General features: G+C 42.9%; 2 protein-coding genes across 2 annotated transcripts in view; both read right to left on the bottom strand.

The window, feature by feature from the left end:
* Positions 1-1,471: 1,471 nt before the first annotated feature.
* On the bottom strand, positions 1,472-41,226 carry tle2a (TLE family member 2, transcriptional corepressor a; the record flags this gene model as incomplete). Its single annotated transcript, XM_083969398.1, has 20 exons — positions 41,046-41,226; positions 30,507-30,670; positions 19,616-19,679; positions 16,605-16,649; positions 14,295-14,357; positions 13,760-13,864; positions 13,053-13,266; positions 12,637-12,653; positions 11,762-11,857; positions 11,091-11,135; positions 10,231-10,392; positions 9,688-9,814; positions 8,539-8,744; positions 8,103-8,182; positions 7,230-7,479; positions 6,687-6,934; positions 2,564-2,711; positions 2,258-2,408; positions 1,921-1,997; positions 1,472-1,579 (listed from the first exon to the last, which is right to left on the bottom strand). The coding sequence occupies exons 1-20, from the start codon at positions 41,067-41,069 to the stop codon at positions 1,472-1,474; spliced, it is 2,394 nt and encodes a 797-aa protein (XP_083825524.1). The 5' UTR covers positions 41,070-41,226.
* A 13,500-nt stretch (positions 41,227-54,726) lies between these two features.
* plpp2b (phospholipid phosphatase 2b) overlaps positions 54,727-60,948 on the bottom strand; it is a 17,495-nt gene continuing 11,273 nt past the window's right edge. The window contains exons 3-7 of the mRNA XM_083970498.1: positions 60,711-60,862; positions 60,247-60,509; positions 60,072-60,129; positions 58,776-58,952; positions 54,727-57,696 (exon numbers count right to left, since the gene is read on the bottom strand). Of these exons, the coding sequence (XP_083826624.1) occupies positions 57,538-57,696; positions 58,776-58,952; positions 60,072-60,129; positions 60,247-60,509; positions 60,711-60,862 (809 nt within the window). The 3' untranslated portion in view covers positions 54,727-57,537. The remainder of the gene's footprint in view (positions 57,697-58,775; positions 58,953-60,071; positions 60,130-60,246; positions 60,510-60,710; positions 60,863-60,948) is intronic.

Below are 60,948 nucleotides of genomic sequence, written 5' to 3'. Positions count from 1 at the left end.
ACGCACTTTTTCTGGCTATTGTGGTTTAACAAATATTCAACAGAATGTTTCTTTTGACTTTTTCCAAACATCCAACATAAACCTGGCGGGAGCCCGACTTGGTCCTGTGGTTGAAAGACACCTTTTCACAGCCAGTAGCACGCGCACGCACACACACACACAAACCAGATCTACATTTTATATTTTTTATCCTTCACACCATTACAGCTGCACTGGTCGCCCTGGAGCAGGTTCAATCTGGTTTTCTATGAAAGAAGATGCTCACGAAAAAGGGTAAAAATGATATTTACTGCAGATCACAGACAAAAACTGATGTTGGAGAGATGTCCACAGCCTGTCAAGCAAATCCGACTCACAGATCCTTGTTTGCCTTTAGAGAACTTTATTTACATGTCCATATATAGCAAGGTTCAAGGTTCATGATGCAGTTGTGAAAATACCTGTCTGCCTATATGTGCCCTAACAAATACAATAGAAAATCACATTTAATGTTGAGCGTTAAGGATGAAGACGATGTAGCAGAGGCCCCCGAAACAGCAGTGGAGCACCTGATGTGAGTTCTTTGAACTGACTTCAGCTTTCTGTCCTCTGGGTCGTGGTTCTCTCTTCCAGGCTGGTTTCCTTAAAAACATCTCCAGAATAAGTTCATCTTTGTTCTTTTTGTAACAGAAAGAAAAAACAGAAAGTAAATCCAAAAGGAACAAAGACAAACAGAGTCTCATGACACTTTAGAGGAAACCAAGCCTTATTCTGTCACGTATGTACTGGAGATGATACAATCATGTTGCTGCTGAAACTTAACCAGGAGACGAGGGGGGGAGAAAGTAGCTGGAACCTATCAGCACGCCATCCTGCCATCTGCCTCGCATCTGCCGCCCCAAGGAGCAGCCACATGCTGTGGACCAGGCCAGACCAGGCCAAGTTGACCTAGGTTGGGGACTTTTTTTTTTTTCCAACACAGCACAAAATATGGACTGTATTTTTCCATTTGGAGTTCCCAGCCCTCTTTGAACCCTCTTCAGTCCCACATCTTGTCTTTTTCCTCTCGATGCTGTCCAACTGTTTGCGAAAAATTCAAAGGCTAAAAAAATAAGTTTTTTTTTTTTTTTGCTAATTTCTTGTTCACTACAGAGGTTTTATTTTGTTAAAAAAAGGGAAAAAAGGGAACAAAACAAAAAGTTCTTTGGAGGAATCCCACATTTGCGCAGCCTTAGACTAATCAGCGTTCTCAGAGCATTAAAAACAATGTTCAAAGTTTGTTGGGTTTTTTTTTTTTCCAGAGATGTGACTTTGTGCCCCCTTTGCTTCGTTTTCTCTCATTTCTTTCACAAACGTAAACAAAACATCAAAGTAAGAGTTGAGTTATCTCTTGTTTCCCATGCCACCGACGCTCTGTACAGTCATTGGTGCAGGAGGGAGCCTCGGCTCCGCCCCCTGATTATTAGGTTTACTTTGTCAGCCAATCAAGAGTTCAGTAGATGACTTCATAGACTGTGGCCTTCTTGTCCCCGGAGCCGGTGACGATGAATTGGTCGTCAGGGGAGATGTCACAGCTGAGGACCGATGAAGACTCCTTAGACTGAACACAGAGACAGAGAGGAAGCAGTGTGAGCCACAAACTTTCAATCATGGCTTTTATACAAACAGTGACATTAAAATCCACATACTGGCAGTTAGTCAAGTCAAAACTGATGTATGAGTGACCCAAAATAACCCTTCAGCAAGGAAATAAACAAGAACATGACAAAGAGGGAAAATGAAAAAAGGAAATTTTTCAAATTTGTCAAATTAATTGTTTCCAGGCCAGAGAACATCATGTCTCATGGTGTCATCATATTTCATGGTTCGTCTTTAACCAAAAACAAACAACAAACTGTGGCGCATTAATAAATTCTGTGCAGAGAAGTCACAATGATCTACCTGGAATATGCTGGATCCGTAAGGTGTCCTCCACGCATTCAGGAGGTTATCTTTGCCTGTGCTCACGAACCATTTACCTACAGGACGAAACACATACAGCCATCAACAGATAAAGCCTCGGGGGAGGAGAGATATGGAGAAGCCTGAGGGGAAGAGCTGCTTTTGTAAAGAGCGGGAGAGGTGAAAAGGAAGAAGCTGTTTCTGAATAATGAAAGAAGCAGAAGATTTGTTCTGCTTCTCTGTGATTAAATACCCTCAGGTAATGTGATGTAACCAAACCATCAATCTAGTCAGTGTCTGCCTCTGTGTGTGTGTGTGTGTGTGTGTGCGCACATACCGCAGTAGGCAAATTTGAGGGAGAGAACGCAGCTCTCGTGGAGGTGCAGCTGGTACTTGTCGGGTTTGGAGACGTGCAGGACTTCAACGTTGCTGCTCTCCATTCCCACAGCCAACCACTCGCCTGTCGGACAGTAGCCCAGAGAAAAGATCTGGAGACAGAGAGGGGAGGAAGGAGGGAGTCAAGGGAAGAAGAGAAAGACATGGAGAGATGAGACCGTTGTAAATGATCATGAGCGGCGTCAGGCTCATTAATGCCCATTAGCCTGGACTGCAGCCAGTCTGGTGTGCGTGCTGCTTTGTGTACCTGCGAGGTGAAGTCATGTTGCTGCAGCTGGCGTCCCTCTCTGAGGTCCCAGCAGCGGACGGTGTTGTCCAGTCCCCCCGTCCACAGCTTGGTGCCGTCGTTGGAAATGTCGATGCAGCTCGCTCCGTCCGTGTGGCCCTGGAACTGTCTGCAGGGAGGAGACACACAAGAGATCCACAGATAAAGACACGCACACACAAGCACACAAATGTATCTCTACCTCACCGGCTACCAAGCAGTGTAAGTTGTTAGCAGAGACCAAGAGAAAAGCAGATAAACATTTCTCAGTTTCCTGATTTTGGTTCATTCAGCCTGTCCATTATGAAAATCTATAAAGAAACCTGCTTTCTTATATAAGTTAATATATGATATACTGCATTTCACTGACTCATATCTTTAGTATTTTTGTTGAAGTTGCTTAATTTTGCACAAAACTACACTGAGAAATGAATGTGAGTTTCTCCACGGAGGGAAAAAAAAGTATATATAGTTCCAGGGCAAAATATATTTCTGCAAGAGAAATTAAAACTGCACTGACTTATTATTTAACTTTTAACACAAGCAACACTTGAGCATTTAGCTTCATTAGAAGTATAAACATTTAATAAACAATTCATAACACTACAATGCAGCTGATATCAGCGATGCATTGTGATCCTGTCAACAAGTGTTAAACTGTGGGCACCTAGAAAAGGAGGTTTGTCCATAAATAGATAAATAAAATAAACACTGCTGTAATAATATAACATGTCTTCAAATAAGGAATTAGAATTCTTAATATATTATTAGTGTGACTGCTGGAAGCAGTCACACTATTGTTCTTCTGTTCGGCCATTTTCTTCGGCATTTAACTAGTCCTTCATACTTTGTGCTATTTCAACAATTCTCACATCAAAATGTTCAGCCTTTTCGGGACAGGTGTGCTATTACTTTTCTCTTTTCAACTATTCATACTTTTTGCAATATTCAACTATTTCTCTTTCCCCATAGAGAATGCATTGGAACAGTCTTGAAACTCTTCAAATCTTCTTCAACCTCTCTTCTCCACAACTCTGTCTGTAGTCCAGTTGGTAAGGTGGCCGCTTGCCAACCCAAAGGTCACTAGTTCGAATCCAGGCTGAGCAATCTTGTTATGTGATGTTGAATTCTGCTCCCCTCCCCCACCCTCAATTGGTTACAGGTGTTCGTTAAGAGAGGCATTAATTGCTACTTCCACTCTTGGTGTGGCTAATTTCTGCACTTTCCTTACCTTTTTTTTAAGCAGGAGCCAGTGATCCTCTTATTAAAGGTTTTCTTTGCCCCTCACATACTGTCTCTACCTGTAGCCTAGTGGTTAGCTTGCTGAGCTGGAGACCTGAAGGTTACTGGTTCAAATCTTGCCTCAATAACAACTAGAAAAAGCATTTCCAAGAATGGAAATGGTGTGACTGCTGATAGCAACTGAACGCTGTTGCAGAATTAGCAAATAGTGCAAGCAGTGATCACCATACAAATTTTTTACCAAGGTCGGAATTGAACCCACAACCTCATGGTCATTAGACTTCCACTCTGCCTCTAGGCCACGGTGCACACACAGTTAACACCAAGAAAGCTTGAGAGTCAAGCTTGAATGACTTAGAATGAAAATTTCTGTGAATTTCAGGCTGAGAGCAGCAGTTTCAACATGAAGCAAGTTATCAGAAGTCAACAGAGGACAACTGGGAAAATAATGCACTATAATTATTGTTGAGGCAAGATTTGAACCAGCAACCTTCAGGTCTCCAGACCAGCAAGCTAACCACTAGGCTACAGACAGAGACAGTATGTGAGGGGTAAAGAAAACCTTTGATAAGAGGATCACTGGCTTCTGCTTAAAAAAAAAGTAAGGAATCGTGGCAGAAAAAGTTAAATATTTTAAAAAGTATAAATAGTTAAAAAGAGAAAAGTAATGCCGATAAAGTTCAAAAAAAGCTGCACGTTTTGATATATGAATTGTTGAAATAGCACAACACCTAACACACTAACCATATGGCCACAGAGAACCTGAGTTACAATGAGCTTTATACTATGAGGAATCAAAGACTGTCCAATGACAGCTGAATAATTGGAATCAAAAGTCAAGCAATGATGTGAAATGACCGAGGCAGGAATTGAACCCATGACCATATGATCACTAAACCTTTACTCTGCCACTCGGCTACAGAGAGCACACTGCTTCCAAGACTGTTGTCATTCATTGTAATGTGATGATGTGCTGCAAACTGGTATGAGTAATCAAGCAGATAACAAACACCTGTAACCAATTGAAGGCGGTGGAGGAGAGCAGAATTCAACATAACATAACAAGAGTTCTTCCCTTGGATTCGAACCAGTGACCTTAGGGTTGGGAAGCAGCCACCCTAACCCCTACACTACAGGGGAGTTGTGGTGAAGAGAGGTTGAGACTTTGATGAATGTGAGATTTTTCAATGATTCTTAAAATAAAGAGAAATTAGTATAAATTAGCCACACCAAGCAAGAAGAGGACTTTTTTGTGACCTGTGACTATTTTTTGGTGAATTAAAATGAATTAAAAAGCACTTAACAGCAAGTTACAAAGTTGAGCTCCTTCTCCTGCTGATGTGAAAAAAATGCATTGAGCTGAATGAGAGCAGAGAGCTCCCTGGCTGCATTTAAAAAATATTTAAAATTATTATCTAAGTCTCTCTGCATTTTTTACCAGAATTTTAGCCAGAAGACAAGTGTGGCTACAAAACTGGAGAAAATAATTTGTCAAGAGTTTAATTTGTGGCCGTGCTGACAGTTTAGCCAGAAAAACTCTAGAATGTTTTTTTGCCTCTATCCACTCTGACACCACTCTGGCTCTGCTCGTTAGACGCAATACACACCCATTATAAAGCTGAAAAAAATCAGAAAAAGTTAAATATTTTAAAAAGTATAAAGAGTTAAAAAGAGAAAAGTAATGCCAATAAAGTCCAGAAAAAGCTGCACGTTTTGATATATGAATTGTTGAAATAGCACAAAGTATGAAGGACTAGAAGAAGACCGTAAAAAGGCGGAAGAAAATGGCCAAACAGAAGAACAATAGTGTGACTGCTCAGCAGTCACACTAATTATAGTAACTTGCTTCATTCAAGCTTGACTCTCAAGCTTTCTTGGTGTTGACACAGTGTGTTTCCAACAGGTGCAGCTTTGGGGTCGTTAACTTCAGAGTGAGACAGAGTGCAGCTCATCAACAGACAACAGTCTTTGCAACGGTGTATACACTGTGGCCTGGAGGCAAAGTCAAAGTCTTCTGACCATGAGATTGTGGGTTCGATTCCTACCTTGGTCAACCATTTGTATGGTCATCACTGCTTGCACTATTTTCACAAAAGAGTCCTCTACTTACTTGTTGTGGCTAATTTCTGCACTTTCCTTACTTTTTTTTTTAAGCAGAAGCCAGTGATCCTCTTATCAAAGGTTTTCTTTGCCCCTCACATACTGTCTCTGTCTGTATCCTAGTGGTTAGCTTGCTGGTCTGAAGACCTGAAGGTTGCTGGTTCAAATCTTGCCTCAACAACAATTATAGTGAATTATTTTCGCAGTCGTCCTCTGTTGACTTCTGATAACTTGCTTCATGTTGAAACTGCTGCTCTCAGGCTGAAATTCACAGAAATTTTCATTCGAAGTCATTCAAGCTTGACTCTCAAGCTTTCTTGATGTTGACAGTGTTTCCAACAGGTGCAGCTTTGGGGTCGTTAACTTCAGAGTGAGACAGAGTGCAGATCATTAACAGACAACAGTCTCTGCAACTGTGTGTGCACTGTGGCCTAGAGGAAGAGTGGCAGTCTACTGACCATGAGGTTGTGGGTTTGATTCCGACCTTGGTCAAACATTTGTATGGTGATCACTGCTTGCGCTATTTGCTAATTCTGCAACAGCGTTTAGCTGCTTTCAGCAGTCACACCATTTCCATTCTTGGAAATGCTTTTTCTAGTTATTATTTACATTACACACAACTACATGTTCTTATTTCCTCTACCGATGCATTCATTCACCACACTTTCTTTGTCCCTCTATAATGTCCCCAGGTGTTTCTCCTCTTCTAACTCCTCTCAGCTTTTCTTACTTGATAATTGTCTGTCTATTTGTCCTCTCTTACCTGACCAGTGTCTGGTTGTGAAGGTCCCAGACGACGATGTTGCCGTCGCTGCAGCAGGAGAAGCAGACCTTGTTGTCAGGGGAGATGGCCAGAGCATAGCAGGCGGGAGCGGACGATGTCAGCTCTGCCTTGATGCGGGGAGTGGGTGTGGCCAAATCCCAGATGGACAGCGTGCTGGCCTCTCCGCCGACGATCAGGGTTCGTCCATCAGAGAGGAGCTTGCAAGAGCGGATGTAGTTGTCCCTGTTCTGTTTGGCCCCGATAAAATGAGAAACAAACATTTATACTGTGATATATACTGTAGTTGATTGTTATTGACGGTAAGGGGATACCGCTGCTACAGCAGTGTCACGGCAATAAATAAAGACAGATTGGGCTTAATGACAACAACATAAAGGTAATTCATCATCCAAAGTGTATTTTTATAAATGAGAAACACTTCTGGTCATAAAGCAAAATTAATAGACACAAGACAATCAACAATCTTTAAATATGAGTTTACAACCAACCATGTAACTGCCTCCCCTCTTCCCCGTGTCTCACCAGACAGTCCAGCTGGGCCATGGGGCTCTTGCTGCCCGGCTGGCTGATGTCCCAAACCTTAACGCAGCCCTTTCCTCCGGTGTAGACGTGGCGCGTGGAGGTGCTGATGGTGACGGCACACACCACCTCTCCGTGGCTCAGGGTGTGAATCTGACGGGCGTGACGTGGGATCCCCGGGCCCAGCAGGGCGTCAGGGGGAAAGGGCACCGGCTGCATCTGGCCGTCCGCGCTCACGTGGAACGAGTAGGCGCTGGGGAGAAAACAGAGGGAAGAGAAAAGGACGAGAGTGTTAGCAACTAGGAGAAGTACCGAGTATAAAACGACAACAAAAGGCAACTTTCCCACAACTCATACTTCAACCTGTGCTTTATGCACTACTCAGAAATACTTTAAAATGACTGACACTGAGTAAGTAAAACCTGACATTTATAAATAATGACTGAAAAGGTACTGTATTACCTGTAATAACTCAATACCACTGACATCGTCTACACTGGCCATTCATTACAAAAATAAAGAGAATACTCCAAAACACAAAGTGAAGTGGAGCCAGACTACAGCTCAAGACCAATTTAAAAAACTACTTTCAGTGCTGCAATGGATGAGTACTTCAAACTTCATGATGTTTGAACACAGAATATCTAATATAAATACAGAGGCCTTGTGGCCTTATATTCTGACCTAACAAAGGCCCTGTTTTCTTTCTTATTAAAAGCTCTTCCTTCTTTTCTCTCTTCAATATCTTTGATCCTTCATCTTTCCGTTTTTTTCTCCTCTGGTGTTGAAATTGAAATTTGAGGAGAGCCTCAGAGCATTTACTAGTGAACAGGTGAAGATTTGAATGATAGTAGCCAAGGTGAAGGGGAAACTCACGGTTTTCCAGCGGCGGCTGACTGCAGGCTGGCAGGCAGCCCGGGGACCCTCATATGTGGGTGTGGAGACTCATAGCCCACCTGGAAGAGACAAATACCCTGATGTAAGAAAAAATACCACGGAAACATACCTGATGAAGGAGAGGAGAAGGAGCAGAGAGGGGAGATTTCTCTGATGAAAAGATGGTATCAGATGAAAGATCAGAATAAAATGAGATCATATAAAAGTAAAGAGACTTCTCAAGAGCCAAGGTCATAGATTCTTAACGATAAATGAGAAGGCAACCTCTCTTCCTTCTCATCTCCTACTAAAACACTTCCTTCTTTCCTGTACGCTGAATGTCTCTTTCTTTGTCCTCTGACAGGTTTATATGCTGAAGTGTTACATATGACAGTGACACTGGAAAGACAAATTATCTGCAGAGCGCCGAGCTCACCACAGGGGACCGTCCGTAGCCTGCGGCGGCGGCTGCTGCTGCTGCTGCTGCAGCAGCAGCTCCGTTCATTTGGGGGGAGACCAAGTGGAGGCCTGCGCCGTAGCCCGCCGCCCCGGGCAGGTCCCCGTTCACTCCTGGAGGGGGCAGGCCAAAAGCCCCTGGAGGGTAAGCTCCCTGCACCGCCAGAGGGTTTCTGAGACCTAGAGCTGGTGGAAGGATGGAGGGAGGAAAAAGATAAGAGTTCATTTGTTGTGAATTATTGAAAAGAACAAATTATTGATTGAGGAAAAAGATGAGGATGAGAGAATGCAGAGCACCAGTTATAGCAGGAGCTCTAGATATCACTTTAACATAGGATAGAAGAAGGTGCACGTTTTATTGAAGTTGCTCCCTCTGCAGAGACTGTCAGTGTGCGAGACAGCTGTGACTGACAGGCTGTGAACAAGCTGCCACAAAAGGCAGGACATCGCCAACTGCAGCACTAGACCACTACTGACCCCTGCTGGCCACCATACCTTCCTGCAGCAAGTCAATACCCCTGTGTGTGTGTGCGTGTGTGTGTGTTCTCAAACATCCTCCGTACACTCCTCCCGTACATATGCATGCACAATAATGTGGGTGTGTGGAAGCAGTGTGGGGGCTAACAGGTGATGTGAGTAAAAAAAAAAGAAAAAAGGCGAGAAAAGAGATACACTGGAATAGATGGAGGCTCATTATGAAGCAGCTCACAGTCACAGTCCATCACCTCCCCTAATTTTTCCATTTAAAAAGTGAGGCGCGCTGAATATTTTTTGCCCACAGCTGCTTATTAAGTCCAGATGGTGGTCGGTGGTGGGGAGCTGGCTGACACCCATACCAACTACTGCGGCCCAGTGTTGATAGAATCACTACATGTAACAAAGCCAGCGCAGGCTAAAAAGCTGTCTCTGCAAATAACATTTTTTAAATATTTTTTTTTATTTTATAAATGATCCCTTGTGAGCAGCGCAAGCTTTTGTCCTTGAGAGCAAGGCTGGAGATGTGTGCCTGTTGGTCTCCTCAGCAACGCAGAGTTTTTGTCAGTACGCCTTACAGTTCTACCTCCATAACAATAGACAACAGACAACATGCCCTCTGGGGATAAAAGCAAAACTCATGACACGGCCTTACCAAGGGGGTCAACGCCAGGCTTGCCAGGGACAGGTCTGAACTGTGGGGGTCCGCTAGGTCCCGGGGTGTTGGACTCCTGAGACATGGGGGTCCCTGGCTTCATACCTGGAGTACTGGACTTCTCCCTCTGGAAGAGCAGCGAGTAAAACATGCAAGAAAACAGAGAAAAAAAATGAAATAAGTCTGAAATGAAAAGCCAAATAAACAGATTGTCTTTAGAATTCGACATACGGGTGGGAGAAATAGTTTTGCAGCAACAATATGGTGCTGGGCGGAGAAGAAGCAGAGGAATGGCAAAGAAAAACACACAATAAAAAAGAGAACACAACAGACGAGAGAATGACAGTGAGAATGACTGAGGCCAGCTGGGACCTGAGGAGTGCTGTGGGATGTTAGCAGCCAAGGCTGAGTGTGTGTAGGATTGCTGAATATACACCATAACAACTCCAAGATGAACTGTTGACCCCAAACAAAAGAGCTGAATACAGTGGGAGCTGGCAGGGTAGAAACTCTGACACCCTGCACACATGCGTGTTTGTTTACCTGGGGGGGCTCCTTGCCACGGGAGGGGGATGTGGCACTGCTGGAGGAGGCCAGGGAGGTGGGGCTGGCTTGTGGGGGACCCTCCTTACGCGATGGAGGCATCTTGTCCAAACCGTTCTCTCTGGATGAGTAGGACTGCACACTGCGGGGGGACGACGGGTCCTGACATCGAAATACAAAAAAAAAAAACACACACAGCTTAGTACAAAAGACAGAAATCACAAGTAAGATCAAATTAATCTATCAATATGGACAAACTACAAAAAGAGTTAATTTACATGAGATTCCAACATGTTCCATGTGTGGTCAGCGGCTCTTATGAATATAACTAACTAGTTTTGCTTGCGGCAAGTCCTCCTGTTCATCTGGCCATGAAGAAGTCACTTTCTAATGTGCTCATAAAATGTAACATATAGTTCATGATCCCGAGTCTGTGCTAAAATGCATTTCAAGTTTATTATGAAGCTCCACTAGTCCAACTTTCTAAAATTGCAGTATGCCTTGACAATGAACTCTTGTTCATCATAGGAAACAAACTTTTTTCCAACCTCTGATGAACTCTCAACCCATTTTGTCTGCTTTCATTCATAAAAATAACAAGAGTTCTACCCACAGCATTGCACAACAAGGTGTTTTTTAAACGGTGCAGACAGTTTGAACTGCAGTGAAGAGCATGTGTGCCTGTGTATTTTATGGTTGTTTATTGAGAAATAAGGGCAGGCAGAGGTGGTTGAGGACGAACGGGGGGAGTATTATTGTTATTATGATTATTCAGATGGTCCTGCTGGGTGTGTTTACATGATGTATGCAGATGAAAGCGGTGAAGTGAGGCCAACATAGGCCAGCGGCCGCCTACTAACCTCATCCACCACCAAATTATCATCACTCTTATCCGCATCGCTGCCCTGTGAGAGAAGAGAGGAAGTGAGATTAGATATTCTGCCTTGCTGTATGATGTATGTAGATTACATGTAGAAATATACAATACACATACACACATAAAAGAGTTGCACACAAGCAGAGGTGTCTGTGTGTGCATAATCTAATGCATTTGATTTTTTTTTTGCACTCTCAAGAACTTTAATATCTCATATTGCAAATAGAGGAAAATGAGGCGACCTATCTTGACAGTTTATTGCCTGAGATGGGTGAAACTGCAGTAAACGCAATGGACAGTAGAAATGTAATGATTTAATTTGAGATGTTTAACTTTGGGAGTCATTCCTTGTGTTTTTAATATTTCGGAATGAACAAAGGTATATTGCTGAATTTGATGATAAAGAGAAAAAAGAAACTATCCAAAATGAATTTATCTCTGACAGAGGATAATCCCTCACAGTGCTTAATATATCTGCTCTTCAACAATGACACCAATAGCGCAGTAATGACAGCAGGGAGTGTGAGAAATTTCAATTAGTGTCTAAAAAGAGAGCAAGACTCTAACGTTCACTGTACCGAGAACTGGTCAGGTTAGAGGGAACTTTCCCTCCCCTTACTTAAACATTTAACAGTGTTATGAAAGCATCCTCACATAGTCTGTCATGAACTCCTTCTCATCAGCTTTCCTCTTCTTGCCGTTGCTGAGGTAGTCTGCTGGACGACCCTTATCCCCATTGGACAGAGAGCTCTGCAGAGAGGAGAGAGGGAGCAGAGGGATGAGGAAGGGAAGAGGAGAGGGGGAGGATTGAATTGAGAAAAGAGTGAGTGGTAAAGAGCAAAAGGGAAGTGTGCACAGGGATACAAAGAGGTGGAAAAGAAGGTAGGAAGGGGAGATGAGTGAAGAAGGAGGGAGTGAGGGAAGAGAGGAAGGAAGAGGGTGATAATGAGGTGAGAGGGACTGCATAAATCACGTCAGGCTCATAAGCTGCAGAGATGAATGTGAAAGAATATCGGTCTCCATCGATCTGCCAGCAGCTCACTGTAGGAGTGAGAGGAAGAAAGAGAATACTTCAAGTATTCTGTAAGGCAGCAGAAAAGACTGAAGTGGTCTGCGTATGCTTTGGCACTGAGGTTTTTTCTTTTTCTTTAAAAAAAAAACTAGTATCATCATAGTTTTATAGTGGCGGTGATGTGGTGTAGAGATCTAAATTGTTATCATACAGGTGCCAGCATCAGCGACGGCAATCCTGCTGTCTAAAAGCCAAAGACAGCCAAAATTAATCCACTGAGATGTTTTCAGAAAATACTAAAAGCTGCCAAAACCACAGTTCACGGCTATGAAAGTCTAACTGGATAAAGAAGGGAGGACAACACAACTGAGAGTAAAGTCTCTGTAAAAAAATGAAATGTCAGTGGTTTATTTTAATTTCAGTCTAATTCAGAAAGAATTCACGCCAGACAAACTGTCAAGTGTAGTGATTATGGATACATGGAAAATGTGTTTGTGTGTGTGATGTAATTTCTTACTGGTCCTGCCTCACGATCTGTTCAATCCAGACAGCAGCACCCAACACATCCAGGTACCGGGCAACGGGACAGAAGAGCAGATAAGAACATGCGCAAAAACAAACACACAAAAAAAAATCAAAGATTATATGCCATCACTTTACATCGCTCTGCTGCTGATGACTCAGTGGAAAAATATCCCTGCAGAGAGTTATTATCAGCAACACTCCTGTGCCCTGCCAGAAACCCAAAGCAAAGCCAATCATCAGAATCAATCGAGCCAAGAACCAGTGTTTACTCTCCTCCCAACCTCAGAGAGAGGTTTTCATCTCCAAGAACGCAATCCAGCCCTTGTTCCGGCCTTAAACTCATTGCGAGTTTTACACATTTACTTACAAAATATATGCATTATTGTAACATTTAAAGTGATGCTCTACCTCTGTGGTGCTCTGCAGCAGCGGCGGCTGCTGCCACTGCCTCGAGGTGAGCTCTCTCATCCTTGGCGGCCAGCTGAGCCCCAAGAGCCCCGGACAAGGCCAGCAGGCTGGATCCTCCGCCGAGCGCCAGGCCAGGGTGGGCCAGTCCTGATGGGTGTGGGCCCATTGGCAAACCCTGGGCATGCTGGGAGAGGTGCTGTGCCTGAAGCTGCTGCTACAGGGAGGGGGAGTAGAAGAAGAAACATAGACAGAGAGAAGACAAGAGAAAAGAGATCTGGGTGACTTACAAGCACTAAAGGAAGCAGCTTAACAGGAAGTGATCAAGAGGAGAAAGGGAGGAAGGAAAGGAAGGGAACCAATGCTGCGATGTGCACGACAGGAGAACCGTTGAGGTCAGGGCAGTGGCTCTGAAGCCGGATCAGTCTGAAGGGAAACTGATGAGACCAGTAACTACAACTAAAAGATTGTTGTAAGTTCTTGCTGAATTTTATTTCCATTCAAATATATGGAACATTTAATAGGCGCATTACTTAACTCTGTTATTTTTGGTGCTGGTCAGATCTTTCAAATTGGGGGGGGGGAAGAACTGGGAAAAATTTTTTAAGCCAATAAGTCTGTATGTTTTAGTATGGGCCAAATGATATTTGCCTCAGTAAAAGTAAAAGAAAAGCAGGAAAACTTAATAAATGGGAGTATAAGGTACACACGCTATGAGGCAGAGGGGGGAGCCCACGTACCCCTATCGAAGCATTAAGCTCCCCCATGGTCACCTGTTTGGCGCGCTCCATGGCCTGGACCACCTGTTGTTGGTGCTGTAGAACAAACCAAGAGGTCAGTGAAGGCAGGTGGATTCAGAAATTTAATATATGGCTCAACATTTTTTTTCCCTCAGTTAGCTGAATTAATATTAATCATGTGCTACATTTCTTAATTAGTATGAAAAAGTATTCATACTTTCAAAAAAATCTTTGAAATACTGATTTTTTTTCCCACTTCGGGAATCATGTGAATGCATGCAACCATTTGGCATTTGAGGAAAATGAATGTGCTTTGAAGTTCTGTCCATCTGCAACTGTGTGTGTGTGTGTGTGTACGTCTGTGTGCGTGGTTCTGAGTTATTGATAAATGTGTGTAGTGTGCATGTGCATGTGCATGCCGTCTGTGTGGCCTGCTGTCAGACAGGAGAGACTGCTGAATGCTGCACGGTGTGTATGTGTGTATGTGTGCGTTAGCGTTCCACACCTCCTGTGACAGGAATGGGATGAGCTGAGCACAGATCACATTCAACCGCTTGGCAATCTCCGTCTGAAAAAAGAGAAAGAAAGAAAAGATACTGTCACTTTGATGAACACACACACACACAAGACTGAGCATGAACAAACACGAACAAACACACACACACACACACATATATAGGGGTTACACACAACACACACACAGGCTGTGGCCTGTTTCTGCCAGGGCCAGTGTGGTAAATATTTCAGCTGCTTACATCTGGTCCATGCAAATGGAAACTCTGCCAGGGAGTTTGACTAAAATATTCATGGACAGCATCTGCTGTGGCCACAGCCAGCCCACACAGAGTGTGTGTTTGTGTGTGTGTGTCTGTCTGTCTGTCTGTGTGTGTGTGTGTGAAGGAGGAAAGATGCAAAATTCACCATCTTTTCCCTCTCCCTCTGTGTGTGTGTTGTGTGCACATTTGTGTGTGTGCTGGCATGTGTTTCTGATGGGTCTTTGCATGTCTGTGTGTGCTCTCGCACTTTGCATGCTTGAGTGTGTGTGTGTGTGTTTCCTGCTGGGGGTCAGTGATTCTTGCTGTGGGTGTGTGTCCGTCTCGATCTGCTCTACTACACAGCCAACTCTTCCTCCGTCCACCCCCCACCCCTCCTCCTCCTCCTCTTCCTCCTCCTCCTCATCATCATCTCTCTTTCCACACAAACTCCATTTGTCCGTTCCCAGTATTAGCACAGTAATCAGTATTACAAATGCTGCTGTGTAATGCCTAACACACACACACACACAAACTCACACACACAGACACGCACACAAACACATTTAGCGGCAGGCCCAACAAGGCCGTTAGGGCCAGTAATGATATGCATGCAGAGATCATGACAACATCATTATGGCCGCAGGCTGTTTGTCTTCTTGACAGCTAGACTCTGCTGTGTGTGTGTGTGCGCGCATACACACATACACACGCACGCACACACATACACACACGTACACACGTACACACGTACACACACACACACACACACACTCCCCAACCCATTCTCTCTCTTAAGTGATTTATTGATGCCGGACTGAACTTCCGCCCCCTCCCTTTTCCCCGCTCTTCCTCTCTCTCTCTCTCATTCCTCTTGCTTGCCCACATCTCTCCCTCACTTTACTCTCCATTTTTCTGCCAGGCAGCGTGTTCCCCCTTCCTCCCACTCCTCCCTCCATCCTCTGAATCCATCGCCCCCCACCCCAAGGGAGACACAATGATTTCTTGTTAGAGAACTCCAACTACTAAATGACATCTTCAGGAAAAAGAGAGGGAGGGAGAGAGGGAGAGAGAAAGAGAGGGGGGGGCGGGGGGGGCAGGAGCTACCGAGAGAAGGAGGATAAGGAGAGGGAGGACAAAATGAGAGAGGGGAAATGAAAATAGGTGAAGGAAGGAAAGGAGGAGGAAAAAGGGCAGAGTGGGTTGAGGAAATGACAGCCAATGGACGAAGGATGTAGGAGGGAGAGGAGAAATAGGCAGAAAGGAGAAACAGAAGGAAGGCGGGGGAGGAAAAATCGAGATTGGGGGTTGGTGTGGTGTGGCGGCAGCAGCATGTCAAAAGCGGAACGATTGAGATGGTGAAATGAAATGAGAGAGAGAGAAAAAGAAAGAGAGAGGAGACAGCAGGAATCAGTGACCTGATTTAAAGTAAAATTCAGCATGGACTGTGTGTCTGCAAGGAGACAGAGGTGGACGGAGGATGTACAAAGCAAAAAAAAAAAAAAAGAGAGAGAGTTAAAGAGAGACAGAGAAATCAATGGAGAGGAAGGGAGACAGGGATGGTGAAAAAATGGAGATTAAAAGAGAGAAGCATTTAAAAAGACAAGCAATTGAAGGGAAGGGGAAAAGAGGAATAGGGCATGGAGAATCAGGGCAGAGGTGGGAGGGAGGGAGGAATGGATGGATGGAGGGATGAAGGGAGGGAGCACATAGGCAGTAACAGACAGGGATTTATGAGGGGCGAGAGGGGAGGCTGTTTTGGAGGCTCGGGTAAGGACAAAGTATTCTCATCTGTCGGTGGTGGAGAAATGATTTCTGTTTGTGGATCCTATTAACGCCTCCACAGCATAACGGTGCTATATAGGTCCATCAGAGAGAAGACTGACATTACAGTGGTACAGACACACACTTTCCTGAAAAACATTAGTTACTTAGCGTGCAGCTAATGGGCGCTAAAGAAAGGAGGCAGTGATAATAATGCAATGCGTAAAGCTTTGAGAGCATGAGAGAAGGGCGAAGGACCAATAGAGAGGCAAACAAAGAGAGATCTGGAGTGGACTCACCTGTTTGTGCATTTCAATGTTAAGGCCGTAGGACATCTCATAATACTGAAACATAGAGAACATCAGTTAATGACTGTGCAGAAACCAGAATATTAAACCAACACCGACTTTCATCTGTGGAGAAGGAAAAATTTGGGTTTTTTTGTGCCATAGGACTGACTGGCCTACATAAGAATCAGGAAAGGATGGAAGAGCTCAGTGTGCAATATATTTTTAAATACAAACCCAATATGCAGTGTACATGAAATGAAAGAAAAAACTGCCAATCCTTGAAAAAATTGATGAATTGAGTGGGAAACTTTTAAAAGTTGAATAATTTGACATCATAAGAAAAAAGCTGTTCATAGTCGGAATAATTCACAGTAGTTAAACACATACAGATTTCCCACCTAGTTGAGTTTATCTGCACAAAGATAATATGTAACTTGAAAAAAATATTTCAAAAATAAGACCACAAAAAACTTTTCAGCCCAAGTCTCACCAGCAAATCCCATGAAAAGCTACTCAGGGAAGTCATAAAGTATTAAAGAAAAAAAAAACATTGGTTCTTTTGATCTGTTCAAAAGATTTGCTGAAAATAACAAAAATATGAAATATTCTTAAAAAAAAAGAAGGAGGAGGGGGAAGCAAACTAATCAAATGTCCACTGTTACAGCTCCAAGGTCCACACAGCCGGTCTGAGCATGTGCACTGCGAAATGTCCCTTAAAGCGCATCACCAGTAGTTTCACCTTGACTCTGCTGAAAGTCAATGGGTCTAAAATGACCCTGGGGCACATTTTGGAAGCCAGAAACCCAAAGTGATGCTGGGAAATTGTCACTGGGCAGAGGAAGGTGACAGACTGTTGCAATAATCATGTCTAATGTGAGCTTTTTGACCCCATCTTTTATCTGAGAGTACAAGGGGGCCGTGCGGGATGCAGGAGGAGCTCCGTCTGTCTCTCTACCTTCAGAGATGGACGAAAAAAAGAGGAGAGCATTTTAAAGTCAGATGCTTCGGAAAGTGACAGGCTGACATTTGCTTTTCAGCGTGGCTGGTTGTGGAGAGAGGAGATTGGCAGTTGGGCAGCCATAACAGTCTGGCAGGATGGGAAAGGAGATGGCAGGGGTCCTCTCTCTCCAGACATCTTTTCTGGCAGTTAGCACGTGTGCGTGTGTGTGTGTGCGCGCGTGTGTGTGTGTGTGTGTGTGTGTGTGTGTGTGTGTGTGTGTGTGTGTGTGTGTGTGTGTGTGTGTGTAGCACAAGTCTGCAACTGTGTAGGCGTGTGTATCTCTGCGCTTTGTGCGCATGTTTCCCTCTGTGTGTGTGTGTGTGTGTGTGGGTTCTCAGCAACTGTGTGCGCGCCGCGCTCCTCTTTCTGTGTGTGTTTGTCTGTGTGCTTCCATAAAAGACGCCTTTCCTGGCAGCTCTGCTTGGCAGTTGGTGTGCCAAGTTTCGCCTGTTGCTTAGCAACATCCAAACTCCCCCAAATCATCAGCCAAGAAAGGAGACCTGGCCTGTGCTTGATGCCAGCTACCCCCCCCCCCCCTCTCCTCTCCTCTCCCCATCACTAAAACTTCAATCCCCCCACCAGTCCCTGCTCTGTGCCAAGATTGCCACATAGCTCTTTTTTGGCGAAGCAGGTTCTGGGCAGCCTACACTCAGTCAGCTGTGTTTCTGTGTGCCTCTGATCACAGGTAAATCAAGGCTGGAGGCTTTCAGTCTTAAAAAAAACAAAGACGGACAAAGAGTTTTGGTATTTTCTTCACCCAGAAAAAAAAAAAAAAAAAAAAAAGATTTGCTGATCCTGTATCCTTCATGTACATTCACACAGAGTGCTGCTTCTCACTGTGGAAGATCTGAGCTCAGAAATACATTAATGCTTTAACTGTTCTATGTGTTACGGGAACATTTGTGTGAGCTTCATTTGTTTAAATGCTCAAACCGTCACAAAGCACTCTGGGATTGAAACCACATGTTCACTTCTGAAACTGTGTGCGCCCCTAGTAATGACATGACAGAGCATCAAACTTAAGGGACTGTCTGCGATGAGTGGGCAAATCAAACTGCAGCATCACACATCATGTGATCAGACAAACAGGCTGAGCTGACAACCAGTGACACAGCAAAGGAGTTAGTCAGCATGCTGCAGCTCTGATGATCAATCTTATATATTTTTTATTTTATTCATTTAATCAATTTACTTAATAGTCATAAAATAAGGACAACCATCAATTGCAGGAAATTATTTCATTGAACATATAACTCCCACAGTCTAAAGTCAGCAGTCCTTCATAATGATCAAGGACAAATAATCTGTGAATATCTACAAATAAGTAATATTTGGCATTGCTTAAAGGATGACTGATCAGATATTAAAAAATTATCACCAATACATTTAACAACAGTTTTATATTATTCCTTTTATAGTTTAATGCAACACACTTCATTTGGGCTTGAACTGAATTCAGAAAGTGCCATTTGAGCACAGACACTTGTAGTTAAGATATTGTTAAAAGATTTCAATCTGTGTGCCAGTGTGTTTCCTCATTAAGTAACCAAAATTAAACTAATAGAGGCTGAATTTTAAATATTATTTTCATTTAACAAAAGGTCAGAAAAAGAGAAGCACTTCCCCTACAATGAACGGCTGAAATTTTGATGGAAAATATAAAAAGAATCAGTTAGTCACTGGTGACCAGTCCTCAGCAAATCAAAGACTGATAGTCACCGTACAGTAAGAGTATGGAGGTTCACTGTGCAGATGGCCCGGGAGAACACAACACAACATAAGACACAAGAGGAACCAGTCGCAAACACAAGCACAAGCCTGCACACCCATGTAAGTGCTGTTTACTCTGCTGCACTCTTATAATGTGTGTGTGTCTGTGTGTGTGTGTGGTTTTTGGTGGGTGTTGTTTGGCAGCTGTTAGCAGATGAAAGGGATTCAGCGGGCTTGGCACTGAACTTGTTGTGAGTGTGTGTGTGTGTGTAAGGAGACATGGCCTGTGTGTGTGTGTTGTGCATCTCACCATAACGTAGTGTCTCTGGATCTCAGTCTTCTCTGTAGCCAGTTTCTCGCACTCCAATTTCAAACTGCAACACAGATGGGAACAAATGAAACAGGTTAGTTTTGATTTGTATCATATTCCAGATAAAAACACACAATGCAATTAACAACATGATGACAAATTACTCTCTCTGCTCCTCTCTCTCACTCACTCACTCCCCGTCCTCCCTCCCTCCCTCTCTCTTTCTCTCACACTCGGTGGGGGAGGAGGGAGCAGGGTGACTGGGGTGCTGACAGCCCATTATCACCTCAGAGCAGAGCAGAAATAGACGAAGTCATGCTCGGAGCCTGAATCCCAGCCAAAACTGCAGGCAGGCACATCCAAGGTGTCTCTCGCTCTCTCTGGACAATTTTCAATCCATCCACGTGCCCTTTACTCCTTCTCATTCTGTTGCCTCCCCAATTACCAGCCAGTCTATCGGTCTTTACATCTGTCTGACCCCAACCACAACCACCACCACCTTCAACTTCGACAGCACACTTTGCCAACTTTCATCGAAGTCTGAGTTTCTGCTTTATGTAGGTCAAACGTGCCTGTTCTGTCTGAATCTATGTAATAAATCAGCCTTTTTCCTATTTTAACAACCACTTCTCTGGTCTTATGTTCAGTACATGACCTGTGTGTGTATTAATGTAATGCTATCACAGCGACAGCAAGGACTGATGTGGAATATTCACACACACACGCACACTTCCGAGGTGATGGCAGCCAAACACCTCTCCCACGTGTCCCATATTTCTGTCTGTCCTCTGTGTCTGCTTGTCTCGCCTCGCACCCCAAACCAGTCCCTTGTGTCCTCTAAAACTGGATAATGCCAATAGCTGAATTTTCAAACACACACACGCACTTCCATTTCTAAATGTGCTCAGGTCCAAGCACGCAAACTCCTCCCTCGTTACCCGTGTTGCAGCTCTCGCTCTCTCTCTCTCAAACACTCACACAGAAATACACACTCTGCTGTACCCTCCAACTCCAGACCCCCCCCCCCCCCCCCCTCCCCCAGAGAGGTAGTATATTCTGGGCCGCCGGCAGTTTACGCTGACTTGTTTGCGGGCGGGAGATAGATTGATTGGAGGAGGGGGCGTGGGGGAGGCAGCAGTGGCGGTGTGGTGAGGTGGGACGTTGCAGGTGGGTGAAGGGAAGAGGGTGGGGTGGGGGAGGGGGGGGGGTCATTTGGCAGAGGAAAATTAGAATATGATTAATACCGCAACATTACCCCCAGCCGCAACAGGTAATAACGTTCCCATCCGCTCCCCTTCTCCTGCACCACGTGCACACACACACATAATTGACTCATTTATCATTGCCAGCCAGTTGAGGAGAAGAGGGACGAGGGAGAAGGAGGGAAGCAGGACGCCGAGTGGGAGAGGAAGGTGGTGGTGGTGGAGGAGGGAGGGAATGAGGATTAAACCCCCCCCCCCCACCCCCACCCTATAGATTTTATTACAGTGGAATTGCCTCTCGGCAGAAGTCACTCACAGCTGGGCTGAGAACTAATGCGACTGTGTGTGTGTTTGTGTGCACAGCCGCCAGCGTGTTCATCACAACATAAACTTGGGATGAGCTTAGAGCAGCACGGCAATGACTACACACACACACACACACGGGAACAATTATTGATCAACACAGAGATTATTAGAGAGACTGCTGTGGAATTCCTTTGTTTAAGATGTGGTGTTGTGATAATAACTATTCAGTTAATTGTTTTTGATTATCAATTAATCATTTAAATCGATTAAATATGGAGCCTGAGGTCTTCACTTCATCTGTCTAGCTGACAAGTCCAAAAACCCAAAGATTTTGTTTATCTAAAGCAGAAAAAAGTAGTAAATCAACACATTGTAGAGGGAGGAGCATGAAAATATTTGGCATTTTGCAGGGAAAAGTGAGTTCTGTCTCCTCTCACCTTTCTAATGAAGCTATTGTGTGGCCAGAAAAATACACAAAACATTACGTGTTACTTATACAAGACCACTACTGTATTGGATACATTTTATCACATTTCTCTGACTAATTATTACAACTTAAGAATGATGTCTGATGACACAGTTTGGACACTTCAGTGGTTTAAGGTGCAGAAAGAAAGAGCATCAGTCAGAGCCATGTTATCAAACACCTTGACGAAACAAGAGAGTCAGGAAAACCATTATTGTCTCTATAGAGCTCCAGATATTGCACAATGGCTTTACAAGGTTGCATAGCCTATACAAGCCTATACACACGCACACACACGTACATACAGATATTTCTTGTGCTTACAGGAAAGACCCTAAGGTCACACTTAGAAAGCAATAACCATTCCCCACAAAATAGACTTCAAGGATTGAAATTACTAGTGTGTGTGTGTGTGTGTATGTGTGTACACACTTGTTTTTCTATGGTTGTGTGGACTTTTTTTTCTCTAAAATGTTGTGAGGCCATTTTGGTTAGTCCTCAGAACTTCACATAATTGTTTGAGGGTTGAAACCTTTTTTTTTTTAAAGTGTTGGGTGCATGTTGGGGTGAGGCATTTACTCAGGATAGAGGAGGCGAGGGTACCAACGCAACGACTGTCCTCATAACAACAGAAAGACCAACATGTGTGTGTGTCTGTGTGTGTGTGTTGCCATTATGTGACTGTAGGAGCATAAAACAGTTGGAGGGGGAAGAAAATGAGGGAGAGAGGGGAGGAGAGCGGTGAGCAGGAAGTGGGTATTTCATGTCGAAATGATTGCCTGTAATAATTAGTCTTTGGCTCAGCACCATTTACTGAGAGAGAGAGGGAGGGAGAGGTTTGGAGGATGGAGAGAAAGACACAGCAACACGGGGAGAAAACAAGACCGAGTGAGCGAGCAAGAGAGAAAGAACCAGCGAGGGGAAAAAAAGAGATAGAAGTGTGTGTGAGTGTGTGGGGATGTGTGTGCCTCAGTGGGCTCGGTTCCTCCAATCTTTCACTGGCGGTGACAGGAGATAAGATGATCAGCCGAATGCGCTACAAATCTGCAGCCTGCCAGCCTTCAGACAGCTCTGTCAGTGCTGCAATGGTAGTGAACACACACACACACACACACACACACACACACACACACACACAGTTCTCACTCACAAACATACAACTCAGGGTACAGGAGCATTTAGATGTGTGTGTGTGCACTAATCCAACATGTCCTTATAGCCTTTACCTCATGTATGTAGATGGACACACAAAACCAAATGCACATGCAAGCACATGCAGTATGTACACCCACCCACACGTACACACTAAATAAACACAGGCATGCACACACACACACAGACTGTGCCCATTAAGATCCTGCACTTTGTAGAAATGTGCCGGCTGCATTTCTTAGTCTCCATGTTTGCTACTGGGTATTGTAAAAACGTCAACTCTTTCCCTTCCACTGTTTGTTTTTCCTCAGCCATACTTTTACTTCCATTGATTATTTTGCTAAAAGAAGAAAGACATTTTCATATTTTTCTTTTCTATAAAACACTTGTCCGTTGCTTTTAGTTGTTTGAGAATATTTTTAAGACTGTTCAGAGATGAAAAAAAATTAAGAGAACATTGATTTTCTTTTCACAAAAGCCATCAGTGTGAGCAGCAGGACAGCAAAAAACTGAATCTCACAAACAGGTTTGTGCCAGCTGATGAAATGATAATAATTATGTCAATTATTTTCCCTTGAAGATTAAATACAGTATAATCAGCTGCGTAATTGCTCTCTCGAGTAAACAGCAGAATTAGGGTGGTTGTTGTAAAAGTGTTGGGCATGTGACAACCAAAAAGAACAATCAAGGACAAAATGTTCATCTCCTCCCTCTGCCTGAGTCTGGTCAAAACAAATACACACCACAGCGTAGGAGATGAAGGTATAGGATGAAGGAAGACAGGTTTATAAATATTAAGGTTTTATGACAAGACACTAGACCGGTGTCCTTTGCACAAGAAGATGGCTTTTTGTTGTATTTTACTGATTAATTATTGAGAAAACTATTCACATTAATCTATGGTTGGTTATACAGTATGAAGGGCTATGAGGTGACGGTGCTGACCACTGTAACACTATCAAAAAAAACAGTTCACATTATTTGCAGCCCAGTGCTCCTTTGTGTGCAGACCAATTGTGTGAATAACAATGAGATTAAAAACTCCTAAAGATGGCATCTCCTTCATAATACATTTCCTTATATAAAATCATAATTTTGAGGTTTCTTCTCTCGTATCTTTTGGTAATGCTTGTGTAACAACACAATTGAACACTTATTTTCCATTACTGATTATATTCTTTATCAGTAAATAAATGTTCTATTGTCAATCGTATGCTGTAGTGAAAATTCATATCACACTTCTTCCGTGGACCCAAAAGTTATGTCAGATCACCACTAGTTTAAACCCTAAATATATAAGATTTTCAATTATTTAAAATCAAAGAAAAGCAACAAATTATAATATTTCCGAGGCTGGAACCACAGAATAGTCAACAATTTTGCATGAATAAATTATCATAATATTCACATTAATTTAACATTGTTAACTCATAACAACTAAAATAACCCAGTGTTTCAGTTCTACATTTCAACTAATTGTACACATCCTGATGATCATCCTTATCAAGGAATGTGGATATTTATATCTTGAAAACATTTTCCAGCCACATCACAGAGCAAAACCTCTGATCCCCGTTCAGTCTCAGATGCAGCTACTATTTCAGAAGGTTTCTCCATCCGTCCACTGTCTTGGCATCATTACTGACACAAGTGCTGCACAATTGCAGAGCCACCAGCCAGTAAAGAAGACAAAACACACATATAGATACTGATATGAGCTGTGTAGTTACTGATCCAGTGTCGCGCCTTTACAGTGTCAGGACCATTTAGCCCCCCAGCCTCCAGGTATGTGACTGTTCACTTTACATCTCATTAACTATTGATCAACCTTTTCTCCCTGCTTCCCTGGAAAAACCTTCAGCTTTTTGCAGTCTCCCTCTCTTCAAACACACGCTCTCATACTTGCAAACACACACACACACACACACACACACACACACACACACACACACACACACACACACACACACACACACACACACACACACACACACACACACACACACACACACACACACACACACACACACACACACACACACACACACACACACACACACACACACACACACACACACACACACACACACACACACACACACACACACACACACACACACACACACACACACACACACACACACACACACACACACACACACACACACACAGAGAGACACACACACACACACACACAGAGAGACATGCACTTACAAACACACACACACTGGGGACCCACCCAACTCGCCTGTGTACTCTTTCATCATCTCTCAAGGGTGTGTGCAAGAGCAAACACACACACACCTACACACTCCACACAGACAAAACAAAGCTGGGATCTTGTCGCACAATAGCAGACCAACCGTACCCCTCTCTGCTGCCAGGCTCACTGTACGGACTGCGCTTTCAGAAATGTTACACACACACAGAAGAGGGAGAGGCTATGTCACACAAACCAACCCACAGATAAAACACACACATAACTGTAAACAAACCACAAACCCTCAGCCCTCCCTAAAGCAAATATAATTTAATCATTTGGTGAGTGACAGACGGATGGTTAAACACAGAGGATTCCTAAACATTTCATCCAATTATATCTGTACAAATGCAATCTATCTTTTTGCATGTGCCCGTTACAAGTCAAAGCAGCACAGGAGGAGGTCGTGAAAACCAACAGTCAGTGCATTCAATTCCTCGCATGTAGTGTTAGTTCAGATACTATTCAGCTTTGGTAAACTGGAGTTTCTATTTGAACACATTTAAACCATGTGCACTGTACTGATCTATTCTAGATCAGTCCATTTCCATCGTTAATAGTCAGTAAAGGATCATTCAATATCAATCAGAAGAAAAAAATATATATCTGTGAATTGTGAATATATCCCTTCTATCTGTATGTCTATAGATCTAGGTTTAAACTAATGAGTATCTTCATTATTGATCATTATATTCTCAGTTCATTGATTAATCGTTTAGCCCATACAACATTGCTAAACAGAGAAAAATGCTCCACGCAGCTCGTTATTACTGAATAAATTCACATTTGAGAAGCTGGAACCAGCCACTGTTTGACACTTTTGACTGATACGTATATGACAAACCACCTGTACTTATTCACAACCTGATTCATTTTCTCTCATTCGACTGATTAAGTGATTTACTTGAGCGCTACTTTAAAGTGTGTCCAAGCAAATTTCCGTCGGTAGAATTTCATGATATATTTAACATAGATGAATACATAATATTATTGAATGGCCTCATCACTAAACGTATGTATCGTGATTTGTCTCATGGGTAGGCTGTACAGTGTGGGAATAAAGGTTGAATACAAACTGTCACAGCATTAATATTTATCGTACTGACGGAAATTAGCTTGGACACACTTTATTTATCTAAAAAATGCAATGATCATAAAAACTGACTGTTTTATTTGTTCGGATCCCCATTAGCTGCGCTCTAGAGCAACGCTAGTCTTCCGATTGGGCAGGGGTCATGACGTTAAAAGTTAGCAAAGATGATACATGACAGTATGCACAGACACCAGTGAGTGACACCAGATTTTTTTAAAATAAATAAATAAATGAAACCAGGTATACAGTTGAGTGTATTCTGTAGAAATAGGTACATCTGGTGAGTAGCTGCTCCTTATTCTACCAAAATCTACCATTTAATCTGGTGGATGCCAAATATTTTAAGACAACATGCTAAACACTGTTGTGTCCTAATTTAGGAAGGAATCTTAAGAGATGAATGAAAAAGTGCATCTTTCTCTACAGACCACACACATACACACCAATCATAATACAAGCATGTCTTCATTTGCCAAAAAAACTGTGCGCGCGTGCGTGCATGAGAAAGAGAGAGAGAGAGAGAGAGTGTGTACGGAGGAAGAGTTACAGTAATGAGGGCCCTGTGTCAGCAGCTCCTCCCGTCTCCCCTTGGTCTGCTGATTACAGCCTGTTTAGATAGTTAAAATACAAACACACACACACACACACTAAAACACACACACAGGGCCACTGACCAACCAATGATCCTTTAATTAATTAACCCTTCCCTTTCTTTAGCTTCCCCAGTAATCTTTTTCATCCCTTCATACCAACCACACATACACGCACACACCACCAAAACCAACAAGCGACACACAAATTTAGAAAAGCATCCTGCCACCCACCTATCCATCCTCCCGCCCACACACACACACACACAGTTGCAGCTCATCAGCACTAATCCCTTCCCTCCGTCTCTTTCCTGCCGTCTAATCCAACTTCTATCAGAATCCAGCCACCTTCTCTGCAGCCAAAATACACAACTAAGCCCTGCTATTTCTAGACAACATCTATGTGTGTGTGAAGATAATTGGGGAAGCCTGTGCATGTGTGCGAGTGTGTGCGTGAGTTAAGGACATGCATTGGATTGGGAGTTTCCCTGAATGGGTCAGTGTGTTTGTGTCCGTCTCCGTGGGAGTCCAGGTCATGTTTTCCCTGCAGGCTCAACACTGTAACAAATGGGTCTGATTACGTGAAGGTGCTGCCTGCAATCACATGTGGATCTTTGGTCCGACCTGTCTGCGCTTGGACTAAACAAGGCCACTACTAATCCGTCTGACTGCTATCTGTCTGGTCCTCTCCAAAACTGCCAACAAAATTACTTTTTTTTTTTTTTTTTTTTTTTTTTAAAGGATAAGCAAACTGGCATCCTCTCAGAATTGCACTATCATGGAAAGAGTCAATTGTTTTCTTTTCTTTTATTCACAATGCTTTAGAATAAATACTGTTTTTAATTGTTTTAATGAGGTGGCTGTAGCAGATGTTAAGAAACCTTCTAGGTGACGGAAACAACATTTTATTGTCTTTTCAGATGTTGTGATTTAAAGAGAGTGCCAAACATTTTCAAATATTCATTTTCTATACCGCTTATCCTGCACTAGGGTCACGGGTGAGCTGGAGCCTATCTCAGCTGACTTTGGGCGAGAGGCGGGGTACATCCTGGACAGGTCGCCAGTCTATCGCATTTTCAAATAAATAAATAAAATCATCAGTGAAACATATTAATTGGAAAATTTGTAAATATACGCGACACCCAGTTGCCATTTGAGCTAAATGAATTAATAAATAACTAGTATCTTAACAACTCCATGAAGTCACATTGTAAATCAGTGTAATTCAGTGCAGGTAGATATTATTCACTATTGAGCAAAAGACTTAACACAAAAAAAACATATTTCCTTGCTTTCTGAGACAAATTTGTGATTTATAATTAAGATTTACTTGCCTGGATCACAAATTGTAACAGTTCGTAAGCTAATGACACAATATGATTACATAACCCAGTCCTATCTAATCAGCCAATATTTGTTTTATTTTTATGGTGGAGGCTCAAAATGAGTTTGTTTGGCAGAAGCATTCTTGTTGCCGTCTCAAGTTTACCACCATTTGTATGTCAATCATCAGTTAAATAAACTAGTCATTCCAATTAACAGGTGCTCACCTACCAGAGAACATCCACCCACATTCTGTTTCAATAACATTTAACAGTGTTATGTTACAGTGCTGGTTTTCAGTTGCAATGACATGCAGTGTTTCAATCTGCTGTGTTTTTGTTTCCCGTGAATTGTTGGAGGAGCATGAGGGAAGGTTGACCAATCTTTCCTGTGAACTAGGCCTGCTTAAACAGCACAATGTGGTGTCAGGACTGGAAGATGCAGATGGAATCACAAGCTCTTTCTGGCTGCCCGTCGAGTTCTTAATCTCTCCATTCATTTATTGTTTATCCCGCTCCCTGGGTCTCAGCACTAAAGCTTGGCAAGAGGGTGATGCTCCAGGTGTTTTCTAACACGAGGTCTTACGTTGAACTGCTGCCAATAGGAGCTCATCAGGCCATCTCAACCAACAGATCCAGGGGTGGGTGACTCATGTTCACTGAATGGCTTGATTTGTCTGGGTCAGCGCTGCTCAAAAGTTTGGTTCACGGGGACATTGCAAATATTGTCACAGTGTGATAACCTTGGGCTGCACGTTTAAAGCCCTGCCCCACATTGAGGCAAAATTAAATATACACCCAGATGAATAAACGCGTGGGAAAAGACGCCAAAGCAAAGAGGTGGCTGATACTACAGCTCCTAGCGTAGAGCTGGGTGAGTGGTAGGGCTGATCGCATCAGGAGACATGAGCACTTGTGTACATTTATTGTAGGTTCTGGTTCAAACTAATCTGCACCAAATGATGAACAAAACACCCCCAGCTTTAGCTTTCCAAGTTCTTCCCATATCCTTGATAACTTTTTGACCACAAATCGTTTTTTTTTTCCCTTTCAAAATGGTTTCAATTATTTGTGTTTGGAGCATTATATCCATGTAGCCAAAATGTAATCAAATTAATAACCTCTAATCAAATTTGTTAATAATGTGCATTAGGCAAAATATTTACCACAAATATCTACAACAACCAATGACATTTAACCAGAGGTTAGACCAACTAAGTAGCCAATAACCCATTCTTTTTGACTGGTCATACTGTAAGCAAATCTTCATTAAGATTTAAGGTTCTACTTTTAAGTCCTATTCAGGGTTGACACAAAATTACTCATTTATGTGAATGCAACCACTCCAGTCTTTTGAGGGGAGGGGGGTTTGGGCTGTGTATTTTGAGCTTGTGGCAAGCTGAACAGCCAGAAAGATAAGGACACACACACACTCTGGCATTATGTGTGTACAGGGAAGCAGTAGCCACAGGGGTTAGAGGGGCTGTGGACGTGAGGGGGGGCATACAAAAGAAGTTTGAAGAGGGACAGAAAGGGACGGAGGGGAGATTCTGGCCAGCTGAATCAAAGCAGGATGAGAGAAGAGTGAGGGGGTGGGGACCCTGTGAAGGTGTGCCAAGAGAACAGAGAGGGGAGAGGGGGAGAGAAAGGAGAGACAGAGAAGGCTGGGACTGCACAGCCAGCCCAAATCCCACATTCAAAAGGAATTCTGTGCACATTCCTGCACATCAAGTACACCACCATACAGTCATGCAAAAAGAGTAGCCTGCATACTGAGGTAATATATGCATACTTTATTCCTGAGGAGGAAAACGGCATGCACACACCTATACTCACGAAATTGGAGGGTCTGTGTAATCAGTGTTATATATATATATATATATATATAAAAAAAGACCTGCTCCATTTGTTTATTTACACATACACAGACACACATACAGTGGTCCAAGAAAAATGTGCCAAGCAAATTAGCCAAAGCACCACATAGCTTTGCAGTATGTCAGTCAGAGATGGAATGTGTACATGAGCACGTGCACACACACAAACACACAGAGCAGTGTGGCTGTACAAGAAAAACAATACATCATCAGGCAAAAAAAAAAAAAAGTTCAACCCAAAGTCAGAGCATCAATCATATTTATGCAACTGCACTAGGAATGGGATAATCCTCCCTGTCGTCCAGACAGGGAGTGCATAAGATGACTGTCGCTGTCACAACTTCACAGAGCTGCAGTTCCTGCCACAGATTATAAATAAAACACTGTGCGGTGTTTTTGTTATCTGATAAGCCTTCGAGCTCATAGATCTACTTCTCAAAGTGGCCTTCCTGGATCATATTCATCGTCTCATTCGCACCTGAAGCAGCAAGCCCACAGCAACACAGGCCATTACATTTTTTTTAAACAGTGCTGATTTTGGTGACTGAGTAAGGAGGAGACAACTAAAACTCAAACACCATGAAAAAAAAGAGTAATGCCCTCATATCCCCCCATACACCCACCTGTGGTACTGAGTCTGCAGGAACTGAAACTCCTCCTTAATGCGGTCCAAGGTTTCTGGGTAGGTAAGTTTGAGTGACTGGGGGGTCCCCGATGCTGCTGCCGCCGCCGCTGCTGCAGCTGCCACCACTGAGGCCGAGGACCCTGGGGGTGGCTGCAGAGGTGCCTAAGAAGAGAAGAGGTTGCCAGCTTAGGGATTCAAGACTTAAAAGCGCAAGCACAGGAGGACAGTTGCCAAAAACAAACAATCCTTGACATCTGATTTCAGAATAGTGACAACAACCTAGGTTGAGTGGCTGAATGGGCTTCTGTGTAACATGACTAATTTCATATGGCAAAAGAAAACTTCATTCATGCAAGTCCCTCAAACTAAGGAGCTGCATATACATTACAAAACAACCTCAGGAAGTAAAGATCTGCATCGTCAGCATATCTACACATGCATGCCAGCACACCCATGTGTAACTCCTAGGTTTGTCTATTATGGAGACACTGTCATCACCAGTAGAGCCAGATGTGAATGGGTCACCAACTTGGACGGTAGAGGTACAAGAGCTTCTTAGCCAAATGAGCACACTTTGTTTAATTGCAAGTCTGAGAAAGAAATACAAAAAAAGAAAAGAAATGGAGCAGTAGGAGGGAGAAAAAGGACCCCACCGTGGCTCAAGACCCCTGCCAACCCCTGTGCTTACTCTCCCTTCTCTGCGGGGTCCAGAGCAATTAGGAGACTACAACCACAGGGGTAATGCTGCAGGACAGGCAGACAAAAGGGGACTGAGAGCTGGACTAAGAGGGTGGTGGGGGCTGTCCGTCTGTCTGTCTGTTTGGCTCTCTGTCAAGATAACAGAGAGCAGAAGCCGACTGGGCCTGGGACAGCCGGCTCACAAGCTTCTCAATGGTCAAGTATGACAGTGAGGCCGACTGATAGTAATATACCGTAATTTCTCTCACAGGAAGGCACTGTCTAGTTTTAATATGACAGTGTTAGTCTTTTTTATAGGAGGTATAAAGGAGGAGGGACATTTTATTGTGGGAGGACATAGTTGTGATGCCAAGTAGGACTGCTCAGTGATGCTTGAAAAAAACAAAATAAGTTTAGCCATATCTGATTTTTTTTTTTTTTTTTTTTTAAACACAGTTGGGTGAGGGTATTTCCTGACATTTCAAGATTGATCACGAGTTGTAAGAGTAAGCCTGCAACGTTGAAGTTTTGCAGAATTTTTGTAACACTAATCACACTGAATGTGTAATGTTCGAGTGTTGAAAAAAATTATTTTTTTTTAAATCTAACAAATTTCAAATGCGGCTATCCACTGCTGGAAACGGAGTTTGCCCTGCAGAAATCTTTTTCCCCCATGGGTCGTGAAAGTTCTCCTTTATGTTCATTAGTCATAGCTTTGCTAGTATTCATCTTAAACATTACTCTTAGCAGGTACGTTCAAACACAGTCTGTTTATGCAGCCACTTTTGCCAGTTTGAGCAAAAATTTATTTGAAAAAAAAATCCAAAGACGTTGGGTGGCTCTAAAAAAGAATGGGCAACACGTTTAAACACAATAATGTTAAGGCAGAGGAGCTCGATTTGCTTTCCTGGCTCTACTTTTTTGGAAAACCCTATGAGCAAACAATTACACACAAGGACACAATGCTAAAAAGGGATACATAGAATAATATGATCACAGTGTCCTGCTGTCTCACTTCCACTTCTGAGCTTGGTCAGAACACAGTCAAGTGTCCCATTAGAATCTCCAAACCTGCCCTTTCCTGCTAACCCATCTACAAGCTGAGTTTAGTGACACTAGGTATGAGTATGTGGGCAGAACAGAAATTAATTTAGTTTAAAAAAAAATCATCTCATCTCAATGTCCTACACATCAACAATGTTTGTCTCACATTAATGATGTTTAATTAACAACCTAATCACAACATCACTCAACACCATTGCCAAAAACAATGTGAGGGGGAAGAGTGCGAAAGATGTTGATGAGAGGAGCAGAGTGTACCGGTACCTAACAGAGTTCATATGTACATGTGTGTAAAAAGAAAAAAAAAAGTATGTCTCATGTGTAGTCAGATAAATAGCAGATATACTGAAGAGGAGAAGGAGACGATGCGTGTAGAAGATGTTCCAGGGGGTGAAACACTATTAGAAAGGAATAAATCAAATACTGAGCAAAGAGAGGGAAAAGAGGGTGTGAAGAGAAACAGAGAGAAGAGTTTAACAGGCAAGAGAGGTGGAAGGAAGAGAAGATAAGGGGGCAGATAAAATGGGCGAGACCGGCAAGTGAGAAAGTCGAAAATACAGGGAGAATCTGTTTTGAAAGGAGATGGAAATAAAAGAGGAGAGAAAGGCTAAAAGAAAAAAAGGGAGAATAAAGAAAGGACAGGGAAGAGAAAAAAAGAAGATAGGAGAGGGGCTGTGGCCTCATTGTTCCTCTTCCTAACAAGCTGCTCTCAATCTGTCGGCCAGATCCCCCTCCTACAGCACAGACAGCCACACACACAGACACACACACACCCCTTTTCGTTTTGCACACACAAACCCACTATTACGCACACTCATCCTCACAAAAACACATACACATTTTGTCAGTCTTGCTCACACACGCACACACACTCCCCTTCTCTCACACAAAAACCCATGATTAAACACACACACACACACTCACACTCTCTCTCTCTCTCCCCTCCTCTTTCACACAACACACACACAGAGCAATTACTCTTCACAGGGGGGAAAAAAGAGCACCAAGGCCATTTTATAGGAAGATGGAAGGAGAAAGAAAGAGAAGACCATCCCTCTTTTCTCTCCTTTTTAATCACTCCTTTTCCTCCCATTTCTTTTTAATACTTTTCAGGGATTTTTTTTCCTCTCTCCCCCCCAACGCAGTCTCCAGGGTCTGCAGGGCAGGTGAGAGACGAGGCACAGCTTTCAAACGGACAGCACTGGAGTCAGATGGTCTGTTTTTTAGTGATCAGAAGAAGAGGGGAATATTTGTTTTCAGCTGGAAGTAACCGCTGTCTCTCGGCTGTCTCGACTGCTCCAGACCTTACGCACAACTCCAAGTCTGCTGGTTTGGGTTGTTGTTAGAATGATTCACACCAGGCTAGACTGGACACACGTGACAGATGCTGCCTCGAAACACAGGCAAAGCATAGCCAGACATAACCTCTTTTTTTAAAAAAAAACCTCACATCTCCCATGAAACACTGTTATTAATCTGTTCCAACTCCTGATCTGGCAAATAGCTGAGCAGGCTTTAAAGTGAGAGGTCAGGTCATTGAGCTGACCCGCCGACCTATGGGAATGGGTTTAAGCTGGAAGCCTCACCTGATAATCCCACGGTCAGTTATTCCCTCCCTCTCAGCCATGTCCTGGCTCGAAAAGCAAACAAGAGACATGCCGTCTGCCCTTGAACAAAGCTTACATAGACTGAAAATCGCTGTTACACAATTACAGGTTAGATCTTTCTGTGGCACTTATAAACATTAAGGCAGGTTCTGTAATACTGAGAAAAGGATTGCATGAGGTGGGCCGGCGTGAGGAAGGAAAGCTTCTCGCTGATATGATTAGAGATCATCTGATTACTCAACTGTTTAGATAAATCAGCGGGGAGGTGTTACGGGCCCCTGAGCAGCGCAGTGTTGTTACCAGCGCCGCTGTGATCCGTTCCGTTCCAGAAAGCCAGCTGAGAAAGCTATCGGCTAACATTATGGGTTTAAGGCCTCCTATTGCACAAGCTCAATACGGAAACCTCAGATATGACCCTGTCGCATCAAATGTATAGGCACGCACACAAATTCACACTAATCTTTCTCTTAGCCCAGGAAAGCCTAAGTCAATTGCAATGATTAAATGAGGACCTGATGATGAGGGGATGAGAGAAAGAGAGAGAGGAGGGGTGGGGTGGGGGGGGTGAATGAGTCATCTTTGGGGATAGAAATGATTTAAATCAAATCCCACATCCCTTCAGTGGGATAGGGTGGTGGAAACTATCCAGTAAGGCTGTTTTAAACATGTTAACTGCTGAGAAACAGCTGAACACCCAACCACAGCCCCGCAACATTACAGCTCAGGTTCTATCTTTGCACACACGTTACATCCAAGGTCGCGTGCAACAAAGCCTGCGAGTGCAACAGACACATACACAAATGCACCAAAAAGTGTATGCACATGAAAAACAGCACACATTTTTTATTCTGATGTTAAGGGACCATTAACAGTGTGGCATTCTCTGAATGAACTCATTCCTGTTTTCATTTGAGTTACCTCTAATTACACCACAAGCAACTAACCACTATGACCTCACATCCTTGCTCTAACCCCCCCCACCCCCACCCTAAAGAAAAAAGTATGTGTGCGCACAAACACACACAAGGCTACTACACGCCCACACATGCCCACTACAAACACCAAGTGGATGTGTGCACAACGCAGTTTTCCACAAGTATTTACAAGCACACATGTACTTTATTGTATTCACACATGACACATCTTCTACGTCAATAACGATGGGAATCCGCAAGATGTGCTTCAATCGTCGCTACCCACACCAAACCACAGCGATACATAGTTTGCTGATAGAAGTGTAATGGGGCCACGGCTGTAAAGATGAGGCTGTGTGTGACCATAGGAATATCCGGTCCACTTTAAGAGTGCTCCTGTCCTGTGTGCTCTTTGCGAGGCTGCTGGAGATGAAGGGAGACAGGATTCTGCTGGATGACCCCTTCCTTACTCTTGCAGTTTTCACCACTGAAAACCCTCACTGCTGCACTAAATGATGCATCAAAGAGACAAAAAAAGGAAATGAATCATTTGACTTCTTTTACACACAACGCTGACACTACTTTGAAATAAGCAGTTGCCACATTTTTGTTTGTCTTTGTTTCTCTTTTCTGCCATTCTGTGTTCCTCATTACAATTCCTCAATGCTGATTGCGCCCCTGCTTTGACCAAAGCATCGCTCTTTTATCATAAGTCCACCGGCAGCAAAATATATTAAAATTCAACATTAAATTTTGTCTGTTCTGTTCATAAGAAAACAAGACAGAGCGGGCATTGGGGCTGTTTATTCCCTATGACTTTGACATGACATCGCTGACATGCTGATGTTTAGCAGATATTTTTAGCTTGTTAGTGAATCAACACATTCATTAAGGTTCATTGTCTGGGCAGGGCACCAAGGCTATCTACATTTTCATTCTAAATCCAACTCTGCAGTAGTGGGGATATTTCAGGCTGGACCAAAATTAATACAGTCAGAGATTTCTACATATAAATAAATGAATAACCAACATGTGTGCATTTGTTTTTTTTACTTGTTTAATCAGAGCTCCACCTCTCTCCTGCCTGTCTCCTTCAGCTGGGAGGATGCTGTACTGCTGCCTCCTTCATATAGCTCGGCCCATTAGTCAGACCACTAATTACACTGCTTACCCACGGAGTCGATCATCAGAGTAAACACCCACAGAGCTCTGTCTCTCTCTCTCATCAGAGTACCACCAAGGACGCTTTGACAGTAGGTCTAACCCAGAGTAGCATTTCTGAATGTGGGCATCTCTGTGTATCCACCCTGGCACACCTAAACCCACCTCCCACTCCCCATCTTTGAGGGACATGAAACATGTCAATACACAGTCCTTTCTCAATAGCGCTTGAAGTTCAGCCCCTTATATGAAATTTTCAAAATCAACTGTCAACATTGAGCAGTGATTTGCATTGTTAAACCGGATTGCAGTGGGGAAGGGAAGACACAAGCCCCCGCACCACCACCACCCTTACATTAAGTAGCTATCTGCTTGGTTCTGCTCTGGAAAACGTGCTCGTAATCTCTCAATGATTCCTGCACTTAGAGGGGAGGGGCTGCCAAGCACCTGTTTCATTAGCAGCACACATTTTTCTTACCCCCACCCTTTCTCATTCCTCTCTCCTTCCTCCCGCAAGCCCCGTTATTCAAATTTCCCTGCTGTCAGCCCACATTAGCGAAGCGCCACAGTTTGCCTGTCAGCTGGCTTAATTGCTAGAGGTGCCTTCTTTTATTAGGTAACCCCCTCAGCTCGTTTGTTCCTTCCACCGAGACGCACCTCCACAACAGCTTGTGTATGCCTGAGATCCCTTCAGCCTCTTTTCCTTCATTTTCTCCTGCCTTTTATTTTTCTCTCTCTCCCTCCATCTAATCACTGGCTGAGCGTGGAGCAGGCGAGCTCCTGATCGATAGCCACACTCTCGCCACCGGACAACAGCGGTGATAAAGAGCTAAAAGCACACTAGGAGTTGGGAAGTGGAGGCTTGCTTTATGCTAGCTCTGAGGATGAGGAGGAGAAGGCCTCATCTCAGTCACTATACTATACTCTCCCTAAAACAGCCTGCGCCTCCTGTCTGCCTTCATTCATTTTCACTGGCTAGATATTCACATAGGGGACTTTGATGAAGATAAGGTTGTAGGATGGCCACGCTTGGAAGTATTAGGTCAAGAAAACATTTATAACCGCCCTTTTGAATTTGTTATATGCAGAAAAATTCTCATGGGTCCTACCAGCTCACTGTTGATGTTTAGGCATACATCTCAGAAGAAGGATTATCTTCACATTTAGGTTTTTGAAAATCCAAAACAGGGATCTTTCAACAACATAGAAAACAAAAAAAACAACAACAAAATAAAACTGTATCTGAGGCATCTGGTTATGACGTGATCCAGGCTTAGTTTTGTGGTGCCCTCTGTTCTTCAACATCTGACCGTTTGTCGGATAACAAACATTCAATCTGTGATATGGTGTTGATGCCAGGTTTTGGATTACATATTTGACTAACTTCATTTGATAGACACAGACAATAATTTAGCTTGGGAAGTTTTGATCTTCATATCAAATTCTCGTATTTCAATGGGAAAATGATGGTGAACGGTACCAAACTGTTATAAATAGTCTACAGCAAAACATTGTGTGTACTGTATACAGCAGCTGGAAAAATGCTGAAACAGGAAGAGTCTTGAAAAAAAGAAATCAAATGAATGTTTACAACGGACAGGCTGGTTATCAAATAAATCAGTGTTTAGATAGATAATATGACAAAGAGCAGGACACATTATAAACCAGTCACTGTTTGCTCCAGTAGATTATGAAACATTACAGATATGAGCAATGGGCAAAACCACAACACTTATCCAAGGTAATCAGTTCCATTTAAATACGGCATTAATAGTCATTTCAACCCAAATATTGAAGGAAGTGCAAATTTAGGTTATATTCATGCTAGGTTAAAAAAAAGAAAATCATGTGAATGGCAGAAACTGAATCTTATTCAGCAAAAAAATATTAATCTGGTTCAACTTGTGCTGAAATGTCACTTCCACGTTCCTCCAACTGGACTTCCCAGGTTGCATTTCATTGTCACCAGTGTATGAAACAACACACCTTGACAATAGCACACCCTTATTCTGAGTGGGGCCTTGTGTTGGTGTAAACATGCCATGAAGTTGTATTCACGCAAATGGCTACGTTGGTGGGGGCGTGTCGTTTCACACACCAGTGACTCTGTTACAGAAAAAGTTGAACTAGATTCAACTTTTTTTTTTTGCCACATGATACTGCGTCACTTTACAGGACCTCCCCTCAGTGCACCCTCCAGTGAGGGTCCCCCATTCAAACGAGTGAGGAAAGGGGTCGTTTTTTTTTCACAAAGAATGAGTGTCGATCTGACTAACTAATCACCCCCAATAGTAGCCTCTTAGCAAACCCCTCCCCCAAGCCATAGCTTTGTTGAAAAGAAAATGGTCAGTAGGGGGTGTTGGAAATGTTATTACCAAACTTATAATGACCCTTGAGACCATTCTATGATCAATGTGTATCATGATGTATTACCTCCTACAGACCAGGCAAAACATGTCGTTATGCACTGCCAATAGGTAGAGCTTTGACAAGCACTAGTGAGGTAGTGAGGTAGAGCTAACATCACTATTTTCTCCTTCTGAATGTCTTCATTTTGTGTTATTTCAAGCCGGTCAAATGTGTATAGTATACATATATTAACAGGGTTAGAATCATTACAGACAAACCCATCATTACAGAATAAAACAAACAATTAGCTTCCGATTTGAACATGCATTTATATTGTGCTTTGACGTTTTGCCTTCTTCTCCATGGTATATTTCTGTCCCTTTGGCAGATTTGAACAAACACTAAGGACATAGTAAAGCTCTGTCTGATACACATCTCAGTTACTTTACTGTATCTGACATCAGGCTGGGTACCAGGCCTAAAGTCATCAGGGCACAAGCAAAAATCCCAAGCATTTCCCAGAAATGTTTTATCCTCACAATGGTGTAGTTTTGGCATCACATTTCCAGTCCACCTATTCACATAATTAGATTTTCAGTCTCTCTATGATGGGGACAAACTTAACTTAGGTAGGCTATTGTGCAAATGCTAGGTATGTCATTTCAATTTGTCTTGTGCTTTAGAGCATAGAAAACACGGCATACAAATCTGCGTGTACACTCTCAAGGTAAACAATCAAGCCTAGTAAAATATTTGAGACAGGTGATTTAGATTTTCCCACTTTATATGAAAAATCACAAAAGAGCTTCTGTTGTAAAAAAGCTACGATCCTGCATGTTGAATGACTCGCAGGTAACAAACACCAAGTCTCTTGTTGAGGAAGATAAACCTCAATGTGGAAGGAGTGTTGGATAATCAATGATTATTATTTAATAATAATTAAAAAAAGACTATGGATGTATATATGTGTAAGACTTTATATTTCATAGTATATGGGCTACATGTTTATGTAATTTATAGGTCACATCCTTTGCAGCAAAGCAGTCTCCAGTGATGACAGGTTACTACCAGCCTAGCATTTCCGAGATTAAACAGTTTGCCGGGTTGAGTGGCCCTTCACTCCGAGGTGCAAACAACAGCTACTGATTGGCTGAGACTTTCGGAAGACGGTTGCCTCACATGGTACCCTTGAGATCTGCGGAGGGCTGAACTGAAACAGGACTGTTGGCCTAAACATTCCACCCAGACCCGCCGCAGTCTGCTCCTCTCACCCTGGGACGCCTGCCCATACATTAAGATGTGGTTTGGAGCTCTCACAAAAACACAGCGAGGAGAGGCTGGATGAGAGGGATTGGGTTTACAGTGTAAACCACAGACCCACAGTCTGCCTCCTGCCCTGCCTTCCTGCAGTCGACTATACGACATACACAGCTGCTGGGGTGTGTGTGTGATGTTTGTGTATGTGCTGTGTGTTTGGGAAGCGGGGATTCACAAGATCCCTTTATCGCTCAAAAGGAAGTAGAGGCTGAAATAGAAGTTACAATGCATGATGGTGATGGAATTGAAGCATTATACGTTTTCAAAAATTAAACCAATGTGTTGTTTTCTTTTTAGGTTTGAATGGATTTGTGAGAAAAATTAATTAAAGTGGAGCACACACATTCACATGGAGTTGTACTTCACAATGTGCTTAATCTGGTTTTGATGCATGGGACACGAATGTCAAAACACTGTCAGGGGTGGGGTGCAGGGTGGCATGGCTGAGGGATGTAGATGAGGGTTAGGCAAATGAGCAGGTCTTAATTGATACTTCACACAGCTGGAGGACCAGTGTTTATGTATTTCAGTCAGCTCAAAAGCTCTCCACCTAACTCGACTCAAACAAATTAAAGCCATGCAGCACAAATTTCACTCCTAACCTACCAGAGATCTGTCTCAGAACACAAACAGCATGCCAGCCTCTATTTCATTTTCATATTTACAGCCACATTACTAAGCATTTTAAAAGGACTTCTGGCCAAAGCAGTGAGCCTTTTTATATAAGAACCACCCTAGTTTTATCTGTCACATTAGTGGCACGAATCACCCTTGGTATGATTGAAAAGAAATAAAAAGCAAAAGCAGATAATAAAAAAAAGAAAACAATGAGTGGCACTTGAGAAAGGCAGACCATTGAGTGATGGTGTCAACAAGCCAAGCTGACTCACTTCCCCTCCTCACAGCCCGTGAGGAGGAACAAACAAACACACACTTCATCATCTGGGTCAACTCTACAATAGTATGGAGATAGTAGGAGGCTCCATGTTTCTAACCTGATGGTGCTGGTGGCTCACCAAGGACATGGGATCCACACACAAAGACACTCAGCAAAGTTGAACATTGTTTAGGGGGGTTGGGGTTGGGGTTGGTGGTGGGTGGGGGTGTGGGGTGGCTCTGCCTTAATAAACCCCTACTGACAACAATCTGCCTGACCTTCATAAGACAAAGATTACAACGAGCGTTAATGTAAGGATAAATGAAGATATGTTACATAAAACAGCCTATGGGGTATCATATGTGCCTTACAAAGGACTCCCCGGAAATACAGTGTAAGAAAGACAAAGACAAACAATTTCGAGCTCCTACTTTCATATTGAGGCTCGATAAGGTTGAAAAACAACCTGGCGTTGATGAAAGACACGTTGTATTTGACGGAGGTTCCGGGCAGGAGACAATAACCTCGTTAAATACGTGCAGACTGTTACATAGTAGCCGTAGCCTACTTACCGGTGGTCGGTTTTGAGGAAACATTGTAGCCGCCGACTTATGCTCCTCCGTGTGCGGGTTTTTTTTTTGTGTGTGTATGTGTGTGTCCTTCTTCTTTCTCCCTTTTGGGGCGGAAAGCTTCGTCGAGAAATACGAGCAGCCAATGTACTATTGTTGGTCTCAGAGAGGCATTTGGCCCGATTTCAAAGGTAATGGCAAAGCTAGTCTCGGCTCGCTCATTCCTTGCTTCAAGACTCCTTTGTTCTGGGTTATATCTCCAACCCCACACCACCGCACCGCACTCGACGTGTAGTAAGGACGGGGGAGCGGAGAGGAGAAACACCCGGTCCGCGGGAGCTTTCTTCAAGTCCTCAACTTCGCGCTTCCAGCAATTACAATATCGCAATTGGTTTCCCTCTCCGATGTATTTTCGCCGTCTGTAGCATAAAGGCCAGAGGTGGAGGTGGAGGTGGTGGTGGCGGCGGCGGCGGCGGTGGTGGAGGAGGGGGGAATGTGGTTAGCCTGTGGCTTCGGAGACGGACACACCACCAGCACATTCAATGCAGCCGCAGCCTCTTTTGTCTCGCTCGTTGGCCTGCACTCTTTTCACACAACACTCCCAGTCCCTCACTTCTGTCACTCCCCCCTTCTCTGATCCTCAATGGGACATAACATATGAGTAGCTTTCTTTAAGGAGGGGGTGGGGGGCTAAAGACACGGTTTAATGCCCCCCACCTCCACACAAATTGTCTTATCAAAATTAATAATAACCAGCCCTGTTTAGAATATTACATTTAAAAAAAAAAATCAGTCCCATCTAAGTTATAAACACTGCAAATCAAAAACGTCCAGCATTCACACAACGCTGCTCTTCAAATACCCTGATGATATTTGCAAAGAAACCTTTGCTGGTGTTCTTCTCTTGTTAGTGTTGCATTGTAATTAGTTTCATCCGCTTATTGCCATGTAATTGAAAATCTATCCACACAATTAGGACATTTTAATTTTATAAAAAATAAAAAAAATAAATAGTGCAAAAAAAAATCTTTAGAAAGTAGAGGTTCAGAGGAATTGTTCAGTGATTGAATGAAATCTCCACGTGGGGCTCGGCCTCAGCACAGTAAACACTGGTAAAACGAGCCAATGAGTATCGAGAACACCCACGTGGGCTGTGCTGACCGGTTGCTGATTGGAGAGAATAGGTAGCACAGTGCTCCGCACGTCAATCAAGCAGGCTACAACCGCTCAGTGAGGTTAACCCTTTCCTGGGAGCAGGGAGTGATTGAGGAGTTGTGTGGTGGATGTATCAGGATTCAGTGGTTTTCCTTTTTCTTCCCACAAACCGTCAATGCATTCAGAAATCTCACATTTCCCCATTTTGTCCTTGTCCGTGTGGAAATAAGTAGACTTTTCTCTAACATCTGCATCATCCTTTTCATTCCTGGATGTCAAAAATTAATCACGACCACAGGGAACTGACCAAACATGGAAAGACCAAATAGATCAAAATCAGAGCCCCAAAGAAGCAACCAGAACCCTGCAGAAATACAACAGTGATAATGCTGCGATGCTTGCATGGCCACATTTTGAATATGCGTATTGTTGTTACCTGGAAAAGGAGAATTATTGTGGAGAAGAAGGGAGAAATGGTGAAAAAATTGGTATTCTGGTGGCACGACCCCTTTAGCGGGGCTCATAATTAGAGAGAGAGATATTGAAAAAGCAATTTCTGACAGTGGAAATCACAACCTGCCAGAGGTGGAGTTGGAAAATATAGATGGGTGTGTGTTTGTGTGTGAGTGTATGTGCGTGTATGAGCGTGTGTGTGTGTGTGTGTGTGTGTGTGTGTGTGTGTGTGTGTGTGTGTGTGTGTGTGTGTGTGTGTGAGTGAGTGTGAGAGAAAGAGACAGAGAGAGGAAAGGCAGGGAGGGGGGGGGGGAGGAAGAGAATAAAGGATGAAGGACAGCAGGGGGGATGCTGAGAAAGAGGAGCCAGTAGGAGGGTTAGAGATTGAAAGAGAGGGAGAGTGCACACGGGTGATGAAAAAAAAGTGTGCATGTGTGTGTGTGTGTGTGTGTGTGTGTGTGTGTGGCTTGTGGGCTTCTGCATGTGTGTGCGCTGAGCAGACAAGTGAGGGAATGAAAAAGAGAGAGAAGGGTGAGGGGAGCAAGTGGAGAGGGAAGGAGAGAGAAAGAGGAGAAGAGAGAGAGAAAGAAAGATTTTATTGCCATTTTTTTCCCCATGAATTTTAATGCACAGCACTGGTCTCCCTCTCGGATTCTGGGATCACATTTATTAGAAAAAAAAAAAAGTCATGAGGAATGCAGTGCTTTGCAGTCTGCTGCTGCACGGGGAGATGTTTCATGTTGGTGTGTGTGTGTGTGTGCGTGTGTTGGATGGGGGTGTGGAAGCAGAGTGCTTGCTGGGCTGGGTGACGGGGCGGGGGAAGGTGGCAGGGGGTTGCACAGGATGTATGAGGCTGTGTTGCGTTGTGCTGGGGGGAGGCATAATAATATAGATGATAGAAAATGATAAGTGAAGGACACATATTATTGCTATTGGCAGGTCAGATGAAGGAGTGCACAAGGTGTGTGTGTGTATGTGAGTGTGTGTTGGCTGAGCTCCAGTGATTAAATACACCAGGTCCACTGTGCCCTTCTCTCCTCCACAGTGGTTCAGAGCATCTGGACTTCAAAGTGGCCCCACAATGGGTGAGGAGGACACAATGGTCATAACGCTACAGGAGCTTTTGGTTTTAGTTCAGTCGTGTGAAGTTGTAATTCTGTCAAATGAAAGTACACACCGAGCGTAAGTAAACACATGCTCACCGACACACACCTGTTTCAAAGGGCAAAAACAGTGGAATGTGCCTGAAGGAGCAGCAGCACCCCAGTCTAATCACGACTTAAGGTGAACGAAGAGGCCGCGTGAAGAGCTCATCCATACAGTGAGAAAATGATCAGAAAGCGGCAAAATGTCAGGAGGGAGTGGTTATTAATGAAGGTGATGGAAACTAGTTCACTTCCCACGAAACTTCATAAACCTCTTCACTCCTTTGTGGTTGCCAAGAGCGATATCAGTGTCAAACTGTGAGAGTGATATTGCAGTAAACGATGCCCCAATAATACTGGCTAAGGTCTGCTGGAGAGACATCCTGTCGAGACAGTGACCCGTTGTGTCTTACACTTTTCCTTTGTTTACTGGAAGGCAGCATGATGAGAGTGGTTATTACAATGTTTTGCTTGGATCAATACGCTCCACCTGTCTGATGCGTTATCCCCGGCAGCTGTGGGATTGTATACTTTAAACGAAAAGTCCACTTAAACAACATCAAAGTGGACAGCATTGCTAAAGCACAATGCATTTCTTTAGTCCTTCATGTGGTTTGGGCAATATTTTTTAAATTCCAGCAATGAAATAGCTAAATCTAGATGACCCCTACTTCAGAGCACTGGAGTTGTACCTGTACAATACAAATCGATAGTTAAGAAAAAAAATCAGATATGTAAAACATCAATGGAAAACATCAGGTTGTGGAGATAGTCCCACAGAGTCAAAGAGGATGGCCCACTTTGGAGACCCACAATCTTTCAACAGTTACAGCAGTAGGAATCCACCGTAGTCACAGCAGGGAAGACAATTTCTCCTATAGCAGTATAGTCTCCACAGACCAGAATGCATTGGTGCCACTAGACTTGTTGAATTGACTGGCTGTGACAAAATATTTTTTCCCCTCATGTGGAAAAGCCCATGTTCTATTGTTTCTATTCTATTCTCTATCATTTTCACCGTGCACGGTAGCTTTGGTTTCTGGGAAATGAAGAAAATCAGTTTGAGAATAACATCTCTTCTAATACAAATCGATCACTTCTAATTGTGACAGTGTATTAAAAGATTGTTTTTATATCATGGATTTTGTCCATCAGTTCAACTTGGGCCAATTCAACAGCAGGGAGAACCCATCCTGCAGAAAATTGCACCCCATGGAGAAAAAACGATGATATTTGAGGAAAGCACTTTGGTTTGGGGTCATAAACGTTAGGTTTGGTGGTCTCCTCCCCACCCCTCCCAGCCCCACAAACCTCTTACCAATTTCCCCAGTGGCATTTTCGATGGGGTTGAGAATGGCTCCATGCCCAGCGTGAGCTTGAGTGACATGAAGACAAGGCCACAGTGTTGTCATGGTGGCGCCCTACCCCCCACCTCTTCCCATCCCACCCCACCCCACCCCACCCCACCCCACCCCACTCCGTCGCCTCCTTCATCCCCTCGCTGCTGCCTCACTTTCCCCCCACCCTTTCCCTGTCCCTCATCAGACAAGCTGGGTGTCAGCACAGAGACGGCACGGTGATTTATTGGTCTCTACTCCTCCGGGACACCACCCTCCACACACACACACACACACACACACACACACACACACACACACACACACCGTGTCAACCCCTCCCTCCTCCTCGCGCTCCCTACACCCCCCTCCATTTTTCCCATCCCCGCCACCCCCCAACCCTCCATCCATTCCCTCCCCTTCTGTCCTCTCCTGCTGCATGGGCCCTGGGGGAAAGAAGGGGTAATGACCCACATCAGCAGCAGCTATGCTCACATGCACACGCACACATGTAGTCGAACACACACACACGCACACACATATGTTTGTGTAGCTTTGTGGGGACACGTCATTGACACAATGCATTGTCTAGACCCTTACCATAACCTCAACCAAAACCCAATTCTAACCTCAACCCTTAAACCAAAGTCTTAACTCCCTCAAAATGCCCTTAAAGTGGTCCCATGAAGCACCACAGACCCCAGGAGTGTGATGGACACACACACATGCACACACACACACACACGCACACACACATACACACACACCTTCTCACTTCCTTGCGGGCAGATACAATTAAATACCCTCTGTGACACACATACACACACACATGCACACATAAAACAGACGCTGACACATTTACGCCCACAGGCATGTGTATGTGGGAACTCAGGAATTCTAGTGCTGTGCTGTAAAATAGTTTCTCCGCTCTTGAGTCTCCCCCAGTCTTTGGGCTGCGTAACACAACACTGAGGAGATCAATACTGTGAATTACCTACTGCTGTGATATTTTGCTAAATAGTTCTTTCTTTTTGTAAATAGGGCACTGCCTTCATAGCCTGTTGTAACCTCAGGGGCAGGAAATGTGCACCTCTTCTTTTCACTGGATTTTTTTCTCCTTCATGACCCAGAACAATGGAGTGATTTGTATTTCTTTGCAGTTAACTGGAATAAGATCTCCTTTTAACTTTCCAAATATCTGTGAATGTACTAGGTTGCGCAATTTGGCCAGGAAATCCTAAATTGCACTGCATCCTTACAGAGAGAACGGTGAAACAATTTTTTTTTTTTAGAAACTGGAGTATCCTTATGGTATCTTGTTGCAAAAAGATAACTTCACATGTGCCAGTGGAATTCCTATACAAGGTCAATGTGGTGGTTCATATTCTCATATTGCGCTGCCTCTTTTAAAGGGCGAGAGAGGGAGAAAAATAGCATCTTTTCAGAGGCTGATTTTGAATTCAGGCAGTCGATCCGCATGGAGTGGAGAGTGAAGCGGTTAAATCTGAGCATTGACTTGCAAATGCTGCTGACAGCACTTCGCATGTGCCGTCACTCATCTCACACAGCGGAGTGATGCTCTCTTGCAAAAAGTGTGCAGTCGTTGCCACAGGTTTCCACTTTACATGAGTGCTGGCAAGCTGGAGAGAGCAGGTCAGGTGTTAATTTTTGTGTTTAAGCACTTGAAATAGGAAGGAGAACGTATGAATTCATTTTTTATGCAAAGGAGGACAAAGGATGTAGTAGGGGGTGAAATGATCTGGTGTCTCCAAAATGAGGCCAATCATCATTGAATAGGATATTGTTTCTCTTATTAAATATCAATAATCACTAAATTCAACAAAAGTTAACAGATGGCACATTACACACTAGAAGCACTGGATAGTGATGTGAACCACCAATAACAACTTGTGAAGAAACAAGAAAACACTGGAATCACTTCATTATTGTTGCATTTACACATTTAACAGTTGACATAAAATGGTTCAATAAAGTGATATCTGCCTTCCAGGCAAACCACCATCTAGGCTACAAATAAATACTAATAACCTACTATGTTGTTGCAGTGTCTCCTGGGGGATCTACCTGTACACTTACAGTCAAAAAGCTGGAACACTGCATTATACTGCCACCTGCCGTTCAACATATGTATTGCAGCCAAATCAAACTGGAAAAGCTTGGTATGATATGCATATGTTATAGTTGGCCATGCCGAGGCACAAGAGGCTACTTTAATTAATAAACCACCACTAGCTGTATGTCTGATTAAGATATAGACTCATTATAGTTAAAAGGTGCAATTTCCCTCTGGTTTTAAATTCAAAGAAGAAGTTCCCAGTTACCATCATTTCCAAATAAATTCAGATGGGGGGGGGGGGGGGCTGCCCACACGTAGGAGACTAATGATCATTTATTTTACTAAGATATATTTTTGGAGATATTTGTCTTCATTATAATAGTAGCTGTGAGATAAAGACCAGGAAATCAGGGCCTCATCTCAGACTCGTCTCCGGTCCCGCTTTTGTTTAGGCAAATGATACACGCCCTGTGCTTAATTTCTAATGGTAAACGTCCTACCCTTAATGGGAGACACACTGTGTGAGACGCTGAAATGTCACAGTCGCCATTTTCAGGCAAAGGGCTGCAATTACACATGTGTACCACACCGCGTCGCTACGACACCGTTAACTGTACATTTCAAAATGTCAATCAAAGCAGAAATGTTGATCAGGAATCCTCCACACACACTAAATTTATGTGTGTGTGTGTGTGTGTGTGTGTGTGTGTGTGTGTGTGCGTGTGTGTGTGTGTGTGTGTGTGTGTGTGTGTGTGTGTGTGTGTGTGTGTGTGTGTGTGTGTGTGTGTGGCTCCAAGTTTAAGTAAGAAGGCCAAGACACAGCTGCATTACATTACTTATGTTTTCCACAATTAAATCTGTCAAATCAGGGTTTCACAGAATGAATGAGTGGTTTGTAGGAGCTGATCACTGACACTGTTACATAGTTACATAGACACCAACAGAATCATCCCAGTGGGAATCTGTTTTGTTGTTAGCCGGTCAAAACTTCTAGCCCGAGTCACAAACCCTATTTGTGTTCATATTCATTGCTAAACTGCAAAAGAGCATTAGCATAAAACTGAAAACTCAATTAAACTACAAGTCCTTCAACATTGTACTGTACAGAGCATGTGGAAACACACTTGGTGGCTTTCTACCCATGGAAATGCTCTACTGGTAAAAGTGTGGCACACACATTTCTGTAATTAGGGGAGAACTTCCTGGATTTTACCAACTCAAAGTCTTGCACTTTAAAAAAAAACAAAAAAAACATCCTAAGTGCTGCATCATAAGGTCAAATTGAGGACTTTTCGATGATAGTGTGGTCCAATACCTCTGAGACATTAATCTCTACCTCATGGCAGTACATTTCCTCGTCCAAATCTTTCTTGCCAGCGCTTTCCCCTCGTCTGAAAATTGTTGAAGTTTTAGGAATATGAACCATCTTCTCCGTCTCTTTCTTGGCTGGCAGCAACTACACTAACATTTTCCTTTCTTTCATTCACTACTCACAAATTTCTGGCATGGGAAGGCATGTTGTATTTTCCAAGGGAGGCCAGCTGGCTGTTGAGCAGACCCAGGCCTCCCACTTCCCCTTGAGGTCCTTCTGCTGCAGCCACATGGGCAACAGCTACAGCTATAAGAGAAACGTCTATTTCAACACCATTGTGGTTAAGATTAAAGTGCAGTTATGGATGAATTCAATATGATGTGAAAAAATCAATTCAGTGTGATTTGAAATCCAAATGAGTAAGATTTCCAAGGGTACGATGTCATAGTCTAACATAATATAATATGTTGGCAACTGTACTGTCAAAGAGAGTCAATGTAGCATATTAATTAGAGACATGGTCCAAGTAATTTCATGGTCGTTTTTTTTTTTAGGATTTACACCTCAACACTATGTTATCACAAGACCACATTTGGAGCAGAAATGTAAACAGGCGTGTTAAATGACAAGTTCAGAATGACAACAGCCCGGTACCACACTGGGGCTGAGTGACTGTGTCTTCAGCATTAGCTGATTTATTAACAAATCAGACCATTCAGTCTGCGATCCTCAAAACCGTAGTTAAAGTGTCATTTCAAAAAATATGTCAGTATTTGTGAAGTAAGATCTCTACACTGTGCAAAGAATGTAAGTCATATGTGATCGACCTGCTCGTGAGTTATACCAACACACACATATTTTGCTAGGCCTCTATCTCTACTCTGGCCCCATAAGATAATACACAACTCTCTGCCATCTAAATCTGGTGACTTAACCATAACATTAAAACAACATAAAAATACTAGTCTATACTGTAACTTAACTGTGTGAGAGATACATATCATCCCTGGCTGATGAGATGGGTGGTCTCTACATGTGTCCATGCATGAGTGCTTCACACTGCGCCACTTTGTATTAATATGTCATTTTTCTTGTGCAAACATATGAAAGAGAAACAAAATCATTCATGTGCATTAATAACCACAGTCTGAATTCATCCATGTTACCTTGACTACAAGGTGCTGTTCCCATTTGTATGACATCATTCCAGCCCCAAGCAGGAGGTCAGGTTGTTTCCCAATGGAGGCCCTGTCACACATGGCCTCTAGCGACGTACGTGAGGTTTGTTTACCTCTCTGTGTCGCTACACAGCGGGACACGTTTTCCCCTCCCCCATAAATCTATAACGTTTTGCATGACTTGCAGGGACGAGGGGGAACGACATGAAGCCCCTGACTGAGGTGAGAGGAATGGTGTGTGTATGTGTGTGCGTGTGAATATATAAATATATAAATCCCTCATCAGGGTCACTGGTGGTGGTGGTAAGGATGGCTAGCAGCCAGATAAGCTGCTTCTACTCCACCTCTCTCTGCCTCTCTCTCCCAAGGCTGTGTGAAAGAAAAGTGCCATTATCCAGCGAGGCCCCTACAGCCGGGCCCCTGGGCACAGAGCTGCTGTCCAAGACAACATGCAAAGGCCAAGAGACTGGAGACTGGGAGTTGGAGACTAGAGCGCTTTAGATACCTCCTCAGACTGTTTACGACCACCTCTACTACAGCCAAAAGCTTCTCCTGCCTCACTACCTTTTCCTCACTACTTCTTTCTTTCCAGTAGGTCATTGCCAATGAGTGAAACGTCTGCAAATACACTGACTGCGCAGGCATTCCTGAGTTACAACGGGTCTCTAGGAAATCATACTTGAGATGATACAAAATTGCAACAGACATGACCAAGCTGACTGATGGCAGTGAGCCACTGTGGTTACAAATCTTTGTAAAAGCCGGTTGCAATAACATGTAACTGTACATACATTATCTAAATGTCAAAAACATGAATTCAAATCCAATCTAGATAACTCATCACATAGATCCTCATCATACTGTTTGTAATAGAAGCTGTTTACTTATGTGTTTCCCCCAGGAACCGTGTTTTGAGTCACTTATCCTGGTCAGAGCTCAGGTGGCAAAGTGTGTGATGAACAGAGATAATGTCCTTTCCTCCCCCACAACCCCCTCCTCCTCTGTAATGGTCACAATCTCCCAGGACAGTAGTGAGACCTGAATGACACATTGTGTCCTGAGCCTGTAATGGAGTGATGATCCCTACATTATGACCAGGAAGAGCTCAGCTGGGCTCAAATTCACGTTGGACATTTGTATTATGGGCATAATGTTGAATTCACAACAAAATTAATTTGATCAGAGGTGTCAAACTGAAATGTAACCGTCTGTAGTCATCACTAGTGAAGTTAAGAATTACTGTACCTCTAACAACAAACAAGCTCCTGAATATGGAGCAAATCTTTATGTAAACTTTATGAATAATATGAATGGGCATAAGTATAAATAAAAAGGTCAGCTTCTTGATTATTAAACACTTAAGAAATAATAGAATACCAAGCAGTAGATAACCATTCACGAGTCCTGGGGAACTGGATAGTTACCTCCAATGAACAAGGCCCATGTTGCCCCTGAGGGCTCACCACTGCAGCAGCACTCACAGGTTTTTCTCAATGAAACAACATCAATTGACTCATCAGGTGCACAAACTAACACATTATAGCTGTCATCATCATAATTGCCATTATGTCATTTCCACTGGCCTCTGTCTCCATCTCAGTCTCCCACAACTGGGTTCAAGAGGTGACTTGTGACCAACCAACTGCTGCTGTGGAAAAGAGGTGAGATTAGTCACAGCCTGGTGCTCATCATTCTGACATCCACGATTGGAAAAGTAGAAAAAAGAAAAAGAAAAAAATAGCTGAAAAAAATCGGAGCATGTGGAAGTAAAGACTGGGATATAAAATACTGAAATAATAAATGAATAAGTAATAAGGTGTTTTCCAATGAACTCTCTTGTCCAGTCTGAATGCAAACAATCTGTATTATGACAACACTTTTACTGTGGATGATGGTCCCACACACACATAAACATGCATACCTTCACATAGAATCGTGTTGGTGATTCTGATCTGTTGATAAAGGGTTATTAGTCAAAACTGGAATTGTGAAAATTTGTTAAATAAATAGAAGCTGCCTCACTAAAATATGACGAACACGATGAACTACTTTGATTTGGTTTTAATAGCAGGAACGCTAAAACTAAAAAAAAAAAAAAGTAAAATACTTCCCGCAGGACAAAGGGTTAAAGCAGACTATGCCTCGCATTCGCATCTTGTGGATTTAATTATAAAATAATATATTCATACTATTATTTCAAATTACACAAGGCCGTGACACTGGCTGATGAACCTGCATTAGTAATATCGGTGTGTGTGCGTTTGTGCATGTTTGTGTGTGGAGTAGAGAGGGGGTTAATTAATGTGCTTCTTCGCAAAAGCAAATGCTTTTGGCTATGGTGCAGGAAGACTAGCTGCTGTCTATTATAGGAAGAGAAAAACAAGAGAGACTAGCTGCTCATTTCTGGAGGCATTTTAATTGCTAGAATACAGCGCCAAGCTAAAAATGTCTCCACTGGCCTCCAGCATGAGAAAGTAAGAGAAGTTGCTCCCTGTAACACCTCTGAATCAGTTTCTGCAAAGTACTGTTAATTGTCAAAAACATACATACATGGTGTGTATGCCACTTTTACTGTCATTAAAGTTTATGTAGTAAGAAATCTGCTTTCTGATACCATGCACATCAGAGTTTAATCTTTATAAATTCTCACTCAAATCATCACATGAACACGGACAAAATGACTTTACTGTATTTAAACCATTGAGACCAACAACCACTCATGTAAAATCCATGATTCCACTCATTTTCTCTTATCCCTTTGTTTAGTCATTGCTAGTCTGTCCTACAGAGACCCAGAAGAACCAGTAGTTCCTTGGGTGTGTGTGATCATGGAGCGTCAAGTGACTTTCTCGGAGTCAGTTTTCCCCTTCATGCACTGAAAATGAAATGCAAACAGTTCCTGCTCAATGGAGACAACAACGTAATGCAATAAAAAACAAGTTGAAGAACAACGCCACAACTGGGTCTCCCATCTATCCAGTTCTCATCTTGTCAACCAGTTCATCACTCTATCTCTGTCAGTTTTACACTATGGTGCCCTAATTCTAATTTTCTTTATTCTGTCTCCTCTTTTATTCTAATTTCAGTTTAAACTTAATCAGTTATTGGATTTTTTCCAATGTGGGGGACTCTCTTTTTTATGTCACAGTAAGGCCAAGGAAAAGCAAAGTTGTGATATTAAGGATCCCATTATCTCTTGCCTGTATTCGTTCTTCGTCACTGTTTCTGGTCCCTGAAATTCCACCTTGAAACCACGTGGCCGTCCGCCACAGGGACGCCGGCCAAAGTGGGCTGAACAGTCAAGTGTACAACATCCAGAATCGTCTACCGCAGCATTAAAATGCTGGCGACTGTTGCCTTTTCTGTCACACGCTCCTGCTTTCACTGCTGAGGTTTTCCCAAAACCGTTCATCTCCAGAGCCACTTCTCACCAGACTCACGACCATTCACAGAATTCCATCCCTGTGGACTGGACCATTCATAATTTGTGATGGTCTCTAAGGATCTACAGTATTTGCTGTATTTGTGTTTTGGGGAAAGTTTTCTCAGCAGCCCTTTATGTAAAGAAAGACTATTATCAAAAGACATTCCATGCTGTTATTTCATAGTTCTAACTTTATTCATATCATTTTGGTGGTTTGGTGTTCATATATTAAAGTAATGTAAAAGCCATAGGGATCCAGCTGTCTGTTCCTAGCAGAGTGTCTTTCATCTGCCTCATTAAACCCTCTAGAAGATAGTAGATGTGATGGATAGTGTCTTTACTATTTACAACCACAGGCAGATATGCTGTTTAGCAAGTTCACAAATGCCCTGGTTACCATAGAGACCACATCTCATAATGTAACAAGGTACATTTACCATATGGCTTTAGGGATAATATATTCAGAAAGAGTATACTGCATTTCTGGAGAAATTAATGACATAGCAGTGAACTCACACATTGTAAATCTGAATAAGGCCTGAAGAAGAAGCTAAATGGCTATAGAGTCATGTAAATAAAACACCTTAATGTTTTCCATCCCCAGTTGTTTTGACACCACAGTAAAAAAATAAAAAACAAAATAAAATAAAAGTTGTCCCACGCATGCAGAGGTTTCACAACAAGTCAAGTCAAAGTCAAAAGTCAAAAGCAAACAAGCGAGTGAGTAATATTGTTTTCAATGAGGGATGACAGTGGGTTATACATAACATCTACAAATGTCCCCATGTTTATTTTGTCCAAAATATCTGTGCTTGATTATGTGGAAGCCTTGATTAATCCCTCCCGAATGGCCGATCATGCTTAGGCTGATCATTGAACAGAGAGTATAGAGAATAGAGTCGCCATTTGTAAATAAAACTGAAAATATTATGGAACTAAAGAAATAATACGGTCAATTAAGAGGGAAAAAAATGTGTTCAGTACCTGTGTTAACACAAACACTGTTTCTGGAAGTTAATTTTACTGAGGAATTTTAATGTGTCTTTAGCACCACAAACTAAATTCCTCTCACTTCCATTGTACTCGAGCACAAGCAGTCATTTAAAGATGCATATCTTAAGTCTTTTTACATGGTAAAACAGCACTTGAAGTGAAAATCTTCTTGTTTTTTGCCACTACGAGCAAACTGACTTGTTATCAGGTTTCTGTCATTATTATTCTGACTGAATTAAATTAATGGTACCTTCCACACCCTGTTCCAGAACTCGGCTGAAATGTGTTGACCTTTGTACGGGAGATAAAGGATTTTTATTTTGCATCATTCCAATGAAAAATTGCCGACAATCAAGACCACAGTTAGCTTGCCAAGAACATCATGAAATCTTGATGCTGCAATAATTCAATTCAGGAATCAAATACTGTGCTTAAATCTTTGAAACAATTTAGAAGGCCTTATGTAATCGTGTCATTAAAATTGACAATGTCAAATTTATATATTAAAACAAACAATATAAATGAATGCAGATTATATCTTTATTTAAAATTCTCTGATTTAGAGACTATCGATATAATCTATGCACAAAAGCAAACACAACATGAACCATAAAAATTGACATATTAACAAAAGTTTGGCTGACCAGTGCCCATTCTGAAGCACTAATCCAGTAAAGCATAAAACACATGGAAGCCAACATTACCAGCTGAAAACCTTGGTTTCCACAAAACTAGAGGGGTAATCAAGTGCCATGACGTTTCTACATCCTCATCCTCATTTGGGCCATTAGTCTGGCTGCAGTAAAGCACAGATGATTTAAATGCAAGGAGCAGGGTAAGGGGGTTTGCACGCCACTTCACCGCAACCAATTCCAGCTGTTTCTCGTTGTAAATCTGTGTTTTAAATGTGTAGAAGTCCCCAGGGACCAAGGTTCACTATGGGATACCCCACACCCCCACCTCTAGACCCAGTTCTGCTGCAGGGCCTCACAATCAATACCAGGTGAGATTCCCTCAGTCTTCCCGTCTCCCCTCTATCAAATTTGAGGTCTGTCTGATCTGTTGTCAGTCCTCCAGGGGTCTACATGCTGTACAAGAACTGTACAGGAGATCTTATTCAAAAATTAACCCCATCTATCAACACAGGAAGGGGAAAGGGACCATAGAGATTCTTTGAAGTGGGAATGGAGCTGTGTTACTAACTTCAAAAACACAGTTGGTATGTAACCTTTTATCATTACAACAGCCCTTTAAAAGCTCTGCCAAGGCATCTGGCTTATGTTTGGTCCTGGAATTGGATCCGTCTGTGTGGCAATGCAAATAGGCACCAGTCTAAAGGCACAGGCCAAAGCACACTGTACAGGTGAAATTACAACTTACCTACATGTGAAAAAAACCAAACAAGTATATTCATATATATTCACATCCTTCACAGAACATGAAACATGTCACATAGCATTAGTAGATAGTACATAGTACAGTATTTGTGGCTCATAGTGGCAAGCAGGGGTGATTGCACAAAAACCTTAACAGCGCTGGCAATTCCAACCTTATTAGAGTTAATATAGAACTCCTTGTAGTTAAAATAAATTAAACACCATTTTCAAAATGGTTGTCTCATCCTTCTTTGATTACTGTTATTTGAGAAACAAAAACAAACACACAATAAGACAGGAAAAATGTTTTTTTTTTTTTGAAAAAACAAAACATAAAACAAAGAGGAAAAAAAATTCTTAATGATCGACTGGCAGTCTGCGTAGTATTATGTAGTGGTATGACACATTAAAGTCCAACAGAAATTAAAGTTATCTGCATCAATGGTTTCTACTTCTGCAGTCCATTATACACAGGGGAAACATGAATCAATCACAAACTCCACAATTAAATTTGTACATTTTGTAAAGCATCAAGATTGTTGATGGTCACTCTAACCCACAGACTGTTTTGCCCTACAAGACTCAGATAAGTCAGACACTTATCTTAGCTTGAGCAGTGGCATGCTAATTACTTAAGGATACTAAGAATGAAGAGCAACTGCTGGGAGATAACATCGCTGTTAGACTACTCATGACTAAGGCTTGATAGTGACTCGAGGGAACACTTGAAAAACATCCTATTGTTTGTACTAGTAGGATACCCAGACCTGTTTGTGTGGCAGTTACGAAACATGACAGGAATGTGTTGCCAGCTAAGTACAGATCAAAGGATTATGTTTGAATATTGCTTGTAAGTGTGGAATGTCGCTCCCATTGACATATATCTCCTTTCAAAGCAGCTTTGGGATGGCCTATAGCTGACACTTTTAGTCTGTGAGCCTGGCTCTATGGAAAAGAAAAATAAACAACTTCAATTTTTTTATGATTTGCAACCATTTTCAAACGTGTAACCAGCTTAAGGTGCACTAAAAACTGACTAAATTAAACTGTACATAAAAACTTAAAAACATACAAAACACATTAAAGCTCCATTAAGCGATATATTTGATAGTAATGTAAAAAGAGTCACTAGTACTGCTAATCCCACTGTGAATCAACAACCAGATCATCCTATCCCAGATCACTATGCTTTTCAGGCACTTCCAGATTGTCGTTTCTGTTCACCATAATCCAACTAATTTACTGACACAATATATAAAAGTGAGCAGCTGTTCTAGCTATTTCAGCAATATGGTAAAGATTAGTGACTGGTAAAGTAAGTGAAACCAAGCCCAGAAGAGCAAATTAGTGGGCCAATACAGGCAGAAAAAAGTGAATATGAGACTTACATTCATCAGATGGCCAGAGAAGGACTGCAATTGGCCTGCCCTAACTTCTCTGCTTCTGTGTTGCTACTTGTTTGCTAAAACATTAGCCCTTCATAAGGCAACAGGTATTCATACCTTTGTTGCTGTAAGTTTGGAGTTTTTCGCTTAATGCAGCCTTAAGTAAATACACTTTAACATCAACAACGATGTCAAAAACAATATGCTCCTCTCTCTCTTACAGGAGAAAAGGAGGTCATCATGGTGTCTTTGAGAGGGGGCTCAGAGACCTTGCAATGGGATGCAGCGCCCTCAGTCAGTCCAGTGGTTGGGGAGCAGGTGGGAGTGTGAGTGGTTGACATATAGAGGGAGAGCTGGGGGCTTGCAGGCTGCAAGCTACAGACCACATGACTTAATTCCCTTCTCCTTTCAAACAGAAATACAAAGGGCTGGCTGTAAACCAGCACTTATACAGACACTCAAAATTGACATTTCATAGTTATAGGCTGTCTCACTTACCATCAGAAGCCTACAGTGACCAGCCTACAGAGTCCGCAGGTTATTCCCTAAACTAAACACCATCAACTGCACAATCAAGGTTGAAGCCCCTGGGTTAGACCCTATCACACAGGTTTGGGGTCTGCAGGCTGCAGCCTTTGTTCCCCAGTGCCAGCCCCACTATCACACAGGGCCAGGATTGTGGTGATAGTTGTAATGGTTGGTGTGCTCAGAATCTGTGATCTGCAGGCTGGGTTTCCTCTCTGGCTCTTCGCTATCAGCTGCTTCCTGCCTAGTGCAACGTGGAGGACGCTTCTTAAAGAAGTCTGACACAAAGCGCACCTGCAGAGGAGAGGAGAGGTTAGTTTTGGTCACCCAGGGGATAATTTTCCCACAGAGATTGGACTGTCAGCATGTGAGGGATACAGAGGAGGTAAGGGCAGGGCTGGAAACTCTGATTAAATATGTCTGGACAGGTCTGTGCACAGCTGTTAAGTGACACACCAACACTTACACACACTCATGCACATCTGAGAGGAACACACAGAAAGCAGGCACAAGCCCTAAAGGCCATAAAACACTATGCCCAGGAGGGTCTCTAATTGCACACAGCACTGTGAAGGCCAAAGTGCGGGCTGACTTCCCAATTAATCATACAAGAAGACACACACATTCACACACACGTACACACACACACACGCACACACTACACCAGTCCAGAATTTCCACAAGGCGGTGCTGACAGTGGTTCAATCAAAACAGGGAAGGGGCCAAACAATAAAGAAGCCCAGCTGGATGAGGTGGAGAGAATGGACTTATTGCCTGAGAACCTGCCAGTGTAAGTGTGTGGGTTTGTGTCAAGTCACACGCCGGTGCTGTCACACTTCACTCTCCTCATACTTTCTGTCCATATACATTTTTCTTCTGTGAGAATGACATAGAGCTGAAACATGGATTCATTAGGAGCTGTTCTGCTTTGAAGCTGAGTGGTGTTAATAGTAAAATATCCATTAAATGTCATTCTTATGATCCGTATAAGTCCCACCCATGTTTAATTTTCCTAAAACCTGAAACCACAGGGCTAAGTTAAAATGTAAACAGGTATGAGAGTGGAAATGAATCACAGTAAAAAAAAAAAGTCAAATGAAATGGAATCACAGTAAAAAAAAAAAGAAAGTCAAATGAAATGGTGTTTAGTGTTTTAGATAAAAGCGTATGATGATGATGTTGTTGTTTATTCGTATAAAAATGTATGCTCTAAATGACCACAAATTAAGTCTTCATATTGTTCACAGCTGCTCACTACTTGATACAGATGTTTTTAAACATTCAAAACCAACTGTCCTGATGTTATGAAAGTATCACATTGAAACTCAAATTTTGCAGAGCCGTCCTTCAGTGAAATTGTCTTGGATACTCACGTTGAGTACAGCAACAAGTGCTCCCTGCAGCAGCCCCACCAACACATCGCTCCAGTGGTGCTTGTAATCAGAGACTCGGGTGTAACCCACATACACTGCGAAGGCCACCAGGAAGAACTGGATGGTAGGCCGAAGAAGTCTGGCCCACTTAGCCACGAGCCTCGCCTGCACATAAAGCTGGAGTGGGGATTAGAGAAAAAGAAGAGCAGAGGGTGGTAGATTGTTTGGGGAGGGGAAGAGGAAGGAAGAAAAGAGGGAGCTCAGCATATATTTGCATTGACATTCACAGTGATATGACCTCATGAAGTTATCGAAAGTGTGTTTTGCAGTCTCTATATTTGCTTAAATGCATAGTCTGCTGTACTATCAGGTTTCAGGGCAGATGGTATCTTACTCCAGACACCTATAATAAAAGCCTTTTTATTCGGAGCATGAGTTTGTGTCAGAAACGGTGGCTGGTATGTCTCAAATTGGATTTAAGTGTAAAAAGGTGCTGAGTATTAGCCAAGTCTTATTTATGTCCGCTCTGGACTGAAACACCCTTTCTTTTTTACCGGTAGGCAGCAGATGCCAAAAAATTATGAACCTGGCAACAGCTCAGACTACTCTCGGCTTCTGCTAGGTTACTGTCGAAGGTGCAAAATTTGGCATCACACCACAGTCCCCCTGCCACACGGCCACACTCTCCACTAAACATGGCAGGAGACTTTTTTCAGCAGTGCAGGACTCGGTCTGGATATCACAGCTTAGCCCTGTTTGTTTTCAGTATTTGCCTGGTGTGCAAGCTGAACCACTGACAGGGCTGTACTCTTGCTGGAGAGATTCTGTTTTCTTTGAGCTGAACAATGCTGCTTTGCTTGGCCTCTTGAAACTTGCTGTCTAGCACTGGTGCCTGGCTTTTAACAGAAGGAGATGAGGCCAAGTGTAATGAACTGGATAAACCTGGAAGACAGAACACAGCACATGCTTCGCCTTCATCATTTCTGGGAAAAAGGCAGCAAAGGCCTCCAGATCATCCCTCTCACATATTCACATTCTTCCTCTGAACTCTTGCTTTGTCCTTTCTGTGTCCACAGGCATAAAGTGACGTTGTGAGCTTTTTCATGTCCTCAAAAATTAGCCCTCGAGCACAGATTCAAACGTATGATCATGTGCTCAGCTGAGCCCACCAGAGGCCTGCCAGGCCTGATTCACACAGATATTTTCATGGAGACATTTCCTTGTTTACTGTACATAGAGAGGCATATTTGCATTGTAATTTAGGACTTTCAGAGATGGATTGAGGCTTGTACTTACTGCAAGAAAGAGCATGCAATACATTCCAAAAGAGGAGTGACCAGAGTAGAAGGACAATCTGGAAAAGACAAAGAAGCAAATGTTACTGCCTTACATTTTATAGTCATTTTTAAAAACATATATTCCTCTCTATGCACAATGTTCCTTGTATAACACCCAGTTCTCCTCCTCCTACCTGGACTCTGTGACATCTAGTGGGGCACCAGTGCAGTTGATCACTGGCATGTATCCCGTGCAGGTCTTAGCAGCACATACAGCCATGAAGTTAGGCCTCGGGCGGCCGATAGTGTACTTGGCAAGGTCGGTCAGCGACTGGCTGACAGATGCTCCAAACAAGAAGGTGCCCACTACCTTGTAGAGTGCTGCTACATACTGGTTGAAGTCTGAATTAGAGTAAATCCTCTTGCTGTAAACCAGATAGGCCTCTCCAGAGGAGATCTGAGGGAAGAAGAAGAGCAGTGACATTATACATCAACACCCCGTTTTCAAAATCTATTTAGCAATTGAGCAAACAGCACAGAGTGTTGTTAAATGAGAGAAATCCTGTAAACTTTCTGTGATTTTGGCTAGACTTACGAAAAAAGGAATTTAACTCTGTGAAAAAATAGAAAGGGCATTGATGTTCTTTGTAAAACTTACAATGATGACAGTGCAGGAGATGGTGACTGCTGCAAGCATGCCATGGGTGATGGTGTCTGGCTTGAGGGGATACATGATGCTCTCATCGTCACAGTAAACACCCCTTTGATAAGGCTTGTACACAATGGTCATAATGATGAAGGGCAGCGCCGCTGTAGTGAAATAACAGAAAGAGTGAGATCAGAAATGAAGTTAAGTGAATGTTCACTATATATGGAGAAACAGTGCTTTGGGGTTT

The sequence above is a fragment of the Trachurus trachurus genome (assembly GCF_905171665.1).
Source record: "Trachurus trachurus genome assembly, chromosome: 4".
NCBI lineage: Eukaryota > Metazoa > Chordata > Actinopteri > Carangiformes > Carangidae > Trachurus > Trachurus trachurus.
The sequence above is the reverse complement of the archived record's forward strand: the minus strand, read 5'-3'. Positions and strand labels throughout refer to the sequence as shown.